Genomic DNA, 72,089 nt, shown 5'->3' with positions numbered 1-72,089 from the left:
GGGATGAGTGTGGAAACACTATTTTCTATACTGCTAAATGATGATTTAGTATAAATTTCATGAGGCATGCACATATATCTATCTAATAATAGTAATAATACTGATAAGATAACAATAATGATAATGATAAATAACAATATTAATAATTTCTCCGCTTTCTATCAGGCTGTTCAGCATCGTCATGATCTTTCTCAGTTCTTGGTCTACAGTCTGTGGTCTAGAGGGGGGTCTTGGGTCAGGTATAAAAGCACGGTTCTGTTGTTGGTTTTGTAAAGGGGGGTGGGGACATTGGTGGTCCTGTTTGGGTTACGGCTCCCAATGGTAGAGGGGGTGGAGGGCTGCGTCTTTTGGCAGTGTTTATGAGGTTTCTTGCGAAGACCCACATCCGCTGTTTGAGTAGATGTATTTTGTCATAGAGGTCACTTGTGTTGATGTTTGGATGATGGGCCAGGTAGACGTTGGGAAGACAGAACATCTCGTGTCGATCTCCCTGTTGGTGTTGTGATTATATAGGCTGGGGTGTCTTTTCTGGCAGTAGTGTGGAGATCACGATCGCGCCTCGGGGAATTCCTTGCTGGCCTTTTCCGACCTTCCTTGCTCACCGCCCTTAGCGCCCTAGCAGTGCCTTCCTGTAGGGTGCGTAGGTCGTTTGTTCCTGTGTGGATCACAAGCCATTTGGGGCTTCCAAGGGATTCTTTGTTCAGGATCCTCATTGCATGGTCTGTGTTGCTGCACCATTTTTTCAGGACTTGATGACCTGGGAACAGCCTCTGGGGGTCCAGAAACTTTCCGTTGGAGTCGGTCAGCAGGACCGCCTGAGGGGCTGGTTTTTCAGACTGGGTAGCAGTAGTCTGGGCAGGACTCGACTGATGGCTGGTTGTTGGCTGGGTTTCTGGGATATGTTGTGTGGCAGGAGCAGGGTTTGAGGCTTTCGGTGTGTCCTCGTGTGGGGGGGCATCTGACGGGTTCTGTGTCCCTGTGTGTGAGGACTGGGTAGCGGTAGTCTGGGCAGGACTTGACTGAGGGCTGGTTGTTGGCTGGGTTTCTGGGATAAGCTGTGTGGCAGGAGCGGGGTTTGTGGCTTTCGGTGTGTCCTCGTGTGGGGTGGCATCCGACGGGTTCTGTGTCCTTGTGTGTGTTGTTTTTTGGACCTTAGGAGGTTTGTGTTGCCTGCTGAGCCTTTCTACGGCCTCTATCATTTTGTTTAGCTGGGTATGGAGTTCTTTGATCTTATTTCTTTGTTCCTCTACGGTCTTTATCAGCTTGTGGATGGTGGACTCGTTTTCCGTTTTCAGCTGTTTGAGTTCCTCCGTCCAGTTCTTGGTCTGTGTTTCTCTGTATTCGTTGAATTCGAGTTCTAGTTTGGACAGACTCTCTTTCAGCAGTTTGTTTGCGTTGAGAGGTGTGGGAGGGGTGGAGATGGTCAGGGAGGTGTGTGTCTCTGCTGGACTCTCTTCTTCTTCCTCCGCTTGGTTCTCATCATCCTCTGTTCGACTCTCTTTTGCCTCCTGGCCATTGGTCCTATTTGTGTCTGCCTTAGTTTTCAACTGGGGGAATTCCTTTTCGAAGGAGTCCAGATTTTCTACATTCCCCTGTATCATGATCTTTCCTTTTTTGTTGTAGTAGCTTATGGTTAGCAGGGGGTCATCTTTATCTAGATTTCCATCTTTACATATTTTCAGTCTGCCTCCACTGCCAATACCTTCGCTGGAGACGTATGCGTAGTATTTTTGTAAAGTCTCCTTCCATGAGGGAACGGAGTCGGTGTAGAATATGAGGTTGTTCTTCGTCTTAATCCCTTTGTGTGTGGTATAGTCAACGTAGAGGACCTCTGGGTTACTTTTTAGTGTTATGTCCTTGTGTTTTTCCTTTGCTTTATTTTTTGTGCATTGCTCAGGATATTTCATTTCCCTGCTCATTGTAGTCATTTGTTTTGTCTCAGGTAGATAACTTTTTTTCTCTTTTTTGTGTCGTGTTCCACCTTATCCCACTTTTAGGTCCAAAATTGAGAGTTTTTCAGGGGTTCATCTTTGATATAGCTGCTCTTAAAAGTTTCTCTCTCTCTCTCTCTCACAGGTTCCTGGTTCGGGTTGTTTATCGTTTCTCTCGGGTTTCTATTCCTTTTTTCTCGCGGGTTTGTTGTTCTTTTTCTAGGTTAATTAAATTTAGGTAGATCTAGGTAAAGCTTTTTTCCTCCGGACCCGGAGTTTTCCTCTCTCTCCTCGCGTCGGTCTCAGGCTGTTTCTGCTCTGGTCCCAGCCCCTCGGCTCGGCTGTGCAGTCCCGGCCCGGCCCGGTGTTTGTCCGAGTTTCTCCGACCCCGGAGTTTCTCGGGTTTCAGGCCCCGGACTTGCTCTCTCTCCGGGCTTCTGCCCTGGTCCCAGCCCCTCGGCTCGGCTGTGCAGTCCCCGCCCGGCCCGGTGTTTGTCCGAGTTTCTCCGACCCCGGAGTTTCTCGGGTTTCAGGCCCCGGGCTTGCTCGCTCTCCAGGCCCGACAGTCCCGACCCGATCCGGCACCCCTACCTCTCCACTCACCTCTTTGGCTGGCTCGGGCCGCTCCTCCCGGTCTGGGTCTAATCCTGTTGCTGCTCGCTCTCCTTCTCTCCGGTGCCTCGCTCGGCCCGGTTCCTCGGGCCTTTCTCCGGCTTCAGGCTCCGTGCTCCGGTTGCTGCTCGGGCTCTACACACCGTTCTCTCTCTCTCACACACCCAATCTCTCTCTCTCACACTCCCAGTCTCTCTCTCTCTCTCACATTCCCAATCTCTCTCTCTCACACTCCCAATCTCTCTCTCTCTCACACTCCCAATCTCTCTCTCACTCCCAATCTCTCTCTCTCTCTCACTCCCAATCTCTCTCACACTCCCAATCTCTCTCTCTCTCACTCCCAATCTCTCTCTCTCTCACTCCCAATCTCTCTCTCACTCCCAATCTCTCTCACACTCCCAATCTCTCTCTCCTTCTCTCTCTCTCTCTCTCTCTCTCTCTCCTTCCCTCTCTCTGTCTCTCTCTCCTTCCCTCTCTTTCTCCTTCCCTCTCTCTCCTTCCCTCTCTCTCATTCCCTCTCTCTCTCTCTCTCCTTCCCTCTCTCTCTTCCCCCCAGTCGCTCCCTCTCTCTCTTCCAACAACAACATGCCCTCGAGAAAGCCTCGGCACCGCCGGGCTCCCCCAGCTAGTTAAAGTATAAATCAGACTGCAACTTCCGGCAACCACATATGCGCAGTTAAACACGGAAATCAGGAAGTTGCTGATTGACTTAGCCTGCACCTCCAGAAGCTTCACTATACTGGTATCTTGCCGAGTGACTCCGCATTGAAATACATGGAAGGGCATGACGTTGCTGTACTTGTGTGATAGATACCCATTAAACTCACCAGAAAAAGTTGGGGCTTGTCCATTCCAGTGTAAGTGAATTTTTAATGGTGTGATAAGTCTTAATTGCTGCCAAACAAGGTCCCTGGCACTGAAAATTAACTTTTACAAATGTGGAGTCTCATTCCTTCAGATTTTAATATTGCTGGAGATCTAAAAAAATTTTTTTTAATGCATTTTTTAAAACTTTTTTCTTTCTGTCTCCCTCTCTTAATCCCATCTTTCTATTCCTCTCAATATTTCAATCTCTGTACATGTTTTGTCATTGAATTATTTATTCCAACTTCCTGGTTCAGATGCTGCAGGGGGAATTTTAACTCCAAATAATGGGTGGGTACGGGGTTGGGTGGGAGGTTAGTGTTTAAAGAATCCAACCAGCCCACTTGGAGTTTTAACGGCAGGGGGTGGGGTGGTGGGGGTGCAGGCGGCCAACCCACTCCCAGGAGGCGGGTCGACCATTTAAATATGATAATGAGGCTGGCGTGCCTCAGATTTAACCAGCATTACAAATTTAACTGTGGCTGGTTGGGTTTTGCAGGCCTCAGGGAACCCTCCAGCTACAGTAAGGCGAGGACTGCTGGATCCAATAGGTAAGTGCCTTTACACTTAACTCCTGGATCCAGCTTCCCTGCCTCACCCACCGAGCGATTGGATAACCCCCTCCCCACTCTGAAACCTCCGATTTTCCCCCCCCCCGGATCACCTTCCTGAGGCGACCAATCTCTCCACCCCTCCCCCCCCCCACCAACAAGGGTTCCAATTGCCTTCCCGGACTCGTCCCGATCCTTACCTCGACCTTCACCTTATATACCCTCCGCCCCAACCCCAAGATCCTCCAGTCCAGATCCTCTCCTCCCCCAGATCCTCCTCCAGCCCTATCCGATCCCTCTCTCACTCCTCTCTGCAGCCTAGTGCCGCAGGCCTATCCACCTGCAGCCAGCCTCCTCTTCAGGCTGGCTGTGAGTGGGAAAGAGACCTTTGAAATGCTAATCAGGCGCTGCTGTTAAATTCTGCAGGGCCTGCAGGAAACCCATTCTCCCAGGTTTCCAGACCGCTTCCTAGCACCACCCCCCACCCCTGGCTCTCAACCCACCTCCTGATTAAAATTCCAGCCAGTGTGTCTCAGTAAGGATTCTTCAATCTGACTGGTTAAGGAGATTGACAGTTGCTTGCTCTGTTCACACAGGTCCCAGATCCCCTGAAGAGGGCGCTGTGCCAAAATGGCTTTCTAATCACTGCAAGTTCCAGTGCAAAAGGCCATAGAAAGTCTGTGGACAAGTGTAATGAAGCCGTTCATTCACCGTTGACCAGAGTCCTGTGGATTAACACTGTTTCTCTCTCCATTGATGCTGCCTGACCTGCTGAGTAGTTCCAGAATTTTGCTTTTGTATTAATGTAATAGTATTGTTCACTAGTAAAGTTGAGCAGGAAAATGATTTGTGTGTCATTACTGAGCAGTCGTTGAAATTATCCAGTTGATGTGAAGTTTTAATAAACAAAGCTAATTGGGTACTGGGATGTAAAGTCTACTTTTGAGAATTCAAAGTAATTTAAATAGTGTTTTTTATAGGTTAAATAGCATTTTCTTGTTTCGTAGTTCTTGCATTAAGCTTGAAGGTAATGAATAAATGTCTCTGGATTATGCAGGATTATCCAGTGGCTTGTGGAGAGTCCTTCCAGAGACAGTTTGAAGGTATCAACTAATGGTGTGTGGCGTATCCAAACTGACAAATTGTAGAATGTCCGTGCAGTCGAATTCAGTATGGGAGAGGACCAGATCTGTTGTTTGAGGTCTTGTGGAGTGGCAATGCAGTGGACCCATCATTAATTGGGACTTGTGGGGTGCTTGTGTAGGATTGAAACACAAGACCAGGTTTAAAAAACTGTGTCCTGTGTAGGGGTGTCACTTAGGCAGAGGCCGTAAGCTTGGACAGTACCAATGCTTGGAAGCTATTTACATAGGTTGCCTATTAACCATCGGCACTGAAAAAGTTAAAAGTACGATTATGCAGTTGGATTTCATTGAAAAGTTAAAGTTTACCTAAAATCTGCTGTTGTGTTTCAGACTCTCTCTTCTCAGCTGTACATAACTTTACACGTGTTGCCACAGATTTTCATGAACGACTGGAAAAGATTGACATCACAAAGTGAGTTCTAAAATCTACTGGACTATTATCTGTTCCACGCGATTTTACTTCTATAGAGTACTCCCCTGCAGGCAGGGTCTAACATTAACTCTCTTGCACGCATGTCCTTTGAACTCCTCATCTCTCCCGATGCTGAGCCCTGTCCTTGGAATAAAAATATGTTGCATGCAGCATGGATAAAGTAGCTTCCCCATCCAGAAAAATCCAAGAGGTATTTGTGCTTTTAAGAGATGTTTCAGCAGGAACCCATGTACCTCCTTGCCTGCATCTCTTGAGTTTTTCAATCAAGAGACATGCTCAGTAATGGGAGTGTCTGGGTTTCATTTACTCCATGGCAAAAGTGCGAGAGAAGAAATCTAATTGGTTGGATGAAACTCTTGCTGTTTGTTAGAAGGAATAATCTAGTGCAACATTTTATTGTAATTTGGGTGTTGAGGCAAATGAAACAACCTCATGTATGGAAACTTCTAAATTAGTAATTTCACTCACTTTGTAAATGTATTTTACAGTCCTCTAGCTGTACGAATAATAAATGACCAGTTAATGCTGCTGGAAAGATCCTTCATTCATCCTCTGGGATTACCTGGGAGACCCTTCTACAGGTAAGAGCTGATATGGTCATAATCCAGTAATACTACCATCCTCGTCTGGGTTCAATTTATCAGATGCTGATCTGTTCCATAAATTAACTTCTAAATGCACAGTTACTTGCTGCGCTGCCTTTAGCTCATAGCTTATTTAGTCTATCATTATATTCCCTGTACCTATTTTCAACTTGGTAATATGACTGCATTACTTGCGCTATTTGCTTTATCCATTATTGATCTGCTTCAGTGATCTTTCGGATAAAATGACAAACTGCTGTTAATGGGCTCAACTGAATGTCATGGACGAGCAATGTGCTAAACAGTTAGCTAGAAGGAAAATAACTTCTGCTGTTTGCAGCAAAGTTTAAATGTGTCCTTTTATGCAGTTACAGTTTCACTACAAATAATGAGCAGAGTTCCTCCCCATAATCAGTTTTACATGATAGGAGAATTACTGGAATGTGAGAGACAAGGACTTGGGAACGTTCAATAGTCACCTAGTCCTGGGCATCACTGTAGTTAAATGTTTTATGTAATTAATTTAAAAAATCTTCTAGCATTAAATTGTGCATATTTATGGAATGTAAACTTTAGACCTCCTATTTACATCTCCAAGATAGATGGCTCTGTGGCACTGGCTCTCCAGCACCCTGTTCCTGACCTCCGTTTTTTGATCCTGACCCAATCCATCTCCACTGCCCATGTGGCCCTGCAGCCCGAGAAGAAACTCTTCCTCAACCCAAAGACCAGTCTGTGGCCATGGCCAGATTCCTGTCTTCAGCCTCAATCTGTCGCCCACAACCCAAGCACCAGTCTGTGGCCATGGCCAGATTCCTGTCTTCGGCCTCAATCTGTCGCCCACAACCCAAGCACCTGTCTGTGGCCATGGCCAGCTTCCTGTCTTCGGCCTCAATCTGTCGCCCACAACCCAAGCACCCGTCTGTGGCCATGGCCAGATTCCTGTCTTCGGCCTCAATCTGTCGCCCACAACCCAAGCACCAGTCTGTGGCCATAGCCAGATTCCTGTCTTCAGCCTCAATCTGTCGCCCACAACCCAAGCACCAGCCTGCATCCTTAAAGGATCCATCCTGGGACGCAAAAGCCAGCCACAGGCTCTGGCACAACCCGGTCCCCTACCTGAAATCACAGAAACAAAAGAAGGAGGAAATAAAGAATCAGAACAAGACAGAGTAGTCAAAGACCTACAAAAAATTAAGCAAATCAGGAAAAGAAGCAAAGGAGACAGTACATAGACAGAAAACAACAAAGAGGACAGGAATACAAGTGAAAGTGACAGAATGGAAGCTGAGATACTGATACGTCCCACTCTCTGATACAGAGCCAACACATACAAGGAGGAGAAAGATAGAGTATATCTTCCGAATCACCGTAAGCAAAACCAGAGGCGATCCAATAACATATCTAAAGAATTTCTGGTGATTTCATCACCTATATGCCTGCAATTTTTAACGGGCATCCAATTTGCATTTGTTTCTTCCCTTAAATCTGTAGCCATCCATGGCTTTTGGCTATTTTGAGCTGTGCCTTCTCAATCTAGAAAATGTGTCACCAATATCTGGGGATTGTTTTTAAAAAAAATTTGTGTGTATTTACTAAACCTCAAGCATCCACCAAAGTTGTAGGCTGACTGACCCACTGCAGCCAGTACTCTGGCTGCAAGTATATAAAAAAATATATACAAGCTAATTGCTCCTGGAGGCTCCACCGACTCAGGTTGCCCATGATCTTCCTCCTCCTGCATGGTCTGACTCCCTATTACCTTGAAGCAGTGCAGTTGTGGCAGGAAAAGGGAAAGAATAAAGGAGTGGGGGGAAACAGGAGAGCGAAAAAGAGCACAAGGAAGGAAAGCTGCAGCAGGAGAGAGAGGACAAAGACACTGAAGTAAAATTACATTAAAAAGGATACCCAGCTTTGGAAGGGGAGGGGCGGATTACTGCAACAGAAGACTGAGAAACTACAGGAGGATGAGGTATTCACACCAATTAGATTAATTAATTCAGATGTAGTCCGTGGCCAGGGTCAGGATGGTGTGACTAGAAGTGAGGCAGGTACGGGGATCCAGGAGGTAGTGTTGGAGGAGCCGCAGCCCTTGCACTTGTCCAACAGGTTCGAGGCTCTTACTCCCTGTGAGGATGGGAACAGGGACTGCGGGGAGGATGAGCAACCTGACCACAGCACCGTGGAGCAGGGGGCCATTCAAGTGGGGGGAGTTAAAAGAAATGTTGTAGTGGTAGGGGATAGTATCGTTAGGGGGATAGATAGAGTTCTTTGCAGCCGAGAGCGAGAGTTCCGAAGGCTGTGTTGCCTGCCCGGTGCCAGGGTTAAGGACATCTCCTCTGGACTGGAGAGAAACTTGGAGTGGGAGGGGGAGGATCCAGTTGTCGTGGTCCATGTTGGTACCAACGACATAGATAGGACAAGGAAGGAGGTTCTGCTGAGGGAGTTTGAGCAGCTAGGGGTCAAATTAAAAAGCAGAACCACAAGGGTAATAATCTATTACCTGAGCCACGAGCGAATTTGGCTAGGACAAATAAAATTAGAGAGTTAAATGCGTGGCTCAAAGACTGGTGTGGGAGAAATGGGTTTTGCTTCCTGGGACACTGGCACCAGTACTGGGGCAGGAGGGAGCTGTTCCGTTGGGACGGGCTTCACTTGGCCAGTGCTGGGACTAGAGTCCTGGCGGATCATATAACTAGGGCTGTAGAGAGGGCTTTAAACTAACTAGTGGGGGGGGAGGTTCCTAGAGAGCAAATAATAAAAATGACCACAGAGAAGGTCATAGACTTAGGTAGCAGTGGGGAAATTAAAAACCAGAGCGTGTCAGGAAGGGGCAGAAGGTATGGAGTAAAAGGTAAAGTAATAAAAAGGGCAAAAGCAGGAACTAAGTGTCACAAAACATATTTGAAAGTTCTCTATCTGAATGCACGTAGCATTCGTAACAAAATAGACGAGTTAATGGCACAAATAACTACATATGGGTATGATCTTGTGGCCATTACAGAAACATGGCTGCAGGGTGACAATGCCTGGGAATTAAACATACCAGGTTATTTAACGATCAGGAAGGACAGGCAGGAAGGAAGGGGAGGTGGGGTGGCTATGTTAATAAAGGAAGGAATCACTGTAATACAGAGAAATGATATTGGGTCAAAAGATCAGGATAATGAAACAGTTTGGGTGGAGGTAAGGAATAATAAGGGGAAAAAAACACTAGTGGGCGTAGTCTATAGGCCTCCGAACAGTGGCAACTCTGTTGGACGGAGTATCAATCAGGAAATAGTTGAGGCTTGTAATAAGGGAACATCTATAATTATGGGGGATTTTAACTATCATATTAATTGGACAAATCAAATTGGGCAGGGCTGCCTTGAAGATGAGTTCATTGAGTGTATTAGGGATGGGTTTCTTGAGCAGCATGTAACTGAACCGACCAGGGGGCAAGCAACCTTAGATCTGGTCCTGTGTAACGAGACAGGATTAATTAAAAATGTCCTAGTAAAGGATCCCCTTGGAATGAGTGACCATAACATGGTTGAATTCCATATTCAATTAGAGGGTGAGAAGGTTGGATTTCAAACAACCGTGCTGAGCTTGAATAAAGGAGACTATAAAGGTATGAGAGCGGAATTGAGTAGAGTGGATTGGGAAAATAGATTAAAGGGTAAGACGATACATGATCAGTGGTGTACATTTAAGGAGTTATTTTACAACTTCCAAAAAATATACATTCCACTGAGAAGAAAAGGGTGTAAAAGAAAAGACAGCCATCCGTGGCTAAGTAAAGAAATTAAGGATAGTATTCGACTAAAAACAAGGGCATATAAGGTAGCCAAATCTAGTGGGAGGATAGAGGATTGGGAAAACTTTAAAAGACAGCAAAAAATAACAAAAAGATTGATTTAAGAAAGGGAAGATAGATTATGAAAGTAAATTAGCAAAAAATATAAAAACAGATAGTAAGAGTTTTTATAGTTATATAAAAAGAAAAAGGGTGGCGAAAGTAAATGATGGTCCCTTAGAGGATGAGACCGGGAAATTAATGGTGGGAAATATGGAGATGGCAAAAACACAATGAATATTTTATATCAGTCTTTACAGTAGAAGACACTAAGAATATCCCAACACTGGACAAACAGGGGGCTAAAGGGGGGGAGGAGCTAAACATGATCAAAATCACTAAGGAAGTGGTACTTGGTAAAATAATGGGACTCAAGGCGGATAAATCACCTGGACCTGATGGCTTGCATCCTAGGTTCTTGAGGGAAGTGGCGGTAGGGATTGTGGATGCATTGGTAATAATTTTCCAAAACTCCCTGGACTCAGCAAAGGTCCCGGCAGACTGGAAAACTGCTAATGTAACACCCTTATTTAAAAAGGGCAGTAGACAGAAGGCTGGAAACTATAGACCGGTTAGCCTAACATCTGTGCTAGGTAAAATTTTGGAGTCCATTATTAAGGAGACAGTAACAGGACATTTGGATAATCATAATTTAATAGGACAAAGTCAGCATGGTTTTATGAAGGGGAAGTCATGTTTGACAAATTTGCTGGAGTTCTTTGAGGAAGTAACGTATAGGGTGGATAAAGGGGAACCAGTGGACGTAGTGTATTTAGACTTCCAAAAGGCATTTGACAAGGTGCCACACAAAAGATTATTGCTTAAGATAAAAAATCACGGGATTGGGGGTAATATTCTGGCACGGATAGAGGATTGGCTATCTAACAGAAGGCAGAGAGTTGGGATAAATGGTTCATTCGCAGACTGGCAATCAGTAACTAGTGGTGTTCCGCAGGGGTCAGTGCTGGGTCCCCAACTCTTTACAATCTATATTAACGATTTGGAGGAGGGGACCGAGTGTAACATATCAAAGTTTGCAGATGATACTAAGATGGGAGGGAAAGTAGTGAGTGAGGAAGACATAAAAAACCTGCAAGGGGACATAGACAGGCTAAGTAAGTGGGCAGAGATTTGGCAGATGGAATACAATACTGGAAAGTGTGAGGTTATGCTCTTTGGCAGGAAAAATCGTAGAGCAAGTTATTATCTTAATGGCAAGAAACTGGAAAGTACTGAAGTACAAAGGGATCTGGGGGTCCTGGTGCACGAAACTCAAAAGGTTAGTATGCAGGTGCAGCAAGTGATTAAGAAGGCCAATGGAATGTTGGCTTTCATTGCTAGGGGGATAGAATATAAAAATAGGGAGGTATTGCTTCAGTTGTACAAGGTATTGGTGAGACCGCACCTGGAATACTGCGTACAGTTTTGGTGTCCATACTTAAGAAAGGACATACTTGCTCTCGAGTCAGTACAAAGAAGGTTCACTCGGTTAATCCCGGGGATGAGGGGATGGACATATGAGGAGAGGTTGAGTAGATTGGGACTCTACTCATTGGAGTTCAGAAGAATGAGAGGCGATCTTATTGAAACATACAAGATTGTGAAGGGGTTGGATCGGGTGGAGGCGGGGAAGATGTTCCCGATGATGGGTGAAACTAGAACTAGGGGGCATAGTCTTAGAATAAGGGGCTGCTCTTTCAAAACTGAGATGAGGAGGAACTACTTCACTCAGAGGGTGGTAGGTCCATGGAATATGCTGCCCCAAAAAGCTGTAGAAGCTACATCATTACATAAATTTAAAACAGAAATAGACAGTTTCCTAGAAGTAAAGGGAATTAAGGGTTACGGGGAGCGGGCAGGAATTTGGACATGAGTCTAGGTTCGGATCGGTCATGGCCCTGTGGGTAGCGGAGCGGGTCCAGGGGCCGTGTAGCCTGATCCTGCTCCTATTTCGTGTGTCTAATTCTGTTAGATTCAGGAGATGGTTCTGTGATAGTAGATTGGCGGTTAGGATCAGATCAGCCATGATCTTATTGAATGGCGGAGCAGGCTCGAGGGGCCGATTGGCCTACTCCTGCTCCTATTTCTTATGTTCTTATGTTCTTAAAGGAGTTGTGGAAGAGAAAACTAGAGAAATGGTCGGAAGTGCATAAAGCTGAAGCTGCTGCTGTTGATGTCATGACTTGGTCAGAAGGCTAACCAGGGAGCACCAGACCCCAATGTTGATTCCAACCAGTCCATTTCTCCCATGAAATGTAATGGGGCTAATTTTCCTATTCCTACACCTGGATGCATTAGACCACTTCAGCATAGAGGAAAAGAAGGTAGGAAAAGTACGTGCATGTAATTAATGGATGGAAAATTGGGTGGGCTCCTCTATGGGTGTGTGACTATCCCCGCCCAATCTTCCTCTATACTCTGCACCCAAGTGATCCAATATTCCCAGGCTCAGGAACAGAAAAATCTACCCTAAGAACTGCAAGAATGAAAGTCAGCGCTTGTCTATATCAAATGCACCTGAGAAGAGCTACTAAAAATCCCCCAGCAAACATCCCCCTCTGCATCACTGATCATGAGGAGGTCAGTCCCAATATTTAAAATATTTGTTCCAGTTACCCCTCCCTCCCCAAGTAGCACAACATCTGCAGGAAATCAGGTGAATGCTGAACAACAATGATGATTTGCATTTATATAGCACCTTTTAACATAGTAAAACATCCCAAGGCACTTCACGTGAGTGTTATCAAATACAATTTAACACCAACCCACGTAAGGAGATATTAGGAAAGGTGACCAAACTCTTGGTCAAAAAGGTAGGTTTTAAGTATTGTCTTATGGAGGAGCAGCAGAGAGTTTTAGGGATGGAATTCCAAAGCTTAGGGCCTCAGCAGCTGAAGGCACGGCTGCCAAAGGTGAAGCTGATGCAATAAACTGATGCACTACTCACATCCGTACCACAGCAACCAGCAGGCTCAGCACTCTGTAAAATGGCTGCCTCACTGATTCTGGACTTCCTCACAACAATCATGGCTGAGACATGGCAATCAGAATGAGTGATGTGTGGCTTATAACTGGAACTGGGGGAATACAAGCAGCCTGGGGAGCATTCATTTGGAAAAACACTCAATACAAACTGTTCCCTCATGCCCACAACAGCAACTGATCAACTGGTTATGAATGGCAATGACTCCAAACAAATATGACCATTCCTATGCAAGAGAAAAAGAAAGGAAAAAAAGAGCTCCCCCCCCACCCCCACCCTGTTCCCAGCCCAACCCACAAACCAAGATTAACCAAGCTGCTTTAACCCCCTCCTCTGCATTACGACCAGTGTAAGCACAGTCAGCCGAAGAAACCTGGAGGTATCTATGAACTCCTTCTGCAAACACCATGCAGTCAAGATTTCCCAGAGTTGTGCTAAGGGTTTTCTGCCTCCGAAGACTGCCTGGGATGGGGGTGGATAGGATTGTATGGGGGTGATGCTGTGCTGAAGTTACACCGTGCTAGTCTAGGACAGGCTCGATGGACCAGCTGACTGATCTTTATCTTCTCTTTTTATGTTTGTTCATGCAATGTACAATGACTTAAAATAATTAATCTTATGTGGCTCAAAAAAGTTACAATATCCAGTAATGTGAATTAAGCAATTTAAATAAAACAGCAGAGGTATTTCTTTGCATAATTTTAATTCAAATTATGCAACTTTGAATTGAGATTAGATCTAAATGTAAACTTTCATAAAATGTGAATGTACACCTAAATGATCAATAGCTTCTTAAGAGAACTATGAATGTAATTTGCTGAGAATCTAATGAGAACAAATACTGGTTACCACTATGCTCATCAACCCACCTACTTTCTATAACTCGATGTCTTGCGCTCAAAGCAGCCTCTCCAGCTCCCTTAAAAATATAAGATTTAAAAAAAATCTAATCATTTCATCCTGGTTTCTTCTCATCAGGAGCTATTAATCTGGAAACATTCCACACCAACAATTGACCACGGTGTTGCACCAATTATAAGAACATAAGAATTAGGAGCAGGAGTAGGCCATACAGCCCTTCGAGCCTGCTCCGCCGCTCAATGAGATCATGGCTAATCTTCGACCTCAACTCCACTTTCCCGCCCGATCTCCATATCCCTTGATTCCCCTAGACTCCAAAAATCTATCTATCTTAGCCTTGAATATGCTCAATGACTCAGCATCCACAGCCATTTGGGGCAGAGAATTCCAAAGATTCACAACCCTCCTGAGTGAAGAAATTCTTCCTCATCTTGGTCTTAAATGGCCAGCCTCTTATCCTTATCGGGCATGATCGCATTGTGGTTATGTCACTGGGCTAGTAATCCAGAGGCCTGGACTAATGATCCAGAGGCACGAGTTCAAATCCCACCACAGCAGCTGAGGAATTTAAATTCAATTAAATAAATCTGGAATACAAAGCTAGTATCAGTAATGACCATGAAACTACTACCCATCTGGTTCACTAATGTCTTAATGAAGGGAAAGAAAATCTGCCAATATGTGGCTCTAGACTCACAGCAATGTGATTGACTCTTAAATGCCCTCTGAAATGGCTATATTCAAGAAGGCGGCTCACCACCACCTTCTCGATGGCAATAAATGCTGACCTTGCCGTTCACATCCCGTGAATGGAAAAAAAAAGACCATGCCCTCTAGTTCTGGACTCTCCAGCCAGGGGAAAATAAAACCTCGGCATCTACCCTGTCAATCCCCCTCAGAATCTTATGTTTCAATGAGCTCACCTCTCATTCTTCTAAACTCCAGAGAATGTAGGCCCAATCTACAGCTCTCTCATCACAGGGATCAATCTAATGAACCTTCGTTGCACGCTAAGTAATGTCCTTCCTCAGATAAGGAGACCAAAACTGTGCACAGTACTCCAGGTGTGGTCTCACCAAGGCCCTGTACAATTGTAGTAAGACTTCCTTACCCTTGTACTCCAACTCCTTTGCAATAAAGGCCAATAAATCATCTGCCTTCCTAATGGCTTGCTGTATCTGCATGCTAAATTTGTGTTTCCTATCTGAGGACACCTAAATCTCTCTCAGCACCATCACTTAATAATTTTTACCATTTAAAAAATATTCTGTTTTCCTATTCTTCCTACCAATTTGAATAACCTCACATTTCCCCACATTATACTCCATCTGCCACCTTATTGCCCACTCACTTAACCTGTCTATATCCCTTTGCAGGCTCTTTGTGTCCTCCTCACAGCTTACTTTCCCACCTAGCTTTGTATCATCATCAAACTTGGATACATTGTACTTGGTCCCTTCATCTAAGTCATTAATATAGATTGTAAATAGCTGAGACCCAAGCATTGATCCTGTGGCATCCCACTAGTTACAACTTGCCAACCTGAAAAAGACCTGTTTATCCCTACTCTCTGTTTTCTGTCCGTTAACCAATCCTCTATCCATGCTAATCTATTACCTCCAAACCCATGAGGCCTTATCTTGCATAGCAATCTTTTATGTGGCATCTTATCGAATGCCTTTTGGAAATCCAAATATGCTACATCCACTGGTTCCCCTTTATCTACCCTTCTAGTTACATCCTCAAAAAACTCTAATAAATTTGTTAAACACGATTTTCCTTTCATAAAGCCATGTTGACTCTGCCTAATCATATTATGATTTTCTAAGTACCCTGTTACCACTTCCTTAATAATGGATTCCAGCATTTTTCCGATGACTGAGGTTAAGCTAATTGGCCTATAGTTCCCTGTTTTCACTCTCCCTCCTTCCTTGACTAGCGGGGTTACATTTGCTATCTTCCAATCCACTAGGACGGATCTAGAATCTAGGGAATTTTGGAAGATCACAAGCAATGCATCCATTATCTCTGCAGCTGATATTAATTACTTTAAGTTCTTCACTCTTATTAGCCCCTACTCTCTTTTTTCATACTTGTAGAAGCTCTTGCAATCTGTTTTTATATTTCTTGCTCGTTTACTCTCATTCTATTTTCTCCCTTTTTTTAATCAATTTTTTGGTCATCCTTTGCTGGTTTCTAAAGCTCTCCCAACCCTCAAGCTTACTACTATTCTTCACAACATTATAAGCCTCTTTTAATCTAATACTATCATTAACCTCTTTAGTTAGCCACGGATGGATCACTTTTCCAGTGGCGTTTTTATTTCTCAATGGAATGTATATTCATTGAGAATTTTGGAATATTTCTTTAAATGTTTGCCACTGCTTATATATTGTCATACCTTTTAATCCAATTACCCAATCTACCTTGGCCAACTCGCCCCTCATACCTATGTAATTGGCTTTATTTAAGTTTAAGACTCTTGTTTCGGACTTAGAATTTCACATTGAGTTTGAGTGTGAAATATTTATCATATTATGATCACTCTTCCCCAGAGGATCCTTTACTATGTAATTACTAGTTAACCCTGTCTCATTACACAATACATGATCTAAAATAGCCTGTTCCCTGGTTGGTTCCATGACATATTGTTCTAGGAAACTGTCCTATATATTTTATATATTTTTTAAAAGGCCTAATTTATGTAAAGTCTATACACAGATCAATGTCTGTCCTGGCAGATTAATTCCAGTAAGCACACAGCATTGACCAGGCATCACTGATGAATGCTAATATTTAATGTAATTGATAAATGTGGCATGTGACATTTTTCGTCTCCTTTTTCTCCCACAGACACATCATTTATGCTCCCAGCACTCATAATAAGTATGCAGGAGAATCTTTTCCAGGAATCTATGATGCATTGTTTGACATAGCAAATGCTCCAGATCAGCGAAAAGCCTGGCAAGAAGTGAAAGAGCAGATTGCTGTTGCATCCTTTACAGTGCAGGCTTCTGCTGGGACATTAGAGGAGGTGTAATTTTATTTGGTTTTACGGTTTTGAGATGTGGTGGAAAAGAAGTTAAATGAGGAGTTATTGATGTGACATTAATACTATCTTATGAATAACCATTTGGAAAATATTAATGAATCTGTCCAAGCTCAATTTCAAACAAAATATGCGCATTATTTGTCACTTATTTACTATATTCTACCCTACAGCTGTACTAGTTGTACTGTTTTATTTTAGTTCTTTCTATGGTTCATCTGTGCTTTTGAGTGTATTCCTCATTTACATACAAATTTTAAAAATTGATATTTCATCCAAATTTTGAGGGATGGCTACAATTTTCTTTCTCTTGTGTGTATAAATCATTAGATACGTCACTTGGCTTTTGTGAATCTACTTTAGTTGTCTGCATGCATGAACTAACATGTTTAGGTTTCTCTTCGTATTCATACTTTCTAGAGTGTCTTGGTTATTAGTAGTTTATGTACAATAGGTATTCAAAGGCTGGATAAAAATAAAGAATGCTCATTTTCAGTGAATTAAAATAGTGCGCAATGTGCTTTTCTTTTAATTGATAATGGAAAGTTCAAATGATTCAGGAGTTTTAAAAAATATATTTGCCTTGAAGTATCCAGGGAATTGAAGCTAACTTTTCATTATGCTTAAACACTCAATGCAAACGTTTGAGTTTCTTAAATTATGATCAAAAAGCTATCATTATATGGCTATATTATTTCTCCTGTTAAATTTTTGGTTTCCAGCTAAAAGTGTAAGATTGATATTTAATGCCTAAAGTATAGTTGTCAGCATTCCATCAGTCACATGCTGATTTAACAGCGATAAACCCAGGATTTTCATTAACATTTGTGAATTTTTTATTGAAAGAAACTAATAGTTTAGAAAGAATACAAACAGCAACTGCTACATGATTGTAGGAAATCTAAAAGATAAAATTGTCCTTCAATTTTTTATTTACATTTAAAATTATAGTGCGGTTGAGAATCTTGTAAAAGAGGTGAGGGTTTTTCTCATTTGTTATTGATTTGGAGTTTGAAGGCAAAAGAAACCGCGCAGTTTGCTCTAAGTGCTCTGAATCAATCTTAAACATCGTTGAATTTTCAGCAGCATCTTGTCAAACCACTGTCAAAGTATAGATTAGGAGTTAAGGGCAAATTCTCCGTGATTGGACGTGGAGACCAATGTCCCACCGGATTCTGTTCTGGGACCATTTCTGTTCACTTTGCACATCAGCAAGTTTAATATAGGGCTAGAGGGATTGGTGCCTAAATTTGCCGATAATACTAAAATAAAAGATAATTAATTCTACAGTTCAAAGAAAGCTGCGAGGGGATGTTGATAATAGAGCAATGTGCAAAAAAGTGGCAGATGGAATCCAATGTCGGCGAATGTGAGTTGGTGCATTTTTTTTTAAAATTGATAATATTTATACATTTGAATGGGGGAAAGCTGGGTGATGTGGAAGAGCAGAGGAATTTGGGGGTTCAGGTCCACAAAGGAACACTTTTATGGTCAGTGGATTGAATATAAAAGTAGAGATGTAATGGTGAATCTATATAAAGCCTTACTAAGACCACAGTTGAAGTAGTGTCCGCAGTTTTGGGCTATACACCACAGGTACAGGAAACTCTCTTTTTACCGGCACCTAAATAACCGGAAATCTCTCTTAACCGGCATAATTCAGGAGTAGCTTCAGGTAAGTTTTACTTCATATTAGTTGCCGTGTAACAGGGGTTCCTGGATCTGTGGCCGTGTAACCGGGGTTCCTGCACCTGTTGCCATGCAACAGGGATGCCTGGATCTATGGCCGTGTACGGGGCTCTCGTACCTTAGTAAGTATACCTCTCTGTAATCCAAACTTTTTGATCAACTGGCAGCACGCCAGTCCCGTCGGTGCCGGATAAAAAAGAGTTTCCTGTATATAGAAAGGATATTGAGCCAATAAAAAGGGTGCATCACTGATTCATTAGCCTGCTGCCTGGTATGAGGAAATGCAAATACAAAAAGAAACTTGAAAAGTTGGGGCTGTTTTCATTAGAACAGAGGAAATTAGGGAGTGATATGATAGAGGTGTTTAAAATTATGATGGGATGGGACAGGGTAGATAGAAACAGCTAATTCCATTCTGATGAAGGATTCAGACTTGAAGCATCACTTTAACTGTTCTCTCCACAGATGGTGCCTGACCTGCTGAGTGTTTCCAGCATTTTCAGTTTTTATTTGTTGATAGAAGCGGGCTGTTTCCAATTGTTGAAGCATCTAGAATGAGTGGACAAAGATGCAAGATTAAATGTAAGTGATTTAGGACAAGAAAACAGGAAAAATGTGTTTTAGAAGATTCAGCTGTAGAATGCACTACAAGAGCTGGTGACTGAAGCAGAGATTTTGGCCCCGATATTTATGGGGAAGCGGGGGGTGACGGGACTGGACAGCTTTGCGGTCAGGAAACCCAGAAGAACACATTTCCCTCAGGTCCTGCCGAACTTAGCAACAGGATCTGATTACCATTTTTGGACTCAGTTTCCCGGCTGCAGCCAGTCAGATTGAGAGTATAGCTGGCTGTCTGACGGGTAAGCCTGTGGCACCAGGCCACAGCTGGAAATTGGAGAGGAGGGAGCGAGAGATCGGGATTGGTGCGGGGGGGTGGAGGTGGCAGTGGGAGAGATCGGGGTCAAGGGGGACATTGATGGGCTGGCCAGAGAGATATGGGGAGGTGACATTGATTTTGTGGGGGCTGGAGAGATATGGGGAGGAGGGGAGAAGCTCGCGGGGGCATGTCCTGGAGAGAAGATTGTGGGGGCATGGCCTGGGGAGAAGATCGTGGAGGGGAAATTGCAGGTTGTGGAGGACATTAGGGGGGTGTCTGATCGCTGGGGAGATTAACAGGTTTGCTTGGGGGTCTGGGGGAAAGCACTTCTGCTCCTCCTGGCCCACAAGCATTGCTGGAAATGCACTTACCTGTCCCATGCAACCGTCCTTGCCTCCCTTTAGCTGCTGGGATTCCCGGGTAACCTGGCCGGCCAGTATTAAAGCTGGAACAGAGATAAAAATATCTAAGGTACACAGCCTCATTAAATTATTTAAATGAGCGAGACCCGCCTACTGGGAGTGGGTTGGTTGCTTGCCACCACCCCGCGGCCAGCCTCTGTTAAAACTGGAATCGGGTGGGATCGAGGTTCAGGTTTTAGAATTTTTACATTTTTACTTCCTACCTGACCCAAACCCACATGTTTTTGAAGGTTAAAATCGCCCCCCCCCATTGTCATCATTTAATATAGGTTAGATAGGTGGTGGATAGAAAAACGCTGACACTGCTGGGACTACTGCCTGTGTGGAGGATAAACAGCAACAAAGAGTGGTTAGGCAGAACTGCCTACTTCCATGTTGCATTTTCTATATAAGCAGGTATCTGGTTTTGTGGGTAATCGTGGTGTTTTGTGCTTATAATTTAGGCATCCAAATCAGCTCAAATTTTGTATTTGCATAGAATTGAAAAATTTATAAGGAAGTGACAACTTTAACTATAGAATTAAATTTTCTGTTTGAAATGCCAGTAACCATGGCTTCCATCGGAGACTTGTGTTTCTAAGAACAAGAATTAGGAGCAGGAGTAGGCCTTACAGCCTCTCGAGCCTGCTCTGCCATTCAATAAGATCATGGCTGATCATCGACCTCAACTCCACTTTCCCGCCCGATCTCCATATCACTTGATTCCCCTGGAGTCCAAAAATCTATCTATCTCAGCCTTGAATATACTCAAAGACTCAGCATTCACAGCCCTCTGGGGCAGAGAATTCCAAAGATTCACAACCCTCTGAGTGAAGAAATTCCTCCTCATCTTGGTCTTAAATGGCCTACCCCTTATCCCGAGACGATGCACTAGACACTCCAGCCAGGGGAAACAACCTCTCAGCGTCTACCCTGTCAATCCCCTTCAGAATCTTGTATGTTTCAATGAGATCACCTCTCATTCTTCTAAACTCCAGACAGTATAGGCCCATTCTACACATCTCTCATCATAGGACAGCCCTCTCATCCCAGGAATCAATCTAGTGAACCTTTGTTGCTTCCAAGGCAAGTATATCCTTCCTTAGATAAGGAGACCAAATCTATGCACAGTGCTCCAGGTGTGGTCTCAGCAAAGCCCTGTACAATTGTAGCAAGTCTTCCTTACTCTTATACTCCAAACCCCTTGCAATAAAGGCCAACATGCCATTTGCCTTCCTTATTGCTTGCTGTACCTGCATGCTAACTTTGTGTTTCTTGCATGAGGACACCCAAATCTCTCTGAACACCAACCTTGTTTCTCACCATTTAAAAATTATTCTGTTTTTCTATTCTTCCTATCAAAGTGAATAATCTCACATTTCTCTACATTATACTCCATCTGCCACCTTACTACCCACTCCCTTAGTCTACCTAGATCCCTTTGCAGACTCTGTGTTCTCCTCACAGCTTACTGTCCCACCTAGCTTTGTATCATCAGCAAACTTGGATACATTACACTCGGTCCCTTCATCTAGGTCGTTAATATAGATTGTAAATAACTTGAGGCCCCAGCACTGATCCTTGCGGCACCCCACCAGTCACAGCCTGCCAACCTGAAAAAGACCCGTTAATCCCTACTCTGTTTTCTGTCCATTAACCAATCCTCTATCCATGCTAATATATTACCCCTAAACCTATGAGCCCTAATCTTGTGTAATCACCTTTTATGTGACACCTTATTGAATGCCTTTTAGAAATCCAAATATACTACATCCACTGGTTCCCCTTTACCCTGCTTAAAAACTCAAGTTTTTCAAACACGATTTCCCTTTCATAAAATCATGTTGACTCTGCCTAATCATGTTATGATTTTCTAAATGCCCTGATACCACGTCCTTAACAATGGATTCCAGCATTTTCCTGATGACAGATGTCAGGCTAATTGGCCTGTAGTTCCCTGTTTTCTCTTTCCCTCCTTTCTTGAATAGCGGTGTTACATTTGCTACCTTCCAATCCGCTGGGACGGTTCTAGAATCTAAGGAATTTTGGAAGATCAAAACCAATGCATCCACTATCTCTGCAGCTACCACTTTTAGAACCCTAGGATGTAGGCCGTCGGGTCCAGGTGATTTGTCGGCTTTTAGTCCCATTTAGTTTCTCTAGTACTTTTTCTCTACTTATATTAATTACATTAAGTTACTCACCCTCATTAGGCCCTTGGTTCCCCACCGTTTTTGGTATGCTTTTTGTGTCTTCTACTGTAAAGACAGATACAAAATATTTGTTTAACGTTTCTGCCATTTCCTTATTCCCCATAATAATTTCTTCTGTCTCAGCCTCTAAGGGACCAACATTTACTTTTGCTACTCTCTTCCTTTTTACATACTTGTAGAAGCTCTTACAATTGTATTTATATTTCTTGCTAGTTTTCCCTCATTTTATTTTTTTCCCGTTTTATCAATTTTTTGGTCATCCTTTGCTGGTTTCTGAAACTTTCCTAATCCTCAGGCTTACTATTATTCTTCGCAACATTATAAGCTTCTTTCAATCTATTGCTATCATTAACTTGTTTAGTTAGCCATGGTTAGATCACTTTTCCCGTGGAGTTTTTGTTTCTCAATGGAATGTATTTTTGTTGAGAATTATGAAATATTTCTTTAAATGCTAGCCACTGCTTATCTACCACCATACCTTTTTAATCTATTTTTCCAATCTACCTTAGCCAACTCACCCCTCATACCTATGTAATTGGCTTTATTTAAGTTTAAGACTCTAATTTGAGAGTGACTTGCCTAAGTCTGAAACTAACATGAAATTCTATCATATTATGATCACTCTGCCCCAGAGTTCTTTTATTATGAGATTGCTAATTAACTCTGTCTCATTACACAATACAAGATCTGAAATAGCCTGTTCCCTCTTTGGTTCCATGACGTATTGTTCTAGGAAACTGTCCCGAATGCATTCCATGAACTCGTCCTCCAGACTACCTTTGCCATATTGATTTGGCCAATCTATATGAAGATTAAAGTCTCCCACGATTATTATCTTTGTTACAAGCTCTTAATATTTCTTGAATAATATTCTGTCCAATGGTATAGCTACTGTTAGAGGCCTATATACTACTCCCACCAGTGTTTTCTGCCCCTTGTTATTCCTTATCTCCACCCATACTGATTCTACTTCCTGATCTTCCGAGCAGAGATCCTTTCTCTTTACTGTCCTTATATCATCCTTTATTATCAGGGCTACACCCCTCTTTTTCCATTCTGCCTGTCTTTTCAAAATGTCAATACCCTGGAACATTTAGTTCCCAACCTTGGTCACCTTGCAACCACGTCTCTAATGACTATTAGATCAAACCTATTTATCTCTTTGTGCCACTAGTTCATCTGTCTTGTTACGAATGCTTCGTGCATTCAAATAAAGAGCCTTTAATTTAAATGTTTTACCATTATTCCCTGCTTTGACCTTATTCACTGCTAACATTAAACTCTCTGTCCCTTCGTCGCACTCTGCTTATTTTTACCCAAATTGCTACTCTGCTCTATTGCCTTTAGATTTTTAAATTTCCCTCCCCCCACCCCCTTTTTTCAGTTTAAAGCCCTATCTAAAGCCTTAGTTATTTGATTCAACAGGACGCTGGTCCCAGCCCAGTTTAAGTGGAGCCCGTCCCGACGGAACAGCACCCTCTTTCCCCAGTACTGGTGCCAGTGCCCCATGAATTGAAACCCCTTCTTCCCACACCACTCTGAGCCACACATTTAATACTCTGAACTGCTTGACCCTATGCCAATTTGTGCGTCGCTCAGATAGTAATCCAGAGATTATTACCCTTGAGGTTCTGCTTATTAATTTAGACCCTAGCTCCTCAAACTCCCTCAGCAGAACCTCATTATCAGTTCTACCTATGTCGTTGGTTCCTACATGGACCATGACAACTGGATCCTCCCCCTCCCACTCCAAGATCTTCTCCAGCTGCGAGGAGACATCCTTAACCCTGGCATCGGGCAGGCAACACAGCCTTCGGGACTCTCGCGGCTGTAGAGAACAGTAACTATTTCCCTGACTATACTGTCGTCTACCACTACCACATTCCTTTCTTCTCCCCCCACTTTGATGGCCCCCTGTACCACGGTGTCGTGGCCAGTTTGCCCATCCTCCCTTCAGTCCTTTTCCTCATCCATACAGTTAGCAAGTACCTCGTACCTGTTGGACAAGGTCAAGGGCTGAGGCTCCTCCATTACTACATCCTGGGTCCCCATACCTGACTCGCAGTCACACCCTCCTGTCCCTGACCACTGAGGAACTCTAAAGTACTACTTAACCTAAAGGGTGTGACTGCCTCCTGGAACAAAATGTCCAGGTAACTCTCCTCCTCCCTGATGCATCGCAATGTCTGCAGCTCTGACTCGAGCTCAACAACTTTGAGCCAAAGTTCCTCGAGTTGCAGACACTTACTGCAGATGTGGTTGCTCGGGTTCGCAATGCTCTCCACAAACTCCCACATGCTGCAGTTACGACACACCACGCCCTGCCATCTCTAACCTTGTTTTATTTATTAATTAATTAGTTAAAGCTTTTATCCAATCGATATTTTAGTTTTATTGTTTATTTTATCTAGTTTGTTAATTTAATAAGTAGTAACAAGTTACAGTTGCTCAGCTCTTAATTTAACCCCCTTCCCTAACTTAGAGAGCAAAACAAAGCTGTAATACTCACCACCAATCACCTACCTGCCCTCCTGTGACGTCACTCTTTAATTCTTTTTGTTGTTTTTGAATCGGAGCCCTGCCGCTGCTTAAATTCAGGTCAGCTCTCAGGCCGCTCTTTATCCTCTCGCTGCTGCTTTAATTCAGATCCACTCTCGGGCTGCTCTTTATCCTCTTGCCGCTGCCACTGCTTTAATTCAGATCCACTCTCGGGCTGCTCTTTATCCTCTTGCCGCTGCCGCTGCTTTAATTCAGGTCCACTCTCGGGCTGCTCTTTATCCTCTCGCCGCTGCTTTAATTCAGGTCTGTTCTGGGGCTGCCCTTTATCCTCTCGCTGCTGCCGCCGCTTTAATCTAAGAAATCTAAGGCTTGAGCCATCACTGGCAGCTGCACAACTACAACTCCCCACACGCACTTGTCCATATAGTTGTCATCATGCTAGAATCCAAATGTCCACCGTGGAAAAAAACTTCCAGCATGTTTCACTAATTCTTTGCAGGTAACTTGTGCAATGCACAAAGCCACAGTCTGCAGATGTTGTAATTTTGTTTTACCCAAACACTTGAAAAGGAAAGCATGGACTTTGGAAAGGTCTGAGGTACATTTTAACAGGAAAACTCTGCCAGTCTCTTAAAATCAGTTCTCAAACAGAATAATTTTGTATAAACATGGAAACAAAGTAAAGGATGAACACAACTTTGCTAATATAACATTGAACTAAGATCAATCATAAAGGTAAATAGAAATTTATTTATGCAGCTTTGGTATTTAAAAAAAATCTATCCACGTACCTTCACTGGGTAAGGACAACTAAGGAAAACTGGAACATATCAGTAAAACACATCATTGTTTTGGACAATCTCAAACTTTTTTCCAAATTCTTTCAGTGGAGATGTGCGCCTCATCTCTCCCCCACCCTACCCAATCTTGCAAGTTCTGACCTACCATTGGCAATGGCACAGGCAATCTGCAAGTTCTTAAATATTTTTTGAAAATCTGAGCTTTGCATGACATCCAAAGTGATTTGAACTCTACAGCTATACACCATTGTGTATGTTTTTAAGTGCAATGTACAGTGAGAAAAACTGTCAATAGAGCCATCAACTGTTCTGCTTTAACCTTCACTGATAGTAAAGCAATTATGTGCAATCCTCTTCAATTTTGTTTACTTTTGTTTTAATATTTTTGGCATTTGTGAAATATAATTTAAATAAAGTTTCAATGCATAAATCTGTACATATATTTGGTGTGCGATCTTGATGCATAATGACACCAGGATGAAGCTGTGAGCTGATAATACACATAAGAAAGCTCTTTGGATCCTTGTACAGTTTACCACTCCACTATTAAAGGGTAGAAACTAGTAGGTTATTGAAAACTATTTTCAGGCTATTTGAATGATAAAAGTGTTTTAAAAGCCTGAATTGTAAAACATGTTTATACTGCGCCTGAATTTCACAGTACTCCTACCATAAATAATTAAGAGCAGAGTAACCGCTATATTTTCAGAGGTTTTAAGACAACTTTCATGATATAAATGGAACATATACTGAAGGAAATAAAGATTGCATAACTTAGTGATCTGTTTCAATGAAAGTTTTCATTTCTAACTGAGGATTGTGGGTATTTTGTTCCAATTCCTTCACAGTCAATATTTGAAAGACCAGATATAAATGTGTGCATGTTATGAATGGTAAGAACATGTGGGAACCTCTTCATACATTACCAGCTCTTGTGGACCTATGTCATAAATAAGTTAAAAGCTCGAAGAAGAAATAAACCTAATAAATTAGTTGGTTTATTTGAATACCTGACCTTGTGAAAATTGTTTCTAATCAGTTATTTAAGAATCGACAGTAAAACGCATCTAGTCAGAGACAAGTTGAGTTTTTGGCCCGGAATTTGCGGTCGGGATGACGGCAAACTGGCAGCATTCGCCGTCATTCCGCCTTTGAAACTGACCGCAACTTCGTGATTTGGCGCATTGACAGCACCGAAACAGGCTGCGTGGTCTCCCCCCGCCCCGCCCCCCAACCCAGAGCCGGCAATCAGTGTAATCAGCCAAATCAGGGAAGTTGACCAAAACTTCGGTTCTTCCACAGTAAGTACGCTGTTAAATTCCCCACTAAAAGTTAGACCCAAAGGGATTCAGTGTAATTGGGGTTTATCACAGAATCACAGAAACCCCACAGTGCAGATAGAGGCCATTTCGGCCCATCGAGCCTGCACCAACACATATCCCACCCGATCCCCGTAACCCCTACACCAACACATATCCCACCCTATCCCCGTAACCCCACGTATTTAATCCCCCTAACACTAAGGGTCAATTTATCATAGCAAATCATCCTAACCCGCACATCTTTGGACTGTGGGAGGAAACCGGAGCACCCGGAGGAAACCCACGCAAACACGGGGAGAATGTGCAAACTCCACACAGACAGTCACCCGAGGCCGGATTCGAACCCGGGTCCCTGGCACTGTGAGGCAACAGTGCTAACCACTATGCCACCGTGCTGCATTTTAACAGCGTATTGACTGCTAAACAAATGTTAAGGGGCTGGAAAACTCATTTGAATTTTGCGCAGTGTGAAATTTGTCCATTTTAATTACAATTTTTAAGAAACTTTTCAAAATTTTGTTTTAAAGTTTGTTCATCCCTTTTTTCAGGTTTGCCTTTTCCCCTTGTGAGAGCCCCAATCTTTGTTTGCTCATTTTTCAAAAGTTAGAATTTTAGGAGCTGTCTGAGAATTCTGCCTTTTGATTGGCTGCTTAGACAGCCTGTTTATATCACAGCAATTCGCACAAGGGAGTCCCCATTAACTTCCGTTGATTTGAATTGAAGGTCGGAAAACCCGAAAGTCTCGACACAGGGATCGCGAGATCCTTGTGCGAAGCGTACTTCAGGGCCAGCAGCGAACACCTTCGCTTTGCTGCTGACCGCAAATTCCAGGCCAATGTCTTTCAATACAACACAGTTGAATAAGACCTCGAGCCTTACTGTCAAGCTTATTTTCCCACCATTCTTCTAAGATGGTGACTTGTGCAGTAGCATTTCAAATGCTGTCCTGGTTAAGATCAGCTTCTCTCCACTAATTAGGGATTAGAGTTAGGTTTTCTGTGGTCTTTACAGCTCAGTATCAGGGTAGATTTATCTAAGCTGGAGGTAATATTTATTCATATATATTACTCACATTGGTACATTTTCTCCCTCGTGAATCGCTTGTATGTAGAAATTATTTTACATTAATACTATCCAGGCAGTTATAAATATTTTTGTTAAACTTGTATGTTTCGTTATTGGGCAGAGTTTTTGTGTTCCTCACCTGTTCCATCAAAGAATCAGTTACACAATAGCAGTTACAAAATGCAGTTTTGAGTTCAATTAGAGTTATTAAGAAACCGTACTACTATTCAACTATAGTGCAATGTATTTTTTTTTTTAAACATTCATTTAAGGTGCCTGGCCTTCACAGGGTTGTACATAGTTTGAGATATTTGAACTGCAACACTGAACATTTAATTTTGTGGTACACATAAACATCATTAACATTTCCATGTTTTGAACTACACACATTTTGGGGGCTGAATTTCCTTGCTGTTTTCAGCACATTAGTGGTGTATAAACAGCAGCGAGATATTTTGTTGGCTATAAAATTAGATGCAAGTTATTTCTGCTATTAAAACGCTTCTCTCGCTCAGCCTTCCGTGACCCACCCGCCAAGTTCTAACTGAGCTCATTTGCATATGTCAAAATGAGCACTATTGGTGCAGCAGCTCTGTGCTTCCTGGTTTTACACTCCTACTGTGGTAACTTAGACTGAGAGTTATAAGGCACAACAGATGATACAGGCTGGTAAGGAGTTCCCGACATAGAAAAGTCTGGGGATTTTGATTATAGATTTCTATAGCTTTATAAAGCTTTTTCCCCCTCATTTTGCTTACAGCTACTTGGACTTACTTCTAACTGCTCTGACAGGGTCAGGCCACCAGCAGGATTTAAACCCCTCCCCTCTGCCCCAGTTAAAGCTTCTCGGGTCCATTTTGTAAGCCCTTATCATGCAGGAAGAGCACTACAGGAGTCTCTGGCAGCATTAACGGTAAGATTTATTACAGCACAGGACATGTCATCACTGAAGTCTTCTGTTGTGGAACAGCGTTGACACCACAGCCTTGCCTCCTCCCTCATTTACCAATAAAAGGACATTTTCTCAGTCCACGACCCATCCTCCAACACTCTTTGCCCTACATCATCATCTGATTGAAGATATCAGCATCACAAGTACAGCCTTTCCTGTATGACTCTAACCTCCTGTAAACTTTGGATCACAGGTCACGCACAGATTACCCAAAGGGTCTTAGGAGTTGTAAGGCTTTTTATTAAAGAGCTACAGTTTAACGCATAATCAGATATTACATGTGGTTAAGATAAGTATAATAGACATACAACCCATGACAGTAGAGTGTGATCTATGACCCCTGAAGCGGAATGCCATGACTGGATGCCCGCCCGCCCGATGAGACAGTGTGGAGGTCTCTGGGTCGGCGGATCTCTGCAGCCTACAGCAACAGTCACTTCTGTTAGTTCATCCCTCAAGCTGTTGGAGATGTTGGGCATAAGCCAGCATTGATTTACACCTCGAGGAAGCCTTCGCCCCTAGCTGTTTGCCTATTTCTTCCTCGGTCCCTTATTTCGGTGGGCTGGTGATTACCTGGTGTCAATCATGGCTGACCAGGCCTTCCTCTTATCTTTCTGAAGAATGTCTTAGGTTTCTCTAAAGACATTTTATGACTCTCTGGCTCCATATTGTCTAACTATCATTCTACTATCCTGTGTTGTCTTGCATTTTACGACTCCCTTATCACTTCCATGTCCTGGCCTCGGCCATTTGTCTTTTTGTGCTTATTATTTGACCTTGCTGGCATTCCTGCCATCCATTCCCAGCCGCATCTCTTCAGTTTGTTGTCAGTCTCTGTTCTAAGATTCAAAATTGGGGTTTTAATTCTAACAGCTATTTCTTACACTACATCAGTAATAAAGCACCATGCCAGAGCACATTCTATTTTATTACAGTGAACTCCAAAGTGCATGCCTACTCTGGACACTGTGGGACTAACTGGATTGCTCTTTGAAAGAGTTGGCACAGACTCGAATGGCCTCCTGTGCTGTACTATTCTATAATAAAGACAGAAGTATCGTGCTGCTGGTTGTCCTTGTCCTCTCCCCCCCCAATAGTGTATATTTGAAAAAGATGGGTAGAAGCTAAGAATAGGTGAGCATTATCCCCTTGGGTTTAAGGAAACAGAGAAGGGGGTGGAAGGTTGTGGCTGTATGGTGTTTCACAGGCATACCAGGGTGGCAGTGTAGGTGTTCAGTCACTAAGCTAGCACCTGCGTTATTCCACTGACCTTGCCCTCTCCCACTGCATGAGCTCCATGGTGTCTCTTTGAAAGTGCTCAGTTTTAAGAGTTAATGCAGGGAGGTTACTAGTTAAGGAGTGCGAGCCAAATAGCATGTGGGGCAAGAGGTTTTGGGATTGTACAGTTAAGTAATTGCTGTTAGTGGAACTGGGTAGCCTTAGTACAAGATGACAAGTTAACTTCCACCATAACCAGCGAGCACTGTAGTGCCTTAGGGCATGCACTTTGGGGAGCAACCTAACAAATTTTCTACCATCCATTACTTCTATGACCATTAAGCACTCCAGAAATCTGTCAAATTCAGCTGTAAAGAGGTCAAACAGATCTTTCATTTATTTTACTGCATAACAATTATAGGAGCAAACCTCACTTTAACTATGATGTGGAATCTGTATGGGTAGAGCTGAGAAATACCAAGGGGCAGAAAATGTTAGTGGGAGTTGTATACAGACCCCCAAACAGTAATGCTGAGGTTGGGGATGGCATTAAATGGGAAATTAGAAATGCATGCAATTATCATGGGTGACTTTAATCTGCATATAGATTGGTCTAACCAAATTAGTAACAATACTGTGGAAGAGGAATTCCTAGACCAATATGTCAAGGAACCAACTAGAGATCAGGCCATCTTAGACTGGGTATTATGTAATGAGAGAGGATTAATTAGCAATCTTGTGCGAGGCCCCTTGGGGAGGAGCGATCATAATATGATAGAATTCTTCATTAAGATGGAGAGTGAAGTAGTTGATTCAGAGACTTGGGTACTGAATTTAAATAAAGGAAACTATGATGGTATGAGGTGCGAGTTGGCTAGGATGGATTGGGGAATGTTACTTAAAGGGTTGACGGTGAATAGGCAATGGCAAACATTTAAAGATCGCATGGATGAACTACAGAATTTGTTCATCCCTGTTTGGCATAAAAAAAAGTGACTCAACATTGGCTAACAAGGGAAATTAGGGATAGCATAAGATCCAAGGAGAGGACATACAAATTGGCCAGAAAAAGAAGCAAACCTGAGGATTGGGAGCAGCAAAGGAGGACAAAGGGATTAATTAAGAGGGGGAAAATAGAGTGAGAGTAAGCTTGCAGGGAACATAAAAACTGACTGTAAAAGCTTCTATAGATATGTGAAGAGAAAAAGATTGGTGAAGTCAAGCGTAGGTCCCTTGCAGTCAGAATCAGGGGAATTTATAATGGGGAACAAAGACATGGCAGACCAATTAAATACATACTTTGGTTCTGTCTTCACAAAGGACGACACAAATAAACACCCAGAGATGTTGGGGAACAGGGTCTAATGAGAGGGAGGAACTGAATGATTAGTATTTGTAGGGAAATGGTGTTAGGGAAATTGACGGGATTGAAGGCCGATAAATCCTCAGGGCCTGATAATCTACATCCTAGGGTAGTTAAGGAAGTGGCCCTAGAAATAGTAGATGCATTGCTGGTCATCTTCCAAAATTCTATAGACTCTGGAACAGTTCCCATGGATTGGAGGGTAGCTAATGTAACCCCACTATTTAAAAAAGGTGGTAGTGGGGAAAATGCTAGAGTCCATGATAAAAAATGTAATAGCAGAGCACTTGGAAAACAGTGACCGGATTGGACAAAGTCACCATGGATTTACAAAAGGTAAATCATGCTTGACTGATCTACTGGAATTTTTTTGAGGATGTAACTGGTAGAATAGATAAGGGAGAACCAGTGGATGTGGTGTATTTGGACTTTCAGAAGGCTTTCGATAAGGTCCCGCATAAGAGACTAGCGTGCAAAGTTAAAGCACATGGGATTGGGGGGTAAGGTACTGACTTGGATAGAAAACTGGTTGGTAGACAGGAAGCAAAGAGTTGGAATAAACGGGTCTTTTTCCGAGTGGAAGGCAGTGACTAGTGGGGTACCGCAGGGATCGGTGCTAGGACCCATTATTCACTACATATTAATGATCTAGACGAGGGAACTAGATGTAATATCTGCAAATTTGCAGACGACATAAAGCTGGGTGGGCGTGTGTGCTGTGAGGAGGATGCAGAGAAACTCCAGTACGATTTGGACAGGTTGGGCGATTGGGCAGATGCAGTATAATGTGGATAAATGCGAGGTTATCCACTTTGGTGGCAAAAACAGGAAGGCAGATTATTATCTGAACGGCAATAGATTGGGAAAAGGGGAAGTGCAACGAGACCTGGGTGTCCTTGTGCACCAGTCGCTGAAGGTAAGCATGCAGGTGCAGCAGGCGGTTAAGACGACAAATGGTATGCTGGCCTTCATAGCGAGAGGATTCGAGTACAGGAGCAAGGATGTCTTGCTGCAGTTGTACAGGGCCTTGGTGAGACCACACCTTGAGTATTGTGTGCAGTTTTGGTCGCCTTATCTGAGGAAGGATGTTCTTGCCATGGAGGGAGTGCGGCGAACATTCACCAGACTGATACCTGGGATGACCGGAATGACGTACGAAGAGAGATTGGGTCGATTAGGCTTATATTTGCTAGAGTTTAGAAGAATAAGAGGGGATCTCATTGAAACTTATAAAATTCTAACAGGACTAGATGCAGGAAGGCTGATCCTGATGGCGGGGGGAGTCCAGAACCAGGGGTCACAGTCTAAGGATAAGGGGTAAGCCATTTAGGACTGAGATGGAGGAATTTCTTCACCCAGAGATTGGTGAACCTGTGGAATTCTCTACCACAGAAGACAGTTGAGGCCAATTCATTAAATATATTCAAGAAAGAGTTAGATATATTTCTTAAGGCTAAGGGGATCAAGGGATATGGGGAGAAAGCAGGGACAGGGTACTGAATTTGGATGATCAGCCATGATCGCATTGATTGGCGGAGCAGGCTCGAGGGGCCGAATGGCCTACTCCTGCTCCTATCTTCTATGTTTCTATAACTAGACTCTGACCAGCAGGAATACAACCAACAAAATATTTATGATGTGTTCAAAAGAAACATATTGGTTTCAGAAAGGAAGTGCTTTGATCTAACGGATGCATTCATATTACTTTATACCTCATTTAAAGGAACAAATAAAAATCATATTGCATGACTCAGCTGTTTGTGTATGTAGCAAAAAGTTTTGAAAATTCAGAGAAGGCATAAGCTATGATAGAATAATTTAAGACAGTAACAAGAAAAACAATTTCTTTCATTAAAATCTCTTCAGATGTAACAAAAGCACAGGAGATAGTCCTGAACACGGCTATGTGCGGAAAGAGCTCTTTACCTTCAAAAGTCTCCAACGCAAACAACGGAGAGTTCCACATAGTTTGTCTTATATTAGTGTGCAATCCCCTCCTCACTACCTCAACCCAGACAACATAAGTATAGGTTAACAAACACCTGCTGCAATGTAGCCAGCTAAAACCACATAACTTGGCAGCACTGAGCATTGGTAGTTATATTGCTGTTTGTCCAGTTCAGGCACTGTTGTGCAGGGATATTTGAAGCCAACTGGAAAAATCTCAGCCCTCAGCTAGTCCCTTTGGAACAGGAGTGAGCAATTTGGCCTTGAGCTTGTTCCATTTATTCGATTGTGGCTGATTTGTATGTCAATGAGATTTACCCACAGATCTCCTATCGAACTCAGTCTTGAAATTTTAAATTGACCCAGGATCCACAGCCTTTTGGGAGCGAGTCCCAGATTTTCAATTCCCTTTATATGGAAAAAGTGCTTCCCGATTTCACTCCTAAATAGCCTAGCTCTAATTTTAAGGTAATGTCCCCTTGTTCTGGATTCCTCCACCAGAGGAAATCATTTTTCTATCGGATCTCATTATCATTTTAACCAGTTTGATTAGATCATCCCTCAACCTTCCAACCTCAAGGGAATACAAACCAAGTTTAAGCAACCTGTCCATATAATTTAGTTGTTTAAGCCCTGGTCTCATTCTGGTGAATCTGTGCTGTATCCCCTCCAAGGCCAGTATATCTTTTCTGACGTTCGGTGCCTGAAACCTAACAGTATTTCAGATGGGGTCTGACAAAGGATCTGTAAAACTAAAGCATCACTTCCTCACTTTGGAGTTCCACCTCCCTTGAGCTAAAGGTCAACATTCCATTAGCCTTTTACTATTTGTAACTGCATTGGCATTTGATAATTGGTGTACATGGACCCCTAAATCTATTTGCTCCTCCACAGCTCCTAGTCTCTCACCATTAATAAAATATTCCACTTTGTGTTTCTCAGGTCCAAAATGGATGACCTCACACTGAAATCCATCTGCCATAGTTTTGCCCACTATTTAATGTCTTGGTTCAGTTTGTAACTTCCTGCTCCCATCTACACAATTTCTTGTGCCTCCTAAGTTAGTGCCATCGGAAAAGACTTGGATATAAAACTCTATTCCTTCATCCAAGTTATATGGTGATGGTGAAAAGTTGAGACCCCAGTACAGATCCTGGGGAATAACTCTAGTCATATCCTGTCAAATCAGAGAACATTACATTTATCCCTACTGTGTCCAATCTCCCAATGTTAACTCCAATTTTGTGCACTCTCATTTTTGCTAATAATCCCTTGTGCAGAACCTTATCAAATGCCTTCGGGAACTCTTTAAATATCCATAGACACACCCTTATTATGCACAATGCTAGTGACCTCAAAAAATGCAACTAGATTAAATATGACCTACCCTGCTCAAATCTAGGCTGACTCATTTGATCAGTCTCTGATGATATTCCAGTAACTTCCCCTCAATTGATATTACCTGTTTTCCCCCACATTCCCTTCTTAAATAATGCAGCAAAGTTTTCAATTTTACAATTTAAAGGCACAGTTCCTGAATCTAGGGAGCTTTGGAAAAATATGACTAATGCATCAGCAATTTCCTCACCTATTTAATACCTGGGGTGGAAACCACCAGGTCCTGGAGATTTGTCCATCTTAAGTCCCATTATTTTCTCAATTACCATTTTAAAGAAACATATTAAATCCACCAATTGAAACGTATAAAATTCTGACAGGGCTAGACAGACTGGATGCAGAGAGGATGTTTCCCCTGGCTGGGGGAGGGGGGCGGAGGGGTCTAGAACAAGGGGACACAGTCTCAGGATACAGGGTAGAACATTTAGGACTGAGATGAGGAGAAATTTCTTCACTCAAGAGGGTGGTGAACCTATGGAATTCGCTACCACAGAAGGCTGTGGAGGCCAAGTCACTGAATATATCACTGGATAGATTTCTAGACAGAAAAGGCATCAAGGGGTATGGGGAGAGCGGGAATATGGTATTGAGATAGAGGATCAGCCATGATCATATTGAATGGTGGAGCAGGCTTGAAGGGCCGAATAGCCTACTCCTGTTCCTATTTTTCTATGTTCCTTCCCTTAGGTCCCAGTAACAAGCCCAGTTGGGTAATAAATTGTCAACTGCACCCTGCAGACCTGCTGGGTTCAGGTATTGGATTACTGAGTCTGCCAGATTGATTTGGTTCCAATCTCGTCAGATGTGTCACGTTGGAGACAACTTGACCCTAAGATACACCATTATCCTTCCCACAGATAGTTATTAGTTGATCTTTAGAGAACTTACAAGCACGTGATTGAACCATCACTAAAAGAGCAACATGCAGTAGAAAATCCTCCTGAACAGCATGGAGGCAACACCATACCCCAAAGAGCGATAGCACCAGCTAACATGCAGGCTTATCTGAGCAGCATTGACCACAAATAGATGCAGCTAAATGGGTTTAATTTCTACTATGCCAACCTCTCCCTCTAACCTGCCAATGAACATCAAATTAGGATTTTTACACCTTAGGTAGTCCAACCATAAAAACATATATAGGCAGTTTCAATGGATTATTTCATTCTTTTATTTTCAAAAGAACAGGAATAAAATGTTATTTTATCAAGGTCATGTAAAAAGAATTCTAATAGGTAACAGCGTTCCAAACACTGGGAAAAGTGGTCTTTATTTAATTTCAATCAAGTTGTGAGGATGCTGGCATAGCTTTTGGGCATATTATCAATGTGCTGGACAATGGAGTTACATAGGTTGCACAAAGTAAATCTATGCAGCTTAAAACAACAGCAGTGTCATACAGTTTGTTCATAAATCTCTCTCCAAGCCTTGCACCAAAAATACAGCAAGCAAAGTTATTCTGTGAAAATTAATGTCTCCAAAATGTGGGTACAGAATCTAAGTGTATTACACGATACATTAATTTTAACAGTAAATATTCTCTTCTACTTCCCCCCACCCCACCCCCACTTCACATTCCTAAATTGGTCCCAGTGTCTTTCAATCATCATCTTCATTTGATTCTGGTGCTTTCTTCTGAGGCTGTGGTGGAGGTAGTTCAAGCCGAGCCCATAATACTGGTTCAGCTTTCTTCATAGTAATCTCAATCTTAGCAGGTGTCATACTCATTTGACTCTTACTAACATCAATGACCTTTGGGGTGAAGAGGAGCAGAGGAGAATGAATCATTATTTCATTGCCATTTTTCTAATGAAAAAAATAAAAGTGTTTTTAAACGAGCACAATATACAGTACACTGAGTACCCAATAAGATGTGCAAATTATAAATTCTAATATTAGCTGTCACTAAACAAGCCAAGACCAGGCTTTCACTAGAAAGGAAAGTAGAAGCAACTCAGACTCATGGAGTTGACATGGAATTTATTTTTTTGTTAAAGTGGAAAAAGAACTTACATTTATATAGTGCCTTTAATGTAGGGAAATGTCCCAAGGTGTTTCATGGAAGAGTAGGCAGACTAAAATTGGCACTGAGCCAAAGGAGAAGATGATATTAGGAAGGGTGACTAAAAGCTTGGTCAGATAGGTTTTAAGGAGGGGCTTAAAGGAGGAGAGAGAGGTGGAGAAGCGGGCAGGTTTTAGGATGGCTGAAGGCATAGCCATCAGTGACAGGGCGAAGGGTGTGGGGGCGTGCAAGAGGCAGAAGGTGGAAGAATGCAGAGGTTCCAGAGGGTTGGAATAGGTTATAGAGAGGGGGAGGGTGTGGCTATGAAGGGATTTGAACATGATCATGATAATTTAAAATGATCAAGTTTGGTGATAGGTGAACTGGACTTGGTGTGGGATAGGATCTGGGCAGCTTGTATGAGCTAAAGTTTATGAACAGTGGAGATGGTAGGTTGGCTAGGAGAGGTAAGTTTGTAGCAGGGGCCAAAGACAATGGGCCAAATCTTAACTCCCCAAAACGGGTGGGTTGGGGTCGGGTCAAGAGGTTAAAATTTCAAAAATCTGAAACAGGAACCCAACTCACTTCGAACCCGCCCACTTCCGGTTTAATGGAGGCGGGACAAAGGGTGGGTAACCTATCCGCTCGCGGGAGGCGGGTTGGTCATGTAAATATAATGGGGATATCTGCCTTCATTTTAATATTGGTCAGGTTTCCCAGGCTTAGGGAAACCCGGCAAGTGAAAGGAAGCGAGTGGGCTGAATCCATGAGATAAGTGCCTTTATAGCACCACTTGTGGGCCAGGAGGAGCAGGACTGCTTCCTCCAGGCCCAACAAGTTACCCAGTAAACCCCTCCCCGCAATCTGTTTGCTCCCGCCCCCACGCCAACCCCCCCACCCCCACTAGACCTAACTGCTCTCCTCAGCTGCAGTCTTGTGCTACAAGCTTCCCGCCTGAGAAACCTTTAGCCTGTCAATCAGGCTGCCTGTGGGCAGGAAACTGACGGGAAAACATTTAAAGCAGCCCGAAGTTAAAAACTACAGGACATTCAGGAAACTTGTTCTTCCGGGTTTCCCGACCTCAGAACAGCTCCGCCCCATCCGGCACGGAAAGCACCGCCGATGTAAAATCCAGGCTGATAGCTTCAGTGCTCCCAATGTTTACTGGAGGATATTGTGGCCAATCCAGAACTGGATGCTGGACGAACAGGTTGACAACATGTAATGGAGGAGTCGAGAGAGGTGGTGGAGAGCTAGAACTGTGCATTGTCAGCGTACAAGTGAGGAGGGGGCCAAGGCTAGATCCTTGGGAGACTCGAGAGGTAACGGTAGAGCAGTGGGAGGAGAAGCTATGGCAGAAGATTCTCTGGCTACGATTGGATAGGTAAGAGTGGAACCAAGCAAGGACAGTTCCACTCAGTTGGACAAAGGACGAGAGCATTAGAGAAAGATGGTATGACTTACTATTTCAAAGGCTGCAGAGAGGTCAAGAAGGATAAGGAGGGATAGTGCATATTGGTCACGGTGGGTGTCATTTCTGACTTTGATTTGGTCTGTTTCAGTGCTGTGGCAAGGGCAGAAACCTGACTGGTGAGACTGAAGCATGGAGTTCTGGGAAAGATGGGCAACAATGTGTTCAAGGACTTTGAAGAAGAAAGGGAGGTCAGAGATGGGGTGCTAGATTCATCAGAGACTATTCTTTATAAGAAAAGGGGTTGAGGGGAGGGTAATGATGGCAATTTTGAAAGGGAGGGGGCAGTACCAAAGGAGAGGAAACCATTTACAATGTCAGCCAGCATGGGGGCAAAGAGGAGAATTTGGTGGTCAATGATTTGGTAGAATTGGGGTCGAAAGAGCAGGAGATAATGTGTTTGATGTTCAAGGTCATTTGGAGACGTCATGACACTGGTTCAGGGATTGGGCAAAGAAACCTGGGGGAGGGGGGCGGGGACGTTTGGCTTGGCGGTCAAGAGGAAAAAGGATGCAGCAGAGGCAACTAAACAGCTGGTCTTAATCTCAGTCACAAAGAAGTCCATGAGCTCCTTGCACTTATTTTTGGTGAGGGTAGAGGAGGCAGAGAAGAGGGGTTTAAGGAGATGGTTGGTAGTGGGAAAAAAATGCTGGGGGTTATCTTTCCATTCTAGAATAATGCTGGAGTAGTGAGCAGTTTTGGCAGAGGATAGTAGGGTCTGATAGTGTTTGATGTGGTCCAGCTAGATCTGGTGATGAATAGCTAAAGCAGTTGTGCACCAGATACATTCAAGTCTGCATCCCTTGGATCTGTGGGAGCAAAGATGAGGGCCATACCGGGTGAATAACCAGGGTGGGAGAGAGTAAAGGTTCTATTGGGAACAGTCGCTGAAGGTAAGCATGCAGGTGCAGCAGGCGGTTAAGAAGGCAAATGGTATGTTGGCCTTCACAGTGAGAGGATTCGAGTACAGGAGCAAGGATGTCTTGCTACAGTTGTACAGGGCCTTGGTGAGACCACACCTTGAGTAGTGTGCAGTTTTGGTCGCCTTATCTGAGGAAGGATGTTCTTGCCATGGAGGGAGTGCAGCGAAGATTCACCAGACTGATACCTGGGATGGCAGGAATTACTTATGAGGAGAGATTGGGTCGATTGGGTTTATATTCGCTGGGGTTTAGAAGAATGAGAGGGGATCTCATTGAAACTTATAAAATTCTAACAGGACTAGACAGACTAGATGTAGGAACGATGTTCCCGATGACAGGGGAGTCCAGAACCAGGGGTCACAGTCTAAGGATAAGGGGTAAGCCATTTAGGACAGAGATGAGGAGAAATTTCTTCACCCAGAGAGTGGTGAACCTGTGGAATTCTCTACCACAGAAGGCAATTGAGGCTAATTCATTAAATATATTCAAGAAGGAGTTAGATATATTTCTTAAGGCTAAAGGGATCAAGGGATATGGGGAGAAAGCAGGGACAGGATACTGAATTTGGATGATCAGCCATGATCTCATTAAATGGCGGAGCAGGCTCGAGGGGCCAAATGGCCTACTCCTGCTCCTATCTTCTATGTTCTATGTTTTTATAAGGGCCTCAAAGGCTGAGACAAGAGCTGTAGAAGTATCGTGGGCGAACAGAGGGACAAAGGTTAGACAGCCAGGATTTTAAAAGTGCAGTTGTAAGTGATTTGGAGGAAGAGTTTTCTTTCCAAGGGTGGATGCAGAAGAAATAGGGTTGGAGGGGGATAGTGGCATGCAAGTGGTAAAGGATACAAGGAAGTGATCAGAGATAAACCTGTCTGTAATCATGACAATTGGGAGGTTAGAGGCCACAGGAGATGGCAAGGTCAAGGGATAGCTGTTAATATTGGTAGGAGGGTTTTTATGGAGGGAGAGGTTGAGGGAGGACAGAAGGGCAGTTAAATCAAAGAGAGGGCAAGATGAGTTAAAATAGAGATTGAAATCACCAAGGACGAGGAGTCGCCCAGTGCAGGAGTGAAGATATTTCAGGGAGAAACTCAGGACAGTATTTTAAAGGAGTAGCTAGAGGGCTGTAACAAGGTGAGGTGCTCAAAGGAGCAGAAGGGAGTAGAGGGACAAACCAAGGTGAGATTTGGTGATCAGGGCCACACCGCTACAACAGCAGTTTGAGAGTGCAGGCGGTGGAAAGTAGAGCCAGGTGAGGAGGCTTCAGTAATGGGCAAGGTGTCACCACCAATGTTCCCGGTTATTTTTTTTGGGTTCTGCGCGGCCCATTCAAAATACCGCACATGCATGGTTTTTGCATTGAAAATCCGGCTCCACGGGTTCCCTGGAGTGCTGCACGGCCACACAGATTAAAGGGAACATTAGTCACCACCCATGAGCCAAACTTTCCTGATGGCCATTTTGTTAATGAAATCATTCACAGAGAGATTTAGGTGTCCTAGTACAAGAAACAGAGAGTTAGCATGCAGGTATAGCAAGCAATTAGGAAGGCAAATGGCATGTTAGCCTTTATTGCAAAGGGGTTAGAGTCCAAGAGTAAGGAAACCTTGCTACAATTGTACAGGGCTTTGCGGAGACCACACCTGGAGTACTGTGCACAATTTTGGTCTCCTTATCTGAGAAAGGATATACTTGCCTTAGAGACGGTGCAACGAAGGTTCATTAGATTGATTCCTGGGATGAGAGGGTTGTCCTACGAGGAAAGATTGAGTAGATTGGGCCCATACTCTCTGGGCTTTAGAAGAATGAGAGGTGATTGCATTGAAATATATAAGATTCTGAGGGGGATTGACAGGATAGATGCTGAGAGATTGTTTCCCCTGGCTGGAGAGTCTAGAATTGGGGGCATAGTCTCAGGGTAAGGGGTCGGCCTTTTAAGACTGAGATGAGGAGGAATTTCTTCACTGAGGGTTGTGAATCTTTGGCATACTCTACCCCAAAGGGCTATGGATGCTGAATCGTTGAGTATATTCAAGGCTCAGATAGATAGATTTTTGGAATCAAGGGATATGGGGATCAGGTGGGAAAGTGGAGTTGAAGTCGAAGATCAGCCATGATCTTATTGAATGGCAGAGCAGGCTCGAGAGGCCATATGACCTACTCCTGCTCCTAATTCTTATGTTCTTATGTAATTCAATCCTGGGAATATTGGCAGGAATAGGAAGGTGAAGGAGTAGTGATGGTTGGGGTAGGGATTTGGAGGCAATGTACTCGAGAAGGAAATAAACAAAAAGTTGAAATGACTGGATGATGGGAAGGGCATGAGACAGGAGATACTGGTCTAAAAGGTGTCAAGAGAAGAACCAAAAAAGGAGATAGAAGTAACAGGATTGGGTCCAGAGTAGCAGCTGCAATAGAAACTTGAATGTACACACTGAGGAAGTTCAGGTTATGTAGACAAGGCAAATATTAGGATACGTCGTTGAACACAATGTTGAAGGCAAAAGACAAAAATTTCATTGGATTTGTTTAAAACAAATGATCACCAACCTGTTGTCTAAACAATTCACTGTAGGCAGACAGTGGAATTTAGCTCAAGCTCCTTACAATTCATCTGCAGAATAAACTGCACATTCACTGTTCCCCATTGTGTATCGTCTCTTCTATAACACATTGGCCTAGCTTTTCTGCTACCTCCATCAATTTTTTGGTGGCTCTGGAACAGAGAGCAACTCACTGCATCCCCACCTTACCGTAATTTTCTGGAAAAGCAGGTCTGTTGGAGCAAACTACATAAACCCTATGCCTCCACCCGCTATTTGCGCTCTGATTGGTGGACACAAGGGCTGCTTGTTAGGCCCCATCATTCAATGTTCAGAAGTTGGTGGAGCAGGCTCTGATATGAAAAAAACTCACCTGTAAAAGCGAGTCTCCATCCCTAGACTAGTATGACTCCCTGGAGCCCAGCTCCTGCATGTAAATGACCCCCAGGGTTAGAAGTATAGCTAGGATCAGGAATTCAAGTAGTTTTTTTGATTGAGCCAAATTCTAACTATCCAATAGTTTAAATTAAGCAACTGTAATAAAACAGCACAGGAGGTTTTAACTTAATTGAAACTATGTATACTGTATAGGTTTTCCAGGAATCAATATGGGTCAGGCCCTACTGTGGTAGACAAGTTTGAAACATTCAATCAATAACGAGCAGAGAACCATGACTGAATTCATCTCAGTCCTAATACTAAGGGAATTAATCCTTAGAATTCTACAAAAGGGAAATTATGATAGTGCCATCTCCAACTGAATCACAGAAAATAGGCATTTCTGATAGTCAGTCAGTGCATCAGTCACTCAATAGTACCTGAAAATCTTAGAGTAGACTTGTAGATCTATACTTACACCCCACAAGTTCACTTTGTGTTCAAATTCTTTTTCCCTTTCAAATAAAATGCGGATATTCAGCTGTAACATTAAAAAAAAAGTTGTATTAATTTGTAGCATTAGAATACATTGGAATGTACACATTCTAAAAGAAATGCAATTTTCAAAAGGCCAGCGAGAGTGCAGTGATGCAACTCTGGAGTGTAATTCCAACTTGATTGGAAGCTAGTCAATATAAACAAGGTACTGTATCTACCAGTCAAATGACATACCCTTAGCAACACACAAGATTCTCGTCAAGATGTTCTCAGGTCAGCAATTGCATTTAATGAAATGTAACTTAAGTCCACTGAATTTAGGTACTCTTTCAGAGTGCCTAAGAACGCTCCTTAATAAGGAATAGGCTGTGCAATTATTGGCTGATAAAGAACGGTTAGACATAAACAAAAAAAATTGTAGCATCAATGCATGGAGTGGTGAAATGGAGATTTGATCCCCAAATCGGAGTTCCCAATCTCAGTTGTGCCACTGTGTTTAAAGAGCTATTGGGCCAGGCACTTTGTACTTCATGGTGTCCTGAGAGAAGCATTTGCAAAGGCCTGCAAAACAGGTGCCTAATTTTATATATGTATACAAGCTAAAATAGACCACCTAGGAATAAAAATATAATTCTAAATTCCAACATTTAGCGTCTCTACTGCATAAGGGCAAAGTGCAGATTTCAAATTTATACAGGAAGTTACTCAGGTACCAATTTATGTAATTCCAGATCCATTTTGCTTAAAAAGTATAACCTAACAGATGGGAAAACTTTACTTTGAGCAAAGATGCTTCAGTTAATAGACTTCCGTAGTATAGATCCAAGATTTGAACCTGCTTGAAAATTTTAATGACTGCTATTTTGCCCATGTACTAGATTCATTGCCAGTGTTGGCGTAGACATTTATTTATACATTAATTTGAGAGATCAGTGGTTTATTGAAAACCTCCCTCTTTATATGTTCAATTCAGTATCAAAGTCACCATGAAAGTTGCATTTTCTTTCCCCAATTAAACATTCACGTGACAGGAACATATGCCCGCTGCCTACCTCTTCCTCCTTGACCTGCATCATAAGGAGAAACTGTTTCCACTGGCAAAAAGGTCAGTAACCAGGGGCCACAGATTTAAGATAATTGGCAAAAGAACCAGAGGCAACATGAGGAAAACACTTTTTACGCAGCAAGTTGTGATGATCTGGAATGCACTGCCTGAAAGGGTAGTGGAAGCAGATTCAATAATAACTTTCAAAAGGGAATTGGATAAATACTTGAAAGGGGAAAATCTGCAGGGCAATGGATAAAGAGCAGGGAGTGGACCTAACTGAATAGCTCTTTCAAAGAGCCGGCACATGCATGATGGACCAAATAGCCTCCTTTTGTGCTGTATCATTTTATGGACTCTATGATCATAAATGAAGTGGTTTTAAGAATATTTACTGGCACAGCTCCTCTATCTAATGGAATAAAGCTAGCTTGGCTAAAAAAATAATACAGGGTATGAACATAGTCCAATTACTGCACACAACTGTTTGCATTTTCATTTAAAAAATATCCTTACTGGGTATCTTTTATTCTGCCAATACTGTTCAATACCTATCTCTGCCATTAACTTTGGGAAACTCACCAGAAAGGCAAGCTTTGTGTCTCAAGCACTTGTATTGTTTAGAACTGCAAACTGATCCCAACTCAGCTCCAGTTTGCCATTATAAATATGGGATAAAAAGTTTTTCTCTCACAGAATAGTGTTTTGATTTCCCCATTTCACAACATTCCTAGCCTCAGCCATGCTGCTACAGAGAGACATAACAGAGCCCATGCAGAATGGGTAGGGAAAGGAAAAACTGGAGGGGCATTATTCTTTAGGAGACTCTTGCATTCATCCAGGGTTAGCCAAGTGTAACAATGGTCTGCAAGTAAGCTGCTCACTTCATTCTTTTAATGCAAAAGGTCACAGCATGGGCCAAAGAGAGAAAGCAAGTGGGCCATAGCAGGATACACACCTCTCCAGAAGTCTTACAGTCTGATGATTTCCATTGTGAAAGCTAAGGTATTCAATAATCTTAACTAGTGAAGCAGCTTTTATTTCATTTGGCAGTATACTACATAGAAACAGGATATTCTCCAAGATCTTCACACATCTCATGTTAAGCTATGCATTTAAGAAACTGAAATTAAGCAGTTGGAGTGTTCTCTCTTATTTCCGGCTCAACTTGAAACAGAGCCGTCACTAAAGCAATTTTTGCAATAATAGTTGTTCTTAAGTGGTAAATTGTCTTACATATTGACTCCTGGTACAGGTCTGGTAACTAATATCAGTCCTAAAATTAATTGTCCTACACCTGAATTTGCTGTAATAAAAAAATACAGTGACATGGATCAATATGACTGTATAGTTAGAAGTAATCTTTTGGAAATATAAGTGTAGAGAAGATAACAGCTTTAATTGTCTAGATTATCTCCATTTTCTATATTATTTTACTTAAATCAGGTCAATAACAGAGTTACACATACCACTGTGCTGTTAGCTTCAACATAACTCAGCTCTGGGATAGAGTTTTTGGCATAAATAGTAATTATGACTTGTCCTCCAGTTTGGTGCCAATCATGTCGGCATGGTACAACTTTATTGCCCTGTAAAAATAAACATCATAATGAATCTGCTAACTACATATAAAAGTACAACAAAAAATGCAGCTTACATAAAGATGAAAGTCTAGGGCAAGTATTTTTTGTTCAAAGTACTCCCCCATTTTATAGTAAAAATAGATATACTTACAAGAACCTGATTTTTTTTTTTTAAAAAAAGACAATTTTCTAAGCTGCATGGGTACTGCTAGTAGGGCTCCCTCCTAACTAATTAGCTGTACGTCACCAATAGGGACCTACTACATGCATCTTGGAGCGGTTCTACTGAAAATAGGGAACATGTCATGACAGTGGTGAGCCAACTCAATGGCATCCAAACCTGAGAAACCACATTATTGGCTGGGTATCCTGTGTGCCTAGCTGGTAACTTGGTTTCCCAGAGTTGGGCACCTCTGGATCAGCTCACAAATTGGTCAGAGGATGCAACCCCCCACCCCTGCAGTTAATGGGGGCCATTCCTTGATGTTCCCCTTCATATCGTCAGAGTATGACATAGCATCCAGGCCTTCAGCAGCTTAAAAATCAGACTCCTGTAAGCATATACAGTATATCCTAAAATTCATATTCAGACAAGTAGTACTCTCCGAGAAAAAAATGCATACACTGGTGCTCCAAAATACTGTGCTGCCAGCAATAACCCTGTTCTGGACCGATGGACATTATGTGACATTCTGAACATTTTATGTGTGCAATAGCACCCTCTGGTGGTGGTTATTGTGTTAACAGTTTGTAAGCTGGAAAGGTCATCTGTTCCTTTCTTCCTGTGTGAGGTCATTTGACCTTTGTTCCTTTCTACCTGTGAGAGGTCATTTGACCTTCTTACCTTTCTTCCTGTTGACCCCAGGAAGCAGTTTTGCCAGGAAGAACCTGACTTGAGTAATGGAGAATTTGCTATGAGAGGTTCCACTTACAATCTAATGTAATCTGACTTCATATGTTAGGCCAAACGCAATATCTGTGAGTATCTTTAGTTCTTAGCATAATAGCAATGTTGTCAGAGTAATATTTTGATAATACTATGTTTATAAAAGGTTAATATTTAATAGTTACAGAAGTTAGTTCAAATGTTAGTTAGTTATACAATTAGTCTATTCTACTGTTGTAAATATGTTTGTATCTTGTGTAATATCGAATGTGTAGTACTCAGTTTATGTACAAAACATACTTTGTCTTTGTTTACAGTTTCACAAATTTGTTCAAGTAAAAGCTTCAAAACAGCAAACGGCTTCAGGAAGAATTATTTTGAATGAGTGTTTAACTTGCTGGATAGCTAGATAGGAGCACGTCTAACGCGGCCAGTACAAACCCAGTGGCTGTGTGTGAAAGAAGCTTCTCTCTTTCTAAATCCCTGTCAAAAAACTTCATTACAGCAATGAAAATTTCCAAGCCCTATTTCACATTAAGTATGAATGATCAGATATACTATTTAGCATAGGGTATATATTTTATACACTTAAGTTTCATTATGGAGTGCCACATGTTCTATAAAACTAGTGTTAAATGGTCAGCTCCATATGTTCTACTAAATACCATAGGAACGTAGATATATTAGGCCATTCAGCCCCGCGAGCTTGTTCCGCCATTTTATTAGATCATGGCTGATCTGTACCTTAACTCCATTTAGCTGCTTTTCACCATATCCCTTACACAACAAAAGTCTATCAATTTCAGTCTTAAAATTTAGCTTCAAAATAGTATCTAAACAAGGATCCTGACAACCTGCAAATCCAATACTCATATTAACACAAAATGCAAGAACCACCATGACTGCTTTTGTTTTGGGAGGGTTAAAATATGCATTCCACCAATCCCTTTCTTCCATGAGAGTAGGAAAAACCCTCTCCTAAGCCTCTGCCAATGTTTCTCTGAGATTTGCAAGAGTAACCCAGGGTGATTCTCCCTTTGAGGAGCATTTGTCAGCACTGTTGAGGAGGAAAGTCAACACTGCTGTGGTTGAAAATCATGTCTTAATACTTGTGGCACAGTGTATTAGAGTTCCAACATACTGTACCACTACACTATTTACACATTCTAAATTTACATAGTATATTGTTATTCTGTATTATTCAATTGATTACCAGAATAAAAATAAAGCCATTGTTTTGGTTTCTGCTACACTCTGCTTCCTCCCTTGTAACTAACTCTACCCCACCATCCCAAGTCACTGACCCATTGCCTACATCTTCATAACTCCCAGTACATTCAATTTAAAATCCTCAAATCCCTCCATGATCTCACCTATCTCAGCAACTTCCTCCAGTCTTGTATTAACTCCTGTACCCTTCAATCTTCCAACTCTGGCCTTTTGTGCTTCCCCGTGTCCTTCTCCTCCCTCTTTAATTCACTTCATCATTAGTGGCAGAGGCTTCTGCTGCTTCAGCCCTACTCTCTTGAACTCCATCCCAACTCTCCTTTCTCCACCTTTAAAGACCTTAAAATCAATATTTCCAAAATATTATGTCACTCCCTAAATCTCTCTCTCTCAATGGTTGATGGACACTCCCCTGTTTTGTCCTAATTATTGTTTTTCTAGCCCCCTCTGTAGAGTGCCTTTAGATACATAAAGATATACAGGTAGACTATCCTTTATCCGAAAACCTCGGGACCAGCCGTGTTTCGGTTTTCGGAGAATTTCGGAAGGTGGGTCGGCGGGGGTCCGCGGGGGGGTCGTGCGCACGACTTACGCGGAACCCCGCCAGCGCCGACCCCCGCCGACTTACGGTCGGGGTCCGCGGGGGGGGGGGGGGGGGTGGGTCGGGGCCGGCGGGGGTCGTGCGCACGACTGACGCTCAGCGTAAGTCGGTGGGGGTCGGGGTCGGCGGGGGTCCGCGGGGGGGGTCGGGGCCGGCAGGGGTCCACGGGGGGGGGGGTGCGGGGGTCGGCGGGGGGTCGTGCGCACGACTTACGCTGGACTTACGCTGAACGAAAAAACCTTCGGTTTTTAGAGGGTTTCGGTTTCTGGAAGTTCGGATAAAGGGTAGTCTACCTGTACTATATAAATGCATTGATCATAGAAACATAGAAGATAGGAGCAGGCCATTTGGTCCCTCGAGCCTGTTCCGCCATTTAATGAGATCATGGCTGATCGTCCAAATTCAGTACCCTCTCCCTGCTTTCTCCCTTGATCCCTTTAGCCTCAAGAAATATATCTAACTCCTTCTTGAATATATTTAATGAATTGGCCTCAACTACCTTCTGTGGTAGAGAATTCCACAGGTTCACCACTCTGGGTGAAGAAATTCCTCCTCATCTCAGTCCTAAATGGCTTGCCCCTTATCCTTAGACTGCGACCCCTGGTTCTGGACTCCCCCGCCATTGGGAACATCCTTCCTGCATCTTGTCTGTCTAGTCCTGTTAGAATTTTATAAGTTTCAATGAGATCCCCTCTCATTCTTCTAAACTCTAGCGAATACAAGCCCAATCGACCCAATCTCATCAGTCTGGTGAACCTTCGCTGCACTCCCTCCATGGCAAGAACATCCTTCCTCAGATAAGGCGATCAAAACTGCACACAATACTCGAGGTGTGGTCTCACCAAGGCCCTGTACAACTGCAGCAAGACATCCTTGCTCGTGTACTCGAATTCTCTCGCTATGAAGGCCAACATACCATTTTCCTTCTTAACCGCCTGCTGCACCTGCATGCTTACCTTCAGCGACTGGTGCACAAGGACACCCAAGGTCTCGTTGCACTTCCCCTTTTCCCAATCTATTGCCATTAAGATACTAATCTGCCTTCCTGTTTTTGCTACCAAAGTGGATAACCTTGTATTTATCCACATTATACTGCATCTGCCAAATCACCCAACCTGTCCAAATCATACTGGAGTTTCTCTGCATCCTCTTCACAGCACACACGCCCACCCAGCTTTGTGTCGTCTGCAAACTTGGAGATATTACATCTAGGTCCCTCGTCTAGATCATTAATATATATTGTGAATAGCTGGGGTCCTTGCACCGATCCCTGCGGTACCCCACTAGTCACTGCCTGCCACTCGGAAAAAGACCCGTTTATTCCAACTCTGCTTCCTGAAGAAGAATTTTGTTCATATTTGTATGATACGGCAGAGAATGCAACTGTATTCTATACAAACCTAGATATTGTAATAGTTTAAAGATCTATTATTATATATTTTGCAATCATTGTGTTGGAGAATGAAGTACTTTTCCCTTTTTACTAGCGAAAGCATGCTTCTAAATGGTCCGTCAAGTGAAAAACTGAGCCAGACTTACTGCATTGGCTTTGGTCCACATGTGCTTGCTCAGTGTACAGCCCGCTTGGGCCAGGAAAGAATCAAAATCGGAAGTTTTTCTCTTACAACAGCTCCAATATTTCATTCTGGGAAAAGATTGTTAATTGCAGACATTTTAAATGATGAATTGCAAAATTGAGAAAAAAGATAATGCAGCAAAACATCGGGGTAGATTTTCCCGAACCTGTCGGGAAGAAGGCGGGACTTCCCCTTTCGGGTTTTTGACCCGCCTACTTCGACGTCCGGCCAATCTGCGCGATTTTCCCTTGATTGACCTTGTTGAGCCCGCCCAGCGGGCTCAGCAGGCCAATTAAGGGCCACCCGGCAACAGGTGACGTCACAGACTGCAATTTTATCTGTCAAGAGATCTTGACAGATGAAATATCAGTGTTTCACAGCTGTTTGAAGATGTCAAACACTGACAGTCTGAGTTCTGACATGAGTCATTCTGCACAGACTCAGTTAGAACTCTTACCGGCATTCAAAGCTGAAGGCTGTCACTTTTCACAGATCGCAGCCATTCAGCTTTAAGTACTGGCTGAGTGATGGGCTCCCGATGGCTACAGGAAGAAAGGCTGTGAAGGTAAGTACAGATAAGTAAAAGTTCTAGACACACCAAACACAAACACACTTACCTTTACACTCATGCACCCATCACTCACCTGAGCGCCAACATCGCGACCGCTCCAACTCCTTCAACCCGACGGCCTACCTGCTCTAAACCTGGCGTGGTTTGGAGCCGTCGGGAAACCCACACGAAACCCCTCAAAATAGGGATTAGGCTAAAAACTGCCTGTTAACTACCTGTTAGGCAGTTAATTGGCACTAATCCCTTCCCGCCTGGTTTCGGCGGGTCCCAGTGCGGGGCGGGTACCCGCCGCCCCTGAAACTTATATGGGGCGGGTTTTGGCGGGATGGTGTCGGGACCCCCAAATTCGGGATTTCCCCCCCCCCCCCCCCCCCACACGCCTGAAACCCCGCCTGACAGATCCGTGAAAATCTAGCCATCATCTTTCGAGAAAGAATCTTGAACTTGAATGCAATCACAGAATACCAATGAGGTAGTGTTTTCGACTGAATTGTCACAAGATCCTTAATATCTGATATCTGTACATTTATCAGCATTTCTCCCTCACTCATTTAAACTTTAAAACCACTTGGAGCCAGCCTGGAACTATTACATCAGTTCACTAACCCACTTGTGTTATTTGAGTGGAATTATTGGTTCCCGGGCTACTGTAGCTTGAAGTCTTAAAATGTTTATTTAAAATTTATTAATTCACATGGGAATTGTCCAAAGGAATGCCAATCCTACCAGTTGGAGCTGCTGTACATTACAGTGGAACACACTGTGACTGATAGGTAAAAGGGAAAAAATAAAAATGAATGTCACTGAAACAAACAATAAAAAAAAATGCACAAAATAAATCTAACAAAGAAAATGAAAAAGTAAAACAAAAAACATGACTAATATTTACCTAGCTGAGAGAGACGTAGCTATAAGAGATGCAGGAAAGCATTTCCGGTGGCACTGTGCTCTAGGTTGTACAGGCACCCAGTAATGACCTTGTACCATGGTGCAACACAAGAATTTCCAGGACAAGATGAAAATATTCCTAACTTGCCTCCAAATGCTTAAAATTCCTCTCTCGAATGAGGCTTCTACCATGGAACAGCGCAAGCATCGTACTATCCCAGCATAGGCACAGTACAAATCAGCCGCAAGACCTCTACCACTGATTTTCTGCTCCCATACCAGTCAAGAGGCAGGAGCAAACTTACAGCCCCTATGGTATTATTTTTATGAAACACAGCAAAGAGGAAACATACTTACCCTTCGTGGAAAATGGGCACTCCACTGTGATAAACACATACCTCTTCATTGCTGCCTGTATCTAGAAAAGTCTTCAGGGGATGGATGAGGGCAAAATTTGAAAAGATAAATCAGAAAACAGAGCTTAGGCTGAGTTAGTAAAAATACCCAACATATCTGAAAACATATTCCTCAAAATTGGCTCTGGTTTGGACTATTAGAAATGTAATTTCTCCAGAACAGTGACCAAACAGCAAACTGATAGGGTTCAATGTAGGGCGATTCTACTAGGCTGTATTCTTGAATCACCCATAAAAAAAACATGCAGTGAATAAACACATTCCAAGTCCTTTTAAATTGATAGCAAACCTGATTAGACTTCAATATAAATTCAAGGTAAAGTGAAATCAAGGTCACACTACTACAATTATTGCTTACTACCAGCGAAATACTAACAGAGGTAAAAGTGCTTAAAACATTAGAAGTTGGACTAGACCCAGTTTGATAGCACAGGGAGAATGACAGTGGACAAATCACATCAATGTCATCATGGTGCCAAGATGCTGCAAAGGCAATATCTATCTTACTGTAAAATGTAATAGGAGCCTCCTTTAGGCTAACACATTAGTTATTTTCAAGAAATAGATGAAGATCACATCAACTGTAGTTATGATCTGCATTTGTTGAAAAATAGCAAATCCTTTTACAGAATTAGGATTTACCATAATTCATGGAGAAATGAATCACCTAGGGAACCATTTCTTTAAGAAATTCAGATTGTTGCAGTGCTATTTTGGTAGTGACCTGGTGTCATTTTATTATATTCAAATGCTCACTCTGGACTGTACCCTTAATTCTTTGATCAGAAAAGGCAACACATACCATGAGCAATATAACACAGAAAGAATAAACAGCAGATTAACAGAGAAGTGCTAAAACTGCAATAAAAAGAAAATGGATACTTTTTGATAACAGGGTGTAGTTCCCCTTGAATCTGCTTACCTTGTTACAACCTGCATTTTTACATGTGGTCCCAATCTTTACTTCATTACTGTCCTCTTCTGTAAAAGAGACAAAATGCTTTTTTTAGTAACTATTCAATATTTGGGGGGGGGGGGGGGGGGGGGGATTCATGGGTATTGCAATACTGTGTGATTTTCATTATGCTGCTACTCCTCCCATTTGTGCCAACAGTAGACACTGACAATTATAAAAGAGAAGCCAGAACTTGCTCTTAATAAATTTTGCCACCAATAGGCACCATATATGTGTGCCAGTGCAGCCTTCGGTCGCCTGAGGAAGAGAATGTTTGAAGACCAGGACCTCAAACCCAGCACCAAGCTCATGGTCTACAGAGCAGTCGTGATACCCGCCCCCTTGTATGCTTCAGAGACATGGACCATGTACAGAAGGCACCTCAAAGCACTGGAGCGGTATCACCAACGCTGCCTCCGCAAGATCCTGCAAGTCCATTGGCAGGATAGGTGCACCAACGTCAGTGTTCTCGCTCAGGCCAACATCCCCAGCATTGAAGCTTTGACCACGCTCGATCAGCTCCGATGGACGGGCCACATCGTCCGCATGCCCGATACGAGACTCCCAAAACAAGTGCTCTACTTGGAGCTCTGACACGGCAAGAGAGCCCCAGGTGGGCAGAGGAAATGCTTCAAGGACACCCTCAAAGCCTCCTTGAAAAAGTGCAACATCCCCACCGACACCTGGGAATCCCTGGCCCAAGACCGCACAAAGTGGAGGAGAAGCATCCAGGAAGGCACCGAACACCTCGAGTCTCTTCGCCGGGAGCAAGCGGAAGCCAAGCGCAAACAACAGAAGGAGTGCACATCAACCCAAGCACCCCACCCACCCGCCCCTTCAACCACCGTCTGCCCCACCTGTGACAGAGACTGTAGGCCCTGCATTGGACTCATCAGTCACCGCAAAACTCATTTTTAGTGTGGAAGCAAGTCATCTTCGGTTCCGAGGGACTGCCCAAGATACTAAGAGAAGATATGCAACAGCCAATAAAAACTATAAACATGGATTAATGTCCAAAATGACTCACCTTTATTTGCTGCCCCATTGTCAGCAGTTAACTTGAGTTTTTCTAGTGCTTGCTTCAATGACGGTGAAACCTTTTGTTCCAGTTTTACCAAAGGGGTATCTGGACTATTAGAAAAAAATTGACATGTTCAATCCTTTTGTGGTTGTCACTTATGTGCACACTCAGTTTAATTCAGTTTTTTAAAATAAGAACTGACTCAAATTTTGAGTTCACTGGTTTTTTTTTTAAATATAAGAAGCCTTGGCAAGTTTTCCCAAGTGCAACTGCGCCACCAAGGACATTGACACAATGACCTCTCGAGCAGCAACAGGCTCATCTTAGGACTTCAAAAAACAATATCAAAAGTGATCATATCAATCTTCAGTCCTCGAATCACAGCCCACTAGAAAACAGGCCACTGGAACCAGTTTACAGCCAGAGGCCAATTTGGAATACAAGACCTACATTCAGAATGGACAGTGGCACCCAAGACAGAGGAAACATGGAAAGTATATAAACGTTTTTTTTTAAGTGGAAAAAATAGGTTACAATTAGAAATATGGGTTAAAACAATCAAAAAAAGGGTGAGCATATATAGTATCTAATCCTGCCCTAGATTTTCCTGCTCTTCTCCTGAGGCAAAGGATTGTTCCACACATTAGCAATGTTGGTTAAATGGCTATTTCTCAGCCTAGACAGCAACTGTTTGCAGAATATCAGAGGACACTGCAGCAGAGCTCCATTCTGTCCTCATTCAGCATCCACTCATAAATTTACCAGCAATGTCAATGGACAGAAATAGGAACCCTGACTAACTTTTCCCATCCCTAGCCCAACACAAGAAAAATATAACTAATATTACAGTAAAAAACTACTCCCGATCAAGTAACTTTATTAATATAATACTGAAGTTTGCTTCAGTGTCGCAACATTTGAACTGACTATTTTACCTGGCTGAGGATTAATATTTGGAAAAAAAAATCTTACTACAAAACCAAAAAAAGTTAAAAGGCCTTTGGAAAGCCTAAGCGAGGTTAAAAATAAGGCTATTTCAAGGTATATTAGATCACTAATCAAATTAGTTTAGCTATTATTTATACAGTCCATCAGTGTGGTGTTCTCTGTCATTTTGGAGAGGTCAGAAATATATTTTGGCATCCTCTACCATTTCTAGTGCATAATCCAACAGTAGAGGGCTCATTGTTCACCCTATGGCCCACTATCCAAGAAATCTGGCACAAGTTTCAGTTCATGGGAAGCACAAGCTCACCTATCGAAGCTGACATTTGTAGAGAGCACGACTAAAGAATTTTGAGAAGAAGCACAAACTGTAACTATACAAATAACAAAACAGAACTCAATTACATAGATTTCAAATGTTCACAATGATTTGATATTCCATCATAATTTTGTTTAAAGACATATCTTTCCCCAACAAACATATGAAGGTAGGATTGCATGTTCACTTTTTTTTCTTTTTTAGAAAAAGGTTTACCTTGGTCTTATAATTGCTTCAAATGGTCTTCGGCTCTGGTTAAACTTAGGTTTTAGCTCTAGTTCATTTGAGGTCTTCACTTCAGGTTGGACGGGCTCAGGGGGCTTTTCATTGCAGTGCTGTCCTTTTGTGCAACCCTAAAAAAAGAATTCTAGCTTTCAAACACAACAAAGTTGTTTGGTTTCCTTCAAAACATAGCCCATGTGGGATTGATGTCAAACCATTTCTGTAAAATGTAATGGTACTGTTACAAATTTGGGTCTCATTTTAGATAGCCTCTTCGTACAGTGGCACTGATCACTTCCGTAAGCGGTCTGAGCACCTTACATTTAGAGGTGTGCCTATACTGCCCAATATCTAACTATACAATAGCGTAACTCAGGAACGTAACAATGGAAACCTTGAGATCTGAACTGGATATTTGAGTCTTTCATACGTGTGCTTCTCCAATATTTTTTAAGATCAATCAAGAAAACATTTGGCAAGATGAGTCCAGATATAAAAATTAAACCATTTTATTTCTCAGACAGCAAGTGAGAATACAGAGCCTCAGTTCCGATTGCACTCCCTGAATTCATTTAGTACAACGTCTTGCGTAATAATAATTTAAAAAGTGAGCACGCTACCCTCTCCCACATCGGTGGGTTGGTTGCCTTGCTCAATTTGACCAAATAACTTCTGACTGCCCTCCTGCAATCTTACCTTCTGGTGAAAACCTATCCTAGTGGCTTTCCGTTTAAAAACCTGATGCACTGTGTTTCTGTCCTTCCTTATCTTGGTGTCCACAACCAAAAGGGAAGGCGTATGCCAGATAACCCCTGCCATGTACCCTGTACCAGGGACTTCCCAACACAGGGGTTGTGAGGTGTTAATCAACTACGGAGACATGTTAACAAATTGCTTACTGTTTTTGCTATTTGGGGAAACAACTTGAATACCTAGCTCATTAGTATTTTAACTACCTTTCATCTCAAATGTTTAAAAAAAAACTTGAAGAAACTTTGTTTTAAAAACCCAACATTTAAATGCCATTCTATTCCAAATCCTTTCGGTGGAAAAATGGTGCAAAATCCCCCAAAATGATGGTCACTTACACACACCATTAGTATTTTGTTTGCACTACTGCTGCTGAAGCTTTAAAGGACTCCGTTCTGAGCTGTCTGTAATTGTTTTAAGGTTATTTGCCATCAGGCTTAGGCTTGAAAACTTGGACCAGTATAGATAAGACAAAATATCTGGAGGTTGTCAATTGAAAAATGTTGGTTGGGCAGTCACACTCCCATAATCACTAATATTGATAAACACCAGCAGACTTGTGTTGAAATTTCAAGTTTCCAAAACATAAGCAAATGCCCCCTTTGGTGTGTCAATGGAACAGAGTTCTCTTGAAAGTGCATGATCCCAGGTGGTGACCAGGCCTTTCTCTCCCTTTGCTGGAGTAATATAGGCACTCTCTATCCTGCCTTTGATTTCCCCCCCCCTTTCCTTCCGTCACTTTGACTACTACACATCCATATATCATAAACCACTCCACCTATTTGCTTCCCATCAGTGGCACTTTTTCAGTCACCACCTTTTTAGGGCAACTAGGGATGGGCAATAAATGCCAGTCTTGCCAGCGACACCCACATCCTGAGAATTAATATAAAAAGATTCCTTTGTCTTGTTTGGGGAGAAATAAAATCCACAACGCTGTCTAGAGATAGCTATTAGTTGAAATTAACTATTAGAAACATTAATGTATGAAAACTTGCCAGACGTTTAGAATTATTTTGATTGCAGCTAGTCCAGAACAAATGACAACAACTGCTGTTCACATTGAGTGTGAGAAATGACTAATATTCTAATTGACTGACTATTGGAAAAGAACCCTTTTGATCTTGAGTGTTTACAACCAATCTTTGGAAGCACCAGAAAATTGTATTAGAGCAGGGAATTGTAATCTTCAATTCCCTACTATACATTGTCTATTTGCAGTGGACAGTCAAGAGGGGCTCTGTGGAACTTTGTCAGGGACTCGGTTCAAAAGGTACTGAAAAAAACTTTCTAAGACTCAAGGTTCTTTATTATTTTGAAAGTTTATGCATCATGCAAGTCAAATATTGCACTATAGTGTCCTGAAGTGGGTTTCTGCGTCTCTGCAATTATATTACCTGCAAATAAATTTGACCATTAGTTTTACCATTAGCACATCCCTGGTGCTTAAAACGATGGCAAAAGATTAATTGTTTGTCCTGTAGCATGCTAGCCCATTCATCTCTTGCATAAGTGTGCAAATTGTAGTTCGAGAGAGATAAGGGTCCACCAATGGAAAATATATTTTTGCTGTAAACCTGAGTTAAAAGTAAAAATTCTCTCGCAATGCCACTGAAATCACTAATCTATGACGATAGCATTCACCTAACCTTTCTTCATTAAAGGGGCAGAGCAGATATAATCAAATGCAAGTGCTTGGACTCAATGGGGGAAAAATTGGGTGAGTAGCGCCACCTGTTAGCGCCTAAAGAGGCAGTCAGTGGCTGTAGCGCCACTGGCTGCGCCTCCCGTGATATTCAGCAGGGGCGCTAATGGTGGCGTCAGCCATTTGCGCTGCGCCGCCACCGATGACGTCATCGGTGTGCGCAGCGCCCCATTTGCGCCCTATTCGCGATATTTGGTAGCGAACGCCGCAGTTGTGCCGTTCGCTACCCGCGCCCGGTTCACGGGGCATTACTGTACCGGCAGCGGCGCAAGTTAAGGTGGAGGTGCGGGGCGGCCACCTTTCTCGGCGGCCGCCTGCCAGCACCTCCGTCCCCGGCCTCCTGACCCCCCCCCCTCTGCGGCATTGCCGGCTGTTTCCCGAGAGCCCGGCACTTCTCCTTGGTGCCGGGCTCGTTTGCCGGCACTCGCGAGCGGGGATCGCGCTGTTGCAGGCCCCTCCCCCTTAACAATGGGAGGAAGGCCTGCAGTACCGCAGCGTGCCGTGCCGCAGTGTGGCGCTGCGGCACGTTGCGCTGCGATATTCAGTTTCAGCGCCCTAAGAGAGACGCGGAGCGCCTCGAGCCTCGCCCCGTCTCCCTCTAGGGGCAATGGAACTGAATATCTGACGATCGCTAAAGCCTCGAACGCTGCGCTAAATCCTGTGCTCAGGCGACTTTTGCGCCACTTTGGCGCCCCAACCCAATTTCTAGGCCAATAAGTTCAATAACTGAAACCAATTAGTCACTCTGGACTAGTGATCGTAAATACATTTAAACTTGAGCATAATAAAGTGACAAATTTCTAGTAGCTAACATCCTATTGTCATCACAAAGTAGCATTTGGTAAGTTTGGATTTCTTATCTGTGCCCCCTACTGCAGGCTCTCATGAGTCAGGAGAGGCAGAGAAATAAATCCAGTAAAGTAGTTTTGTGAATAAAGTGCAATCAGAACGGAGTTTAATTTTGTACCAATTTACTTGGTTATTGTTATTAATTCTGTTGGAACAACGGCACAGAACTGGGACCAGATTTTGTGTTGAAAATAGTGTTACCTGCATTTAACTTCTCATTTAAGAATATTTAAGGCTACATTAGCACAGTATTGTATCAGTATCCTACTTCTAACCTGTCATTAGACCAAGAAGCAAATGACTTCAAATGGAGGTACTAGAGAGGCTGGCTGTATTTAATGTAGAGAAGTCTCCAGGACCAGATGGGATGCATCCTAGGATGTTGAGGGAGGTAAGGGTGGAAATTGCGAAGGTACTGGCCATAATCTTCCAATCCTCCTTAGGTACGGGGTGGTGCCAGAGGATTGGAGAATTGCAAATGTTACACCCTTGTTCAAAAAAGTGTGCAAGGATAAACCCAGCAACTACAGGCCAGTAAGTTTAACCTCAGTAGTGGGGAAGCTTTTAGAAATGATAATCAAGGACAAAATTAAGTTACTTGGACAAGTGTGGATTAATTAAGGAGAGCCAGCACGGATTTGTTAAAGGCAAATCATGTTTAACTAACTTGAGTTTTTTGATGAGGTAACAGAGAGGGTTGATGTGGTGTACATGGACTTCTAAAAGGCGTTTGATAAAGTGCCACAGAATAGGCTTGCCAGCAAAGTTGAAGCCCATGGCATAAAAGGGACATTGACAGCATGGATACGTAGTGGCTAAGTGACAGGAAACAGAGTAGTGGTGAACAGTTGTTTTTCGGACTAGAGGAAGGTATACAGTGGTGTTCCCCAGGGATCAGTACTAGGACCACTGCGTTTCTTGATACAGGAAACTTTGTGCTATCCGGCACCCATGGGACCGAGCTACTGCCGTTTTTTTTAAAAACTCCGGATAGACCAGCGTCAATGTTATCAGATAGGAGCTTTTCATCGCAGTATCTGACCACAAACACTGTTGCTCAGCAACAGCTTGTAAACACTCGGCCCGTGGCTTGGAAGCGTCTCTGAAGCTGTTGCTAAGGTACAGAGACGCTTTCTAGAGCCTGCCGTGTCTGACCACAAACACTGTTGCTCAGCAACAGCTTGTAAACACTCGGCCCAGTAGCTTGGAAGCGTCTCTGAAGCTGTTGCTAAGCGACAAAGACGCTTTCCAGAGCCTGCCTGTGAAAAGAATGCTAGGAGAAAAAAAAACACCTAACCAAAACGGCTGCTGATTTCTGCCGTTAGATCAAAGTTGCCGGACATTCAACTTCCGGATAGCACAAAGTTTCCTGTATACATTAACTTGGACTTGGGTGTACAGGGCACAATTTCAAAATTTGCAGATGGCACAATATTTGGAAGTATAGTGAACAGTGAGGAAGATAATGATAGACTTCAAGAGGACATAGGCAGGCTGGTGGATTGGGCAGACACGTGGCAGATGAAATTTAACACAGAAAAGTGCCAAGTGATGCATGTTGGTAGGAAGAACAAGGAAAGGCAATATAAACTAAAAGGTACAATTCTAAAGGGGGTGCATGAACAGAGAGACCTGAGGGTACATGTGTACAAATCATTGAAGGTGGCAGGGCAGGTTAAGAAAGCGGTTACAAAAGCATACGGGATCCAGGGCTTCATAAGTAGAGGGATAGAGTACAAAAGCAAGGAAGTTATGATGAACCTTTATAAAACACTGGTTCGGCCTCAACTGGAGTATTGTGTCCAATTCTGGGCACCGCACTTTAGGAAGGATGTGAAGGTCTTAGAGAGGGTGCAGAAAAGATTTACAAGAATGGTTCCTGGGATGAGGGACTTCAGTTACGTGGATAGACTGGAGAAGCTGGGGTTGTTCTCCTTAGAGCAGAGAAGGTTGAGAGGAGATTTGATAGAGGTGTTCAAAATCATGAGGTGTCTAGACAGAGTAGATAGAGGGAAACCGTTCCCATTGGCGGAAAGGTCAAGAACCAGCGGACACAGATTTAAGGTGATTGGCAGAAGAACCAAAGACGACAGGAGGAAAAACTTTTTTACACAGAGAGTGGTTATGATCTGGAATGCACTGCCTGAAAGGGTGGTGGAGGCAGATTCAATCGTGGCTTTCAAAAGGAAATTGCATAAGTACCTGATGGAAAAAAATATGCAGGGCTACGGGGAAAGGGCTGGGGAGTGGGACTAGCTGAAATGCTCTTGCAGAGAGCCGGCACGGGCTCGACAGGCCGAATGGCCTCGTTCTGTGCTGTAACCACTCTATGGGTTGGATTTTGCCAATGGGGAGCTTTGAGGCAGGACTCCCACTTGTCTGGTTTCAGTCCCGCCTCCATCAACTTCAGGCCAACCCACGCTATTTTCCCTTGAAAGATTTTTGACAGATGAATTGTCATCGTTTGACAGCTCTGTGAAGCTGTCAAACAGTGACATTCTCTGTAGTTTGATGAGTTCTTGAATTCAAGACCTCATCAAACTTCTTTCTTTTGTAGAAATTAGACGGTTGTTGCACTGGAGAATGCAACGGCCATCTGTCATCTCTACCACAGAGGTGTGAGACTCTCCGCATACCCACCGATTGAAGCCTGCAGGAAGAAACAAAGGTAAGTACACTTTTTCTAACACTTTGCACTTACCTCAGATACTCACCTCTCCACACTTGCACCCATCACTCACCTCCACAGCTCACTTTTGGACCCCGCAGACCCACTGCTCGCCTCGGTGACCCTGGCGGGTTTCGGAGCCTTCGGGAAGCCCGCACTTGTGTGGGCAAAATGGTGATAAGCCTATTTTCTGCCTGTTAACAGGCAGTTAAGTGGCTTTAATCCTTTCCCGCCTCCAAGGAGACGGGACCCGGCGCAGGATGGCTACCCACCTCCTAACAAGATGGTATGGAGGCGGGTTGGGCACCTGCCCCCAAATTCTGCCATTTTCCCGGCAGTCCCGCTTCCAAACCCACTTCCCCAGGGCTGGCAAGATCCAGCCCTATGATTCTATGACATCAAACAGCAAAGGAATGAAAATATATCAGCTACACCTAAAAGAATCTTACCGCAATATTCAAGAAATCTGAAAAATCTGTAGTTCGTCGCTTACAACAAGACCATCCCTATGGAACAAAAAAAAACAAATACTCATTTTTGTTTGCTAAATTTTACTTTAACTACATTTCAGCAATTGTCACAAAATTCTACGTGAAAGTAGTAAAGTTTGTGACAATCACTGAGAGGTTGTTAAAACAACAGTTTTATTGAGCCCCCAAAACTCTAGCTTTGCCATGTGGAAAAGCAGACATAAAAGTTTACAGCATAAACATAAGTATCCTGATGAATTATGCGACTTAAATTGGTTATCTAACAAAATTGATACTTTATTCTTGGCATTTTTTCTTTCCACACAAGATCGAGATTTTCACCATTACTGCCTTTGATTAAAAGTCTTCGTGACGTTCCTTTTGTAACACAAGCTCCTCGCAAACAAAAAAAAAGGAACTTGCTTAGAAGAATGTCAGATATACATAGATATGCAGAATATTGATTTTGGGTGGAAAAAGCTTACAAATATGATAAATTCGGCTTTTGCTAGATTGAGTCACTTTGATCCTGATCTGTCAAACATAACTGCACTTATGAGGCATAATAGCTTTAAAACAGGAAGTACAGTTCAATGAATTAACCTATAAGCCTAAATTTTTTAAATACATCCACTCACTGGTATCTTCTCAAGTTGTGCTGTGTTGCATGCTCCAGTTTGAATTTTTGGGGGGAGTTATACTTCAGCACTATTTATCAGAATCATAGCATGGAATTTCTGTAGCCGGCAAGTTGCACTGAAATTACATGGGAAATATACACCAAAAATTTGATGACGCTGGAACACAAGTCCTGTGTAATAAACCAGCATGATTTAAACGTAACCAAGGTGGCCCCATGGAGCTAGGGTGGAGGGATGTGACAGAGGCACTAAATGCCACCTCCACTGCCCTCAGGAGGGCAGAGCAATGCTGCAGAAAGTTCAATACTCTCAAGAACTGGGAAGGTAAGACACTTACCACACCATTCCCATCCTGAGAACCTTCCCATTTCTCTTTGCAGTGTAAGATGACACACATGCGAGGGAGCAGTCGAAGTGAGATGATGGATCCCCTTTTTCAGACCCTTAAACCCCCTCCCTGTATAAGCAGAATGCAGTTGAGCTGCAGGGCTACAGCACCACTGTGGCTGCGGTGGAGGGAGAGGTAGGTGGCGATAGTCCACAGCCAGGTGAGGTCATGATATTTCAGTCTCTCATCAAATTTCTGCACATTTGGTATTTATTCACTAACTAGGATGTTTTATCTGTTGCCATTCACTAGCTAAAAAAACAATGATAGTACGGCAATGACAGCACTGCATTTCATTAAGTAGCTGACAATTTCTCTCAGAAGTTGGGCTGAGATTCCCAACAATGGATAAATATTTGTATAGGGTTCTCCACACAGAACAGTTTGAAAAGCAATTTGCTAAAGAGGGCAGAGGTGTATTAAAAAGGGCTGTCTCATCATTTCTGTACTGTGCAGGCCATCTACAAATGCACTGCAGCAACTCGCCAAGGCTTCTTCGGCAGCACCTCCCAAACCCGCGACCTCTACCACCTAGAAAGACAAGGGCAGCAGACACACTGGAACACCACCAAGTTCCCCTCAAAGTCACACACCATCTGGACCTGGAAGTATATCGTCGTTCCTTCATCGTCGCGGAGTCAAAATCCTGGAACTCCCTCCCAACAGCACTGTGGGAGTACCTTCACCACACGGACTGCAGCGGTTCAAGAAGGCAGCTCACCACCACCTTCTCAAAGGCAATTAGGGATGGGCAATAAATGCTGGCCTTGCCAGCGATGCCCATATCTCATGAACGAACGAATAAATAAAAAGATAGTAGAGAGAAGCTATTCCTGCATTACAGGAGTTTTGTTAAATGGGCCCTCCCCGTTATCTCGCCATGTTCCATGACAGGGGCTCCGCCCTCCCCTCATGAAGATTGCATCCCAAGAGGGACAAGTGCAACCATTCTAAACCTTTGTCTTTTGCTTCCCACAGATCCAGTAAGATCACCGTGGCAAAGGTGGAGGTGGAGCACAGGTGGAGGAGGGGGAGAAGATCTCGGAGGAGAAGGAAGGCATGTCCTGTCCACAAAAAGCATAACAAATCCAATCCGGCCAATTACCGCCCCAAAAGTCTACTCTCAATCATCAGCAAAGTGATGGAAGGTGTCGTGGACAGTGCTATCAAGTGGCACTTACTTACCAATAACCTGCTCACCAATGCTCAGTTTGGGTCTGCCAGGACAACTCAGCTCCAGCCTTGGTTCAAACATGGACAAAAGAGCTGAATTCCAGAGGTGAGTTGAGAGTGACTGCCCTTGACATCAGGGAGCATTTGATCGACTGTGCCCTAGTAAAATTGAAGTCAGTGGCAATCAGGGGAAAACACTCCACTGGCTGGAGTCATACCTAGCACAAAAGAAGATGGTTGTGGTTGTTGGAGGCCAATCATCTCAGCCTGAGGACATTGCTGCAGGAGTTCCTCAGGGCAGTGTCCTAGGCCCAACCATCTTCAGCTGCTTCATCAATGACCTCCCCATCATCATAAGGTCAGAAATGTGGGTGTTTGATGATGATTGAACAGTGTTCAGTTCCATTCGCAACTCCTCAGATAATGAAGCAGTCCATGCCCGCATGCAGCAAGACCTGGATGACATTCAGGCTTGGGCCGATAAGTGACGAGCAACATTCATGCCACACAAGTGCCAAGCAATGACTATCTCCAACAAGCAAGAGTCCAACCATCTCCCCTTGACATTCAATGACATTACCATTTTCGAATCCCTCAACATCCTGGGGGTCACCATTGACCAGAAATGCAACTGAACCAGACGGTTCACAACCTTGGAGTTAAATTTGACCCAGAAATGAGCTTCCAACCACATATCCATGCCATAACTAAGACCGCCTATTTCCACCTCCATAGCATCGCCTGTCTCCACCCCACCTCAACTCATCTGCTGCTGAAACCCTCATCCATGCCTTTGTTACCTCTTAGACTTGACTATTCCAATGCACTCCTGGCTCGCCTCCCACGTTTTACCCCATGTAATCTTGAGGTCATCCAAAACTCAGCTGCCTGTGTCCTAACTCGCACCAAGTCCCGTTCACCCATCACCCTTGTGCTCGCTGACCTACTTTGGCTCCCGGTTAAGCAATGTCTCCATTTTAAAATGCTCATCCTTGTTTTCAAATCCCTCCATGGCCAAGCCCCTCCCTATCTCTGTAATCTCCTTCAGCCCCACAAACCCGAGATATCTGCGCTCCTCTAATTCTGCCCTCTTGAGAATTCCTGGTTTTAATCGCTCAACCATTGGTGACCATGCCTTCAGCTGCCTAGGCCCTAAGCTCTGGACTTCCATCTTTAAAACTCGCCGCCTCTCTTTTGTCTTATAACACTCCGTGAAGTGCCTTGGGACGTTTTACTACATTAAAGACGCTATGTAAACACAAGTTGTTGTTGTTGGACCAGCCACATAAATACTGTGGCTACAAGAGCAGGTCAGAGGCTGGGTATTCTGTGGCAAGTGACACACCTCCTGACTCCCCAAAGCCTTGCCACCATCTACAAGGCACAAGTCAGGAGTGTGATAGAACACTCTCCACTTACCTGGATGAGTGCAGCTCCAACAACACTCAAGAAGCTCGACACCATCCAAGACAAAGCAGCCCGCTTGATTGGCACCCCATTTACCACCTTAAACATTCACTCCCTCCACCACTGGCGTACTGTGGCTGCAGTGTGTACCATCTACAGGATGCACTGCAGCAACTCATCAATATTTCTTCGACAGCACCTCCCAAACCCCCGACTTCTACCTCATGGGAACATCACCACCTCCAAGCCACACACCATCCTGACTTGGAAATAGATCTCCGTTCCTTCATCGTCGTCTGGTCAAAATCCTGGAACTCCCTAACAGCACTGTGGGAGTACTTTCACCACAATAACTGCAGTGGTTCGAGAAGATGGCTCACCACCACCTTCTGAAGGGCAATTATGGATGGCAATAAATGCTGGCCTTGCCAGCAACACCCACATCCCATGAATGAATAATAACAAAAAAGGACCCTGCCCTTTTCATTCACCTTCCCTCATTGAGCTGGTAGATTAGGGCCAGAAAGAAGGCCAAAGCCACACTCCTCCCTCTTGCCACCATCAGGCTTCACCAAAACAGAATCAGTCACCCAGTTCACCGATTCCAAGCATCGGCGTGGAGACATTAAGTGGACTGGCTGGAAAATTGTCACCATTATTGTTAATTTTATTTTTATCACCATTGTTGTCATTATTATATTACTGTATGGTTTGATATTACACTAAGTGGTGTCTTTACTCACAACACCATTGGGGAAAGCCAAAAATTAGAAGTGGTACTCCTGCTGCTGTGCCAGGACTAGCATTTCTACAGATGCATTGCCTGATTTGGACAACTGGTATAACCCAATTTCCCCAAGTACTAACATGGATATTTATCCCTTCAGTTGACCTTTTAAAGATAATTCAAAAATCTCATGTGGATGATCTTACATTGTCATTAAAAAGAACACACAGCATTTTAACGTTAGTTTAGCCAACAGCGGTACAAGAACATTCAATTGTTAGGGCCGAGCTCCTCGAGTCTCTTCGCCGGGAGCAAGCGGAAGTCAAGCGCAGGCAGCGCAAGTCAACCCAAGCACCCCACCCACCCGCCCCTTCAACCACCGTCTGCTCCACCTGTGACAGAGACTGTAGGTCCCGCATTGGACTAATCAGCCACATGCGAGCTCATTTTTAATGTGGAAGCAAGTCATCCTCGGTTCCGAGGGACTGCTTAAGAAGTTAAAATTCAATCTTATTATAGGAAACAGATTGCCTACCTTCAGCGCATCATGAAACACAGGTACACCAGGGTGGTATGTACAAGCATCTTCTAAAAAACAAAAAACAAAAAAAAATCAATTGCTGATCTGTTTAATGGAGTTTACATTATGTTAAGAAACAGCTGAACTAGTGGATCTCCAATGGCATTGATCATGGTAATTCAACAACAACTTGCATTTATATAGCACCTTTAATGTAGTAAAATGTCCCTTGGCGCTTCACAAGAGCGTTATCAAACAATATTTGACACGGAGTCACACAAAATATTAGGACAGGTGACCAAAAGCTTGGTCGAAGAGGTAGGTTTAAAGGAGTGTCTTAAAGGGAGAGAGAGAGGTGGAGAAGTGGAGAGGTTTAGGGAGGAAATTCCAGAGCCAAGGGCCTAGGCCGCTGAAGGCACAGCCGCCAATGGTGGATTGATAAAAATTGGGGATGCGCAAGAGGTCAGGGTTGGAAGAGCACAGAGATATTGGAAGGTTGTAGGGCTGGAGGAGGATAAAGAGATAGGGAGGGGCAAGAATATGGAGGAATTTGAAAACAAGAGTGAGTAACTTAAAATCAAGGTGTCGCCGGACTGGGAGCTAATGTAAGTCAGCGAGCACAGGGGTGATACAAGAGTGTTATACTGTGTAATGCACAATTCATTATTCTGCTAAAATGCAGCATTAAGGCCACAAAGTATAAATGTTATTGAGTAAACATAGACTCAGATGAGAGTTCTATTGTTATTTAGGCATGGAACTTTGAAGATTAGAATGAACTACTCTGTGGCATGTTGCAGCTCAGAAGCACCCAGCATTTTAACATTGTTTTTCATCTGTAACAAGTGTAACATCTAAACATACTGTTAAAACTAATGGCTCACAGGACACAGTGGAATGTATTTCAACCCGTTTAAAGGAGTATTTGAGGAGAGGAAACTCAGTGTGAAAGTAGTCCCTCCCAACTAAGGAATATTCTCTTTTGCAATGAAAACCCACCATTTCAGATTTTCCTATCTACAGAGAATCACTTCACTGGCATCATCCTCAGGACCATCAGTCAGCAGCTCCATAAGGAGTTATGGAGATTGCATTCTAATCTGTGAACTTTCTAGAGCTGCTTGTGGAAAGGAGAAAGAAAAAGAAAACAATAACATCAGCTCCTACAGCATAAATTTTAAACAATCTTTAACATTACTTAAATTTCATGTGGGGGTGGGGGAGTGAAGGAGCAAAAGGAAACTTTTATACTTATACCCCTCACCCCACAATTCCCATCTCCTTTAATTAAAGCAAGTCCTGGATTTTAATGTTAGAATCAAACTTTAAAATGAACTATAATGTTCTAAACCGTATTCCCCCCCACACACACATATTATATATATATATATATATATATATATATAATATACACACATATATACATATATATTCTATACTGTAGAATGTGCCAATTTCTCATAATTTGGTGCATGAATCAGGAATGCAATAGAAATGCCTTATTTCTGCTCAATCTGATATTCGCCTCTACTGACACATATGCAGAATTTAAACAAAATACATGCAGGCTGTCACAATTCACAGTGAAATGGACCAACAGCAAGGCTTGTGGTTATAGTGCAAATAATTGAGAAAATAAAACCTGACCAAGGAAACAACCACTTGGGAGAAAAAAAACAAGCATGCAGAGAGGTAGCTGGTTCATTCCATCAAATGTCCATGCCTAATTTTAAAACTTATTTTCCAAACACATATTTCCATAAAATCAGTACACAACGTCTTTAACGGGTTTGTGCTTTGGTGTCAAAAAGCCATATAAATCAGTGGCATGTGATTTTTCACACATAATAAAACAGTAAGAAAAACAAATTACAGTTCCAAGTAACGGTGTTGAATAGAACTCAGGAACATGTCATAACTTCCAAATTAAAGATAATTATCAGAAAATGTGCTTATATAAATGTTTTTTTCCCCTTTTACACTTTTATAGTTATGACCAACATATGGTGAATTCAAATACAGTGAAGTACAATCATGGTAATTTACAGAAACAATTTAATCTCCTACCTTGAAATTGTGGGACTATTTCTACTGGAGCAGGGAAGGTTAAGAGGAGATTTTTATTAAGAGTTTTGATAGTGAATAGGAAAAGACTGTTTTCTCTGGCTGGAAATCAGTGATGCAGGGTCATCAATTTAAAATTATGACTAAAAGAGTGAGAAGAGATGTTAGAAGTTTCTTTACATTGAGGGCTGTTGAAGCATTCAATGATTTGCCACAAGGAGTGTGGCACTCCTCATCTCTGTAATCTCCTGCAGCCCCACAACCCTCCGAGATATCTGCAACTCTTCTAATTCTGGCCTCGAGCATCCCCAATTTTAATCATTCCACCATTGGTGACCTTGCCTTCAGCTGGCAGGGCCCTAAGCTCTCGAATTACCTATCTAAACCTCTCCGCCTCTCTACCTCTCTTTCCTCCTTTAAGACATTCCTTAAAGCCTACCTCTATGACCAATCTGCCCTAATATCTCCTTATGTGGCTCAGTGTCAAATTTTGTTTTATAACGCTCCAGTAAAGCACCTTGGGACATTTTACAAGTTGTTGTTGTGGCAGTGACCATTACATCTTTGAGGGTAAATTGGATAAATACCTGTAGAAGAAGATGCAAAGACATAGGGAAGAGAGTGGGGCAGTGGTATTAATTTTGGATTGCTCCAGCAAAGAGCCCGCAGACACACGATGGGCCAAATGGTTTCTTTCTGTGCTGTAAGCTCCTACAGATCCCACAGTATCGTGGTACAATTTTCATATTACAGCAACACAATCTCAGTTTTTTTAACTAACAGATCCAGCATTTCTTGCCATGCTCAAATAAGGAGTGAAAATAGTTAAAATCAAAATTATACTTCCTCGATGTTACCTCACTAATATGATAAACTGCTGCTCCCCTAAAGATTATAGATAGGTGAGTGTACTTACAAGGTAGTATTATCATCAAGAGATCCAGATGCTATTATAAATGAATCATCTAAACTCCAAAATCAGATTACAGCCGTATTATTTTAGGCCTTTTAATACACTATATATGAAGCACAAGGCATCATTTTTATTCAGGCGGTGACATCGACCATCAGGACAGCCAAATGCACAGATCTGCCAAGTGTAACTCATTGAGAGCAAGCATTCACTTTTGTTTAACAATGTGGTCTATTATGATGCATGTCGCTTAAAAATAGGCACTCCACATATTTACATGAGTTTGCAATCTGTGTCAACCATGCTGATCATAAATAAGACAGATTAATGAGTGTCTAGTTATGATACAGGGCTAGCAACCTAAGAGATTGTAAGGCCAAATTTACCTGAGCTAATTTACCCGAGCTAATTAACCCGAGCTAATTATTACCCTATCAGCTTCTTCCTCAAAGTGATGAAGGAGTCACCAATGGTGCCATTAAGCGACACCTACTTGTGAATAACCTGCTCGACGATGCTTAATTGATGTTCTGTAAGAACCACTCAGCTCCTGACCTCATCCAGAGGTGGACACAAGAGCTGAATGTCAAAGAGGCAAGAGTAACTGCCCTTGACATCAAGACAGCATTCAATCCAGGATAGCAACAAGAAGCCATGGCAAATTTGAAGCTAATGGGGGCCAAGAGGAAAAATCTCTAGTGATTGGAGTCATACCTGGCACAAAGAAAGATGGTTGTGGCTGCCAGAGGTCAATCATCACAGCCCAGGTAACGCTGAGTTCCTCAGGGCAGCATCCATCTTCAGCTGGTTCATCAATAACCTTCCTGCCATCATGAGGGTAGGACAAGGGTTTTCACTTTCTCCACTGTTGACAGCTGCAACGTGTCATTGACATGTGATGACATCTCTTCTGACACAATCAGCTTAAATTTATTGACTGATGGTAAAAAGTTAATTTGGAGAAATAACATAATCAAGAGATCTTATTTTCAGCATCCGACTCAGCGTTGGGGATTAACCAGCCACTCATTTTGGACTTTATCCCTCTGTTTGCATTACTTTCTTCATCCACTAATTATCTTTTATAAATTACTAATAATCAGGGCTGCACACATCAGGGAAATATTAAGAATGGCATTTAGAGTCATTGCATAAATCTCCTGTGGCACTGCACCCAGGGAAATAAGACCAAGTGTAGTATTCAAATGATGTAGGATTAGAGGCAAGGGGAAAACTGAACTAGGGCATGTAGATATAATTCAGTATCTATTTCACAAATCAAACATTTTGTCCTTATTTCTGTATTCTGGTGGTGCTGGTGGAGGTGTAATTATGGCATAGCAAGTTTACATAAGTAATTTTCATTAAAAATGTAGATATACATTTCCTTCATTACAACAGTAACTATTTAAGGTGATTGGCAGAACAACCAAAGGCGACATGAAGAAAAACTTTTTTACGCAGAGAGTTGTTATGATCTGGAATCCACTGCCTGAAAGGGTGGTTGAGGTAGATTCAATTGTGGCTTTCAAAAGAGAATTGGATAAATACCTGAAGGAAAAAAACTGCAGGTCTACGGGGAAAGGGCAGGGGAGTGGGACTAGCTGAAGTGCTCTTACAGAGAGCTGGCATGGACTCGACAGGTCAAATGGGCTCCTTCTGTGCTGTAACCATTATATGATTCTACACTTTAAAAGTACTTAATTGGCTGTAAAGCACTTTGAGATGTCCTGAAGTTGTGAAAGGCGCTATATAAATGCAAGTCTTTTTATAGAATTCATAATGATTGACAGAAAGCGCAGAGACCTAAAATTTTTACGAAATTATATACAATGACCAGAGTTTTTAAAAATTCAGACATGGGATGTGGGTGTCGCTGGTGAGGTCAGCATTTATTGCCCATCCCTAATTGTCCTCGAGAAGATGGTGGTAAGCCACCTTCTTGAACCGCTGCAGTCCGTGCGATGAAGGTACCCCCCACAGGGCTGTTTGGGAGGGAGTTAAAACATAATTTAAACCAAAACTGACTAAATGCTGCTCTGGTTTACTTTGATGAGCAACATAAGAAATGCGAAGATGAACCGAAGCAAACCAAAGGGAGGTGCTTCCGGCTCGGAGACGGGTTGCACTGATGTCCGGGCCCTCACCAGCATCCGCTGAGCCCCGGCCCCGCATCACACCATTCAAATCATTGGAACTCGTGCTCTCATCACAAGGGCAGGAGTAGGTAGGCCTAATAACATCGTCTTACCATCGCTGTTTTTGTCGGGATCAAAACGCTGTCCGCAGCCTTTGTTGTAACACAGGACAGACATTACCCTGCCGAATGTCTAAGAATGAACCTTAAACCAAACCCGACCACCCCTCTCCACACTCGGAGATTGAGCAACTACCGGCGGCACGACCTCGACTCTTCGGCTGTCTCCGGAAACTCTCGGCTCCTTCCGCGTACATTCGGGCCGTCCCTCTGCGCATGGGCAGAGAGCCGAGGGAGGAATAGCTCGGCATGTTGTCGAAGCTTGTCTAGGAGCCTGGAGCGTGTCCCGAGCTGGAAGGATTCATCCGTCAGGGGCTCATGGTCATTGTGTCAGTCTGAAAGTTGTACAATGCATTGATGTCGTGGCTTCTGTGTTCTGAACACAGTAGTGTTTGCTAAACTAATTTCTTAACGAATGGTGTTTGGTTGGTTTTTAGTTACAGGGCTGACAGCTTTGGAGGAACTAAATTAGGGCAAAGAAAATATCTTTCTGCCCAGAGAAGTTAATCCCACTTAATACGTGTTTACGTGTTTGGGGGCGGGGTGGTGCCAAACACAAGTGATGGTCTTTATTGGGTTAAATTACTGCTCTTGTGTATAGGTGGCATAAGTTCAAATTTTGCAGATGACAAAACACTTAGAAATGTAGTAAAGAGGATAGCAGAGTTACCTCTAGGCTTGACTATTCCAACACTCTCCTGGCCGGCCTCCATCTTCCACCCTCCATGAACTTAAGGTCATCCAAATTTCTGCTGGCCCGTATGCTAACTCGGACCAAGTCCCATTCACACATCACCTTTGTGCTCGCTGACTTTGGAAAGGTGACTTTTGGATTTTCAACACCAACCAAACCATCACTTCCCCAAAAGTCACTAAAGTAATCGTTAT

At 43.0% G+C, this 72,089-nt stretch overlaps 2 protein-coding genes and 1 long non-coding RNA gene across 6 annotated transcripts in view; 1 reads left to right on the top strand and 2 right to left on the bottom strand.

Moving 5' to 3' along the window:
- naalad2 (N-acetylated alpha-linked acidic dipeptidase 2) overlaps positions 1-17,360 on the top strand; it is a 223,168-nt gene extending 205,808 nt beyond the window's left edge. Inside the window, exons 17-20 of one of the 2 annotated variants that reach the window (XR_015079726.1) lie at positions 5,434-5,515; positions 6,025-6,117; positions 12,071-12,285; positions 16,659-16,746. Coding sequence is in view for 1 of the 2 variants with exons in the window: in XM_085998794.1 (XP_085854920.1) it covers positions 5,434-5,515; positions 6,025-6,117; positions 16,659-16,845 (362 nt within the window). In the remaining variant the exon portion in view is untranslated. Of the gene's footprint in view, positions 1-5,433; positions 5,516-6,024; positions 6,118-12,070; positions 12,286-16,658 lie in introns of both variants that reach the window. The other variant, XM_085998794.1, reaches the window with a different exon arrangement.
- A 310-nt stretch (positions 17,361-17,670) lies between these two features.
- On the bottom strand, positions 17,671-23,390 carry LOC147111690 (uncharacterized). Its single transcript, XR_015079727.1, has 3 exons — positions 22,026-23,390; positions 19,792-19,865; positions 17,671-19,092 (listed from the first exon to the last, which is right to left on the bottom strand). It is a non-coding gene; the product is annotated as an uncharacterized LOC147111690 (long non-coding RNA).
- A 9,692-nt stretch (positions 23,391-33,082) lies between these two features.
- Positions 33,083-71,420, bottom strand: LOC147111689 (cysteine and histidine-rich domain-containing protein 1-like). Of its 3 annotated transcripts, XM_085998796.1 has the most exons (12): positions 71,196-71,420; positions 69,659-69,881; positions 65,983-66,035; positions 61,091-61,147; positions 54,664-54,800; positions 53,190-53,293; positions 52,130-52,188; positions 51,149-51,219; positions 49,295-49,400; positions 44,928-45,047; positions 42,394-42,456; positions 33,083-36,350 (listed from the first exon to the last, which is right to left on the bottom strand). In XM_085998796.1, exons 2-12 carry the CDS (start codon positions 69,699-69,701, stop codon positions 36,198-36,200), a joined length of 966 nt encoding a protein of 321 aa, XP_085854922.1. In that variant the 5' UTR covers positions 69,702-69,881; positions 71,196-71,420; the 3' UTR covers positions 33,083-36,197. The 3 variants fall into 3 exon arrangements, with proteins under 3 accessions (XP_085854922.1, XP_085854921.1, XP_085854923.1); XM_085998795.1 differs by lacking the exon at positions 69,659-69,881; XM_085998797.1 differs by lacking the exons at positions 65,983-66,035; positions 69,659-69,881 and having other exon boundaries at positions 71,196-71,418.
- Positions 71,421-72,089: the final 669 nt, after the last annotated feature.

The sequence above is a fragment of the Somniosus microcephalus genome, chromosome 10, assembly GCF_052327205.1.
Source record: "Somniosus microcephalus isolate GS21.2 chromosome 10, FLI_Smic_1.0, whole genome shotgun sequence".
Lineage (NCBI taxonomy): Eukaryota > Metazoa > Chordata > Chondrichthyes > Squaliformes > Somniosidae > Somniosus > Somniosus microcephalus.
Note: the sequence above shows the minus strand (reverse complement) of the source record. Positions and strands in the feature narration are given on the sequence as shown.

What these genes read in the sequence shown, in the direction of transcription:
- LOC147111689 (XM_085998795.1), bottom strand. Translation starts at nt 71,259, where the DNA reads ATGTCTGTCCTGTGTTACAACAAAGGCTGCGGACAGCGTTTTGATCCC. An exon ending in GAAGCAATTATAAGACCAAG is followed by an intron (nt 53,294 to 54,663) that starts GTAAACCTTTTT and finishes TTTTTCTAATAG; the next exon opens with TCCAGATACCCCTTTGGTAA. An exon ending in GTGCCCATTTTCCACGAAGG is followed by an intron (nt 49,401 to 51,148) that starts GTAAGTATGTTT and finishes ATCTTTTCCCAG; the next exon opens with AATGAAATATTGGAGCTGTT.